The following is a 60,948-nucleotide window of genomic DNA, read 5'->3' as shown; positions in this document are numbered from 1 at the left end:
GAAAACATACCTAGAAGAGTAGAAAACATAGATATATATATATAGTAAAACACCTATATACCATGGATGAAAACGGGTCAAATCCAAGGTATATCAACTCTCCCAGACTTACCCTTTTGCTTGTCCTCAAGCAAAACATACAAGCATACTCTCTGAAAGAGTTTTGAAAATATTAGGGACTTAAGATTTTAAAGCATAGAAATTTTTTCCTCAACAATTTTGCAACCACATTTAAAAAGTCCTAATCACAGAAGCACACTATGCAATATCTAGATTAGCAACCATTTTTAACATAATACAACTCATCAATTCACGTTTGACATCCCCTCTACTGACTTCATTTCTTAGCATAAATATAAAGTGAATGCTTTACCTTGGGAGTATCGATCATAGGATGCAAGGATTTCAGACAAGTATCTGGAGCTGCAGGTAAAAGTTAGTTCCTAGTTTCTCTCTCTCTAATTTTCTCTCTTGAGTCAAAGTCTGTTTCCATTGCAGGATCAGTGACCAAGATTTGACATGCTTCCATGAATCAAAACTTAATGGTGGTTGCCACCAAGCTCTGTTCACTTCTTTTTGACCTATATCCAAGAGTTCTTTGCGAAAGCGAGCCTTGAAGATTGCCGCCTCCAAGTCCCGTTTCAAACTCTTTTATTGGAGTCTTTATGAATCAAGCCTTAATGGTTTTAGCCACCAAGTCCTGCTCAGACTCATCCTAAGTAAACAATAGATCTTATTTTATTATTATTTTTTAAATGTAAATCACTAACTATTCTAGGGTCGAAATTTAGAGAGAGAAAATGTGATAAATAATCTACACAAGGCGTTACCTTCCAGACCTGTCTGAAGAATCCGATCCCATGTATACCAAGCCCCAAGACAAGCGGTTATGTCAGGTTTAGTGTTGGAAATCAGCTTTGGTTACTTAATACGTTCAAGGCAAGTGTGTAGTTGATAGGTTGATCTGCTTTAGCATCTATAGTGCTATCTGCAATCAGTAAATCTAAAATGGTGCTAAAGATTGGTTAGATATTCAAGTTTAAATCAATATAAGATTATAGTCCCTATTTCCAATAGCTAAGCATAATTTATTAAAATTCCTTTTATATAAGAATAAAATAAATTATATCAGTAAATCTCCCCCCAGATTTAAATTACACTGTCCCAGTGTAACTCAGCCGGAGTTATGATAGAATAATTCATGATGTACGAAATGTAACAAGTAGGGATGATACATCTGACCGGATTAGATATTGATCGATGGGAAAATGTTACATCGATCGTCATGTGTTTGTGTATGTCGAGCGATGTTGACGTCTCGTCGGCGGTCGATATTCAGGTCCTCCTTCTTGGGTCTCTTAAATCTGAAAGAAATAAAACGAAAGTAAATAAATGCTAGCTAATAAAACCAAAATAAAATACCTAATAGTGGGTTGCCTCCCACTAAGCGCTTGGTTATAGTCATTTAGCTTGACTGTGGTAGTGATTGGCTATTTGGTGGAGAAACAACTGCTTGTTGGAAAACAAGCATCCACGTCATCTCTGCACATTTTGGACCAGGATGCAATGAAACTTCTTGTGGCCTCATCATTTATTGTCCATTTGTCATCCATCTTTTCAAGTACATTGGAGATGTGCTGTAGCCTATCTTGAACGTTTTCAATGTTGACCTGGTGCCAGCCTATGTTGTCATAGGCGTATGCTAAAAGTTCTGTCAGTTCCTTGTGCATTGACTCTATCGTCTTGTGTATCAGCTGCTCGCCGGCTGGTGTAGAATCGGCGTCGATCGATGCGATTATGTTTCGTCGGTCGATCTCGGCGACTTTCCATCGAGCGATTTCGCTCGCTTCCTGTCGATCGATGCTGATATCTGGTGTTGGGCTGCGAGTTGCCTCTGAATGGCTTTGACTTCTTTCTGTAGCTATTCTGCGTGGCTGTCTAGTCCACTGATTCTGTTGTCGAATGGAAAGTAGATGTCATCGCAGCGTTTGTCAAGTCGTTCCTCCATGGTGTCTATAGCAGTGTAGATCTTGGATGTGATCTTGTCAACCTCTGCTGCTGTGTAGGGAAGTAACTCCACAGGTTTATTGCCATCGATCCATGGCCCCGTATCCTGTCGATCGAAAATGAGTTTGCCTGCAAAGAATTTTGATTAGTAATGTTATCAATATCCCTTTGGGCATGAAGTATTTGAATATACAATTTGTTTAAATCTATCATGACTGGTGATACGAAGCGGTCAAGCATGATTTCGTAAGTCTGCAGCCTATTATCCATGGCTGAGATCTTAGCGTCGAGCGATGTGGTGTTACACACGTCGATCGATGTGGTGTTACACACGTCGATCGATGTGGCTGGTTGTTGGTCCTTCTTCCGAATGGTGTCCAGATCTTGCTGTAGTAGCTCGATTTTAGTGCTCAGCCAGTCCACGTTGTTGTTGAGAGGGTAGTACACGTCGTTTATCCTTGTGTCGATGTATGAGACTTCCCACTCATCCTTGTGTTTTGCTGAACATTGCGGTTCTGCACGGATCTGGGTTGTAGGAAGACTGACGTCGATCGATGGTGCATGTGGTGCGTCGATCGATTCTGAGGTCGTGGCTTCCTTCTCAAGTTGCTGACGTAAACTCTCAATTTCTGTCCTCATTTCTACCATACTTCTGAAACACTCATTGTAGCCTCTACCTAAAGGTTGATGTGTATCTTCTATCAATGATTTGAGCTCCTCTCCCAGTTTTTCCTGGGCTCCACAAATACCAGTCACCATCTCGTTGATTTCATCTTTGGTGTAGAGTTCTGGTGCCAGTCTTGTGAGTGTGAAGGAAGTGGCATGTTCTGGAAGACAGATGTGGCTCTCTTTAAAAAGAGATGCTCTTTCCAGTAATTTCCTGATGTCGTCTTTTGTGACAGGTATCATCTCACCAGCTACGCCTCGTGCATGTCCACACTCATCTCTGTAGACTCCATGCTCGTCCCTTCGTTCCCAAGTGAACTTTCTGGCCCCGTATATGTCAAAAGCGCGGTTTCCAAATTCATAACGTCTGTTGATCAACGTCGGATCATCCCTATCGTTTGATATTGGTGTTACCATGTCGATCGATGTCTCAGTTGTCCCGTCGATCGATGCTTGACCTGTTGGTTGGTATGAAAGATCTGGATTGATTTCTGTTGCGGCGACTCCTACGTGGTTGTTAGGATCGGTTTGAATGACTGCTGGAGTGCCACGTTGCTGTGAGAATAGGTTGTCAGGTCCATTGGCCACTTGAAGGATATCTGTTATGTCCTCTCTGGACACTTGTAAGATCCTTCCATCTATTGCACGTGCGTTGCCATCTGGGTCCCTGAAAATACCAAATTCATCAGGTGTTAGAAAACCTTAATCAATGTTTGCATTATCATTCAATTTAGAAATAGAAAGATTAGGGTTAAGAGAAGTATCGATCGATGTTGATACAGATGCATCGATCGAGGGCATAATAGTTTCTGCAGAACTTGTGTTCTTGAGATGATTGCTCTCATGGATTTTCCTGTTGATTCAGATGGAAGAGTGTTCATCTTTTCTGCTTGTGTGTCTGCTCTGGTGTGTGGAGGTGGTTTTAGGGGTGCAAAACGTTTTATATAGGTATCTATAAACCTAGTTGGAGAGGGAATATTATCCTGCTCCGGAATTATCGCTGCGGCGCGAATCTCGATCGATGTTCCTGTATGGGTGTCAATCGATGTGAGCGGTTGTTTTGCTGGACGAGGGTGGGTATCGACCGATGTGGAGTGCACTTTGTCGAACGATGTTGGAAACGTGTTGGTGAACTTATGTGTTTCAAATCTTTCATCCTGCAAAGACATTTCTATTGCACTTTCCTTCCAATAATCCTCATCATATTCCTCTGTATGTCCCTCGTTAGGTGAAGTAATTACAGTGTCAACAGCAAAGCTTTCATGGAAACCACTGTTTGCCCAACTGCCTATGGAATAATCATCACGTCCTCTCTTGCTTAGAGGTTGGAAGGCAAAGTGTGGGTAACAATGATTTGGTGGAGCGAATTGGTCAACCGGCTGATCAACATCGAGCGACCTGTTGTTGCGGTCATCGGTCACCGTTGACTCATTGGAATCGATCGATGGAAAAGTGGGGGTGTCGATCGATTCCGAGTACTCTGTTTTGTACTCAGATTCGTACTCTGCTCCACAATGGCATGCGCCAATGAAGCCAAGTTCTTTTCCGTAATCCACAGAATTAATAACCTTTCTCTTAGGTTGGATAAGGTCGTAGTGGATGTTGGGGTCTATCATCGTCAGACACAATTTGTTTTTGTTCATTTCACATACAGCTCCTACTGTAGCTAGGAAAGATCTTCCAAGCAGAAGTTAAGAGTTCCAGTTAAGCTTGATGTCTAGGACATGAAAATCTACCGGGACAAGGGCATTACCAATCTGTACCTCCAGATCTCTTATGATACCTCCTGATCGTTTTTCTGAAAGATCCACGAAGGTGAAGGATTCTGTTGAAGGTTCGATGGTCAAACCAAGCTGGTCTGCCATGATCCTAGGGAGGATACTACCTGATGCTCCTGTGTCACATATTGAATGGGAAAATTCAACACCCTTGACTACGCATGATATTGCAAACTTCCCAGAATCACTCTTTTTCGTCAATGTGATCCTGTGTTTCATCTTCTCTCTGACTTGATGAAACATTCTCCTAATGTCCTCCTTAGTTACCTTTGTTTCTCTGAAAAACATCCACAACCGGTGTTTGAAGTAAGCTTCATCAAAAGTTTTTTCGATTGGGATTCTGAGGACTCTTTTAGTGAAACCATCCATCTCCTTATCGTTAGCTTCCCTCTTAAGGTTCTTAGGAATTTTCTCCTTTCTTTTCCTTAACCTTCTCCCTTCAGTTTCCTGATTTTCTTGAATAGGTTCGGGTGAACTATTTAAAGGGTTGGGTTTTCGTTCGGGTGAGTTAGCTAATGGTTTAGGTGGTGGTCTGAGTGCGTTAATATAATCATTATCGATTGAGGGTAACCGCACTCGGTATGTCAGAGGTGCCCGTCGATCGATGGGAGGTGTGTTGTGACGATCGACGTCGGACTCACTCTGTCGATTGATGGTAGGCTCAACCGATCGATCAATTTTATCATAGAAAGGGTAAGGTGGGTGAGGATGCTTAGCTGCGAATTCCTCATGAGTTAGAATTCGAACTGCATTGCATTCAGTCGATTCAGCGGACTACGTCGATCGATGACTAGAGTATTCCGTCCATCGATCTTCGTCATGGTCTGTCGATCGATGCGAGTTCATCGACATCGGTCGACACCATTTGGATCCGCCGAGACTCATGGAGCTTTCGATTTCGTAGTTTCCTTCCTCAAGCTTTTCATTTCTCACCACTTGCCAGAAATCATCATCTATGATGGCATTTACGTGGTGTTTTTCTTTATCAACTCCTGCCTCTCTAGCGAAAGCTTCTTGCCTCTTTATAGTCTCGCCAGTCTGAATTACTTGCGTTTCAAGTTTTTTCACCTAACTCCCTAAGGTCTCGATTTTGGTGTTCAGATTGTTGTAGGCGGAGTCTATTTTACCATTGAAATTCAAGGTGATTTGTTGTTGTCCCAACAGTACTCGATCAAGCATCTCTTCGATCTTGCTTTACTGAGTATGGGGTGGTGGATTCTGGTAGTAAGAGTTTGAGTAGCTTTTGCTGTTGTTGAAGGGTTTTTTAAATTGTGAACTCTGGTTATTTCTTTGACCATTTCCAAAAAAGTTTCTGTTTCCGCCCTGGTTTTGTAAATTTCTGGAATCCGATACCTCCAATGTAGTTCACATTTTCTTCTCCTTCCGTATCTACTACTTCTCCTTCAGCTAAACAGACTTGCTTCCTAAGAAGCTCGTGCACCACATCTAACTTAGCTCTTACTTCGTCCATCTGTTCCTTCCCGATAGAGGCTACAGACTTCTTCCGTTCAGAGTCAGTGTTTTTGGTGCTGCTGCTGTTAGCAAGGTTTTCGATAAGTGTCACAGCTTCTAACGGATTCCGAGTAGTGAAGTTGCCTTCACTCGCCGTATCAAGAGCCATTTGATACTGTAAGGCGAGACCTCGGAAGAAAGTGCTTAGCAGCTGCACTTCATTAAATCCGTGATGTGGACATTCTCGCTGGAAGAACCTAAATCTAATCCACGCATCTTTGAAAGACTCTCCAGCCTTCTGCGAGAATGTGGAAATTTTGTTTCGAAGTTCTTCAGCGCGCGCCTCATCGAAGAAGTTTCATAAGAAAGCATTCTTGATGTCGGCCCAGGATGTTAGGGATCCTGTGGGTAGCTGCCTAAGCCAGTGCATCGCTTCTCCATTCAGCGTTTATCTGAAGAGCTGGCACAGCAGGTAATCTTCGGGGACTCCTTCCATCCAAATAGCAGCGATTAAATCCTCGAACCGTTCTAGATGGTCCATAGGATGCTCGTGCGGTAACCTAGAGTAGGGTATCTGCGACACGAGAGTGTAGTATTGAGGCTTCAGCTCAAAATTCTGCTTCTGGATCTCCAGAAGTCGCATAGCTGATCTGTTGGAATAGTACTCATCTGGGAGATTGTAGTCGGCCAGTGGTTTCGATCGAGCGTCCTCGTCTACAGGTTGAGCAGCTCCTGTAGTATCAGCATCAGGGATTACAGTCCCCTGAGCGTCTATTTTCTGACCTGTTGCATTACGCAGATGACCGTCCAGGTCATACAGGTTTCCATTCTCGTCCTGTGTTAGAATAATAAAGTTTACCATTTTTGACGACACGGTATCGATCGACGTACGCGGTGTATTATCGATTGTTGTCAAACGATTAGGTTCGATCGACGATGAAGGTCTGGTGTCGGTCGACGGTTGGTTGTGCGTCGATCGACGACAAAGTTCTTGCGTCGAGCGATGTGGAACGTTGACCTCTACGGATGGTGCATTCCAAGTGAGCAGGATCGTCTGAGAACAGCAAGTCTTTCTTCTTGTTGTTTTTGGTACCGGTGGGCATGCACCTGAAAAGACAAGAAAAATATTATGTTAGAAATGGGGTAGAGAAAAGAATAAGAATCTATAAAACTAAATCTAATGGCGATCAAAGCTCCCCGGCAACGGCGCCAAATTTGATACCACTCAAATTACCCTAAGGAGTCTTACTCTCATCAAAAGAGGTTCAGATGTAGTACTTAGGGATCGAATCCACAAGGAGCTAGGGAACAATTAAATCTAGTGTTTATTAATTCTAAGAGTTGTAAATGTTTAAATGAAATAGCAATAGTAACAAGCGAACTAAATAGTAAATGTAACTTGATTGGAAATGATATTAGATGCATGGCCACTATTCAGGAGTTGGAGATTATAATATCTATAGGTGCCTATTTGTTGCATGCATGATATGTTAGAGCTCAACCGCTTAACTCAGTGATCAGTTGTCGCATGTTTCACTGGTTAACAAGCTAGATCTCGTGTCTCAACGGTTAGTATGTTGACAACGAGAGAGTGTCGATCGATGGTCCTATAGGGACGTCGACCGATACACCTTTACCTACGTCGACCGATAGTCAGTTGAGGACATCGATCGACAGGTTCTAGCCAGGCCTATGCGCGAGTATGATATGCCCTATTAAGATACTAAATTGGCGGTTAGCCCTCTCTAGCAGTCCTAATATGATAGATAGATGTCAGGATGGGATAACAAGGGTGCTTGAGTATGCAATCCTATGATCAAGTTCTAGTTAGCAAGGCTAAAACAAGCAATGAATACAAATCTATCATGAATATCACAATAAGGCAGATCTATAGTTTGGGGCCAATCCCACAAACCTATCTGAACCCTGGATCTAATAAACGAACTACTCAGACATAGCAAAGCAATTCATGACAATAAAGAAATGGAAATTCATAGTATAGATGAAAAGGAATTGAAAACAAGGAGTTCCAATCACAAGTGATCTTCTCTCCAAAACTCTCTCTTCTCTCTCAAAGTAAAAATGTAACAAAAATCTCTCCTCTGCCGTCAAAACACTTAGACAGTATATAATCTACTAGGTTAAAAACTCGTCAGGGCATTTTCGTAATTTTTCTTGGCCTTGGGTTTTAAGTCCGCTGGATCCAAAATGTCGCGTGTCCAATGTCTCGACATCGATCGATGGTACTTGTGTACATCGATCGATATTAATCTTCATCTGTCGAGGCATCTCTAGGTGTCGATCGATAGCACTGATGCGCATCGATCGATTGTTCTTCCTCTCGTCGACCTCTACATGGTCAGCTCGGGTGAAATGTCCTTTAAGCTCCAAAATGATCCAAAGTAATAGCTTTACTCTGAAATGCACCTGAACCTGAAAACATACCTAGAAGAGTAGAAAACATAGATATATATATAGTAAAACACCTATATACCATGGATGAAAAACGGGCAAATCCAAGGTATATCACTCTTCTTCGTCAATGTGATCCATTGTCTCATCTTCTCTCTGACTTGATGAAACATTCTTCTAATGTCCTCCTCAGTTACCTTTGTTTCTCTGAAGAACATCCACAACCGGTGTGTGAAGTAAGCTTCATCAAAAGGTTTTTCGATTGGGATTCTGAGGATTCTTTTAGTGAAACCATCCATCTCCTTCTCGTTAGCTTCCCTCTTAAGTTTCTTAGGAATTTTCTCCTTTCTTTTCCTTAACCTTCTCCCTTCAGTTTCCTGATCTTCTTGAACTGGTTCTGGTGAACTATTTAAAGGGTTGGGTTTTGGTTCGGGTGGGTTAACCTAATGGTTTTGGTGGTGGTTTGAGTGCGTTGATATAATCATTATCGATTGAGGGTAATCTCACTCGGTATATCAGAGGTGCCTGTCGATCGATGGGAGGTGTGTTGTGACGATCGACGTTGAACTCACTCTGTCGATCGATGGTTGGCTCAGCCGATCGATCGATTTTATCATAGAAAGGGGAGGGTGGGTGAGGATGCTTAGCTGCGAATTCCTCATGAGTTAGAATTCGAACTGCATTGCATTCGTTCGATTTAGCGGACGACGTCGATCGATGACTGGAGTTATCTGTCCATCGATCTTCGTCATGGTCTGTCGATCGATGCGAGTTCATCGACATTGGTCGACACCATTGGGATCCGCCGAGACTCATGGAGCTTTCGATTTCGAAGTCTCCTTCCTCGAGCTTTTCATGTCTCACCCCTTGCCAGAAATCATCATCTATGATGGCATTTACGTGGTGTTTTCCCTTGTCAGCTCCTGCCTCTCTAGCGAAAGCTTCTTGCCTCTTTATAGTTTCGCCTGTCTGAATCACTTGTGTTTCAAGTTTTCTCACCTGAGTCCCTAAGGTCTCGATTTTGGGGTTCAGATTGTTGTAGGCGGAGTCTATTTTACCGTTGAAATCCACGGTGATTTGTTGTTGTCCAAACAGTACTCGATCAAGCATTTCTTCGATCTTGCTTTCCTGAGTCTAGGATGGTGGATTCTGGTAGTAGGAGTTCGAGTAGCTTTTGCTGTTGTTGAAAGGTTTTTGAAATTGTGAACTTTGGTTACTTCTTTGACCATTTCCAAAGTAGTTTCTGTTTCCGCCCTGGTTTTGTAAATTTCTGGAATCCGGTACCTCCAATGTAGTTCACATTTTCTTCTCCTTCCGTATCTACTACTTCTCCTTCAGCTAAACAGACTTGCTTCCTAAGAAGCTCGTGCACCACATCTAACTTAGCTCTTACTTCGTCCATCTGTTCCTTCCCGATAGAGGCTACAGACTTCTTCCGTTCAGAGTCAGTGTTTTTGGTGCTGCTGCTGTTAGCAAGGTTTTCGATAAGTGTCACAGCTTCTAACGGATTCCGAGTAGTGAAGTTGCCTTCACTCGCCGTATCAAGAGCCATTTGATACTGTAAGGCGAGACCTCGGAAGAAAGTGCTTAGCAGCTGCACTTCATTAAATCCGTGATGTGGACATTCTCGCTGGAAGAACCTAAATCTAATCCACGCATCTTTGAAAGACTCTCCAGCCTTCTGCGAGAATGTGGAAATTTTGTTTCGAAGTTCTTCAGCGCGCGCCTCATCGAAAAAGTTTCATAAGAAAGCATTCTTGATGTCGGCCCAGGATGTTAGGGATCCTGTGGGTAGCTGCCTAAGCCAGTGCATCGCTTCTCCATTCAGCGTTTATCTGAAGAGCTGGCACAGCAGGTAATCTTCGGGGACTCCTTCCATCCAAATAGCAGCGATTAAATCCTCGAACCGTTCTAGATGGTCCATAGGATGCTCGTGCGGTAACCTAGAGTAGGGTATCTGCGACACGAGAGTGTAGTATTGAGGCTTCAGCTCAAAATTCTGCTTCTGGATCTCCAGAAGTCGCATAGCTGATCTGTTGGAATAGTACTCATCTGGGAGATTGTAGTCGGCCAGTGGTTTCGATCGAGCGTCCTCGTCTACAGGTTGAGCAGCTCCTGTAGTATCAGCATCAGGGATTACAGTCCCCTGAGCGTCTATTTTCTGACCTGTTGCATTACGCAGATGACCGTCCAGGTCATACAGGTTTCCATTCTCGTCCTGTGTTAGAATAATAAAGTTTACCATTTTTGACGACACGGTATCGATCGACGTACGCGGTGTATTATCGATTGTTGTCAAACGATTAGGTTCGATCGACGATGAAGGTCTGGTGTCGGTCGACGGTTGGTTGTGCGTCGATCGACGACAAAGTTCTTGCGTCGAGCGATGTGGAACGTTGACCTCTACGGATGGTGCATTCCAAGTGAGCAGGATCGTCTGAGAACAGCAAGTCTTTCTTCTTGTTGTTTTTGGTACCGGTGGGCATGCACCTGAAAAGACAAGAAAAATATTATGTTAGAAATGGGGTAGAGAAAAGAATAAGAATCTATAAAACTAAATCTAATGGCGATCAAAGCTCCCCGGCAACGGCGCCAAATTTGATACCACTCAAATTACCCTAAGGAGTCTTACTCTCATCAAAAGAGGTTCAGATGTAGTACTTAGGGATCGAATCCACAAGGAGCTAGGGAACAATTAAATCTAGTGTTTATTAATTCTAAGAGTTGTAAATGTTTAAATGAAATAGCAATAGTAACAAGCGAACTAAATAGTAAATGTAACTTGATTGGAAATGATATTAGATGCATGGCCACTATTCAGGAGTTGGAGATTATAATATCTATAGGTGCCTATTTGTTGCATGCATGATATGTTAGAGCTCAACCGCTTAACTCAGTGATCAGTTGTCGCATGTTTCACTGGTTAACAAGCTAGATCTCGTGTCTCAACGGTTAGTATGTTGACAACGAGAGAGTGTCGATCGATGGTCCTATAGGGACGTCGACCGATACACCTTTACCTACGTCGACCGATAGTCAGTTGAGGACATCGATCGACAGGTTCTAGCCAGGCCTATGCGCGAGTATGATATGCCCTATTAAGATACTAAATTGGCGGTTAGCCCTCTCTAGCAGTCCTAATATGATAGATAGATGTCAGGATGGGATAACAAGGGTGCTTGAGTATGCAATCCTATGATCAAGTTCTAGTTAGCAAGGCTAAAACAAGCAATGAATACAAATCTATCATGAATATCACAATAAGGCAGATCTATAGTTTGGGGCCAATCCCACAAACCTATCTGAACCCTGGATCTAATAAACGAACTACTCAGACATAGCAAAGCAATTCATGACAATAAAGAAATGGAAATTCATAGTATAGATGAAAAGGAATTGAAAACAAGGAGTTCCAATCACAAGTGATCTTCTCTCCAAAACTCTCTCTTCTCTCTCAAAGTAAAAATGTAACAAAAATCTCTCCTCTGCCGTCAAAACACTTAGACAGTATATAATCTACTAGGTTAAAAACTCGTCAGGGCATTTTCGTAATTTTTCTTGGCCTTGGGTTTTAAGTCCGCTGGATCCAAAATGTCGCGTGTCCAATGTCTCGACATCGATCGATGGTACTTGTGTACATCGATCGATATTAATCTTCATCTGTCGAGGCATCTCTAGGTGTCGATCGATAGCACTGATGCGCATCGATCGATTGTTCTTCCTCTCGTCGACCTCTACATGGTCAGCTCGGGTGAAATGTCCTTTAAGCTCCAAAATGATCCAAAGTAATAGCTTTACTCTGAAATGCACCTGAACCTGAAAACATACCTAGAAGAGTAGAAAACATAGATATATATATAGTAAAACACCTATATACCATGGATGAAAAACGGGCAAATCCAAGGTATATCACTCTTCTTCGTCAATGTGATCCATTGTCTCATCTTCTCTCTGACTTGATGAAACATTCTTCTAATGTCCTCCTCAGTTACCTTTGTTTCTCTGAAGAACATCCACAACCGGTGTGTGAAGTAAGCTTCATCAAAAGGTTTTTCGATTGGGATTCTGAGGATTCTTTTAGTGAAACCATCCATCTCCTTCTCGTTAGCTTCCCTCTTAAGTTTCTTAGGAATTTTCTCCTTTCTTTTCCTTAACCTTCTCCCTTCAGTTTCCTGATCTTCTTGAACTGGTTCTGGTGAACTATTTAAAGGGTTGGGTTTTGGTTCGGGTGGGTTAACCTAATGGTTTTGGTGGTGGTTTGAGTGCGTTGATATAATCATTATCGATTGAGGGTAATCTCACTCGGTATATCAGAGGTGCCTGTCGATCGATGGGAGGTGTGTTGTGACGATCGACGTTGAACTCACTCTGTCGATCGATGGTTGGCTCAGCCGATCGATCGATTTTATCATAGAAAGGGGAGGGTGGGTGAGGATGCTTAGCTGCGAATTCCTCATGAGTTAGAATTCGAACTGCATTGCATTCGTTCGATTTAGCGGACGACGTCGATCGATGACTGGAGTTATCTGTCCATCGATCTTCGTCATGGTCTGTCGATCGATGCGAGTTCATCGACATTGGTCGACACCATTGGGATCCGCCGAGACTCATGGAGCTTTCGATTTCGAAGTCTCCTTCCTCGAGCTTTTCATGTCTCACCCCTTGCCAGAAATCATCATCTATGATGGCATTTACGTGGTGTTTTCCCTTGTCAGCTCCTGCCTCTCTAGCGAAAGCTTCTTGCCTCTTTATAGTTTCGCCTGTCTGAATCACTTGTGTTTCAAGTTTTCTCACCTGAGTCCCTAAGGTCTCGATTTTGGGGTTCAGATTGTTGTAGGCGGAGTCTATTTTACCGTTGAAATCCACGGTGATTTGTTGTTGTCCAAACAGTACTCGATCAAGCATTTCTTCGATCTTGCTTTCCTGAGTCTAGGATGGTGGATTCTGGTAGTAGGAGTTCGAGTAGCTTTTGCTGTTGTTGAAAGGTTTTTGAAATTGTGAACTTTGGTTACTTCTTTGACCATTTCCAAAGTAGTTTCTGTTTCCGCCCTGGTTTTGTAAATTTCTGGAATCTGGTACCTCCAATGTAGTTCACATTTTCTTCTCCTTCCGTATCTACTACTTCTCCTTCAGCTAAATAGACTTGCTTCCTAAGAAGCTCGTGCACCACATCTAACTTAGCTCTTACTTCGTCCATCTGTTCCTTCCCGATAGAGGCTACAGACTTCTTCCGTTCAGAGTCAGTGTTTTTGGTGCTGCTGCTGTTAGCAAGGTTTTCGATAAGTGTCACAGCTTCTAACGGATTCCGAGTAGTGAAGTTGCCTTCACTCGCCGTATCAAGAGCCATTTGATACTGTAAGGCGAGACCTCGGAAGAAAGTGCTTAGCAGCTGCACTTCATTAAATCCGTGATGTGGACATTCTCGCTGGAAGAACCTAAATCTAATCCACGCATCTTTGAAAGACTCTCCAGCCTTCTGCGAGAATGTGGAAATTTTGTTTCGAAGTTCTTCAGCGCGCGCCTCATCGAAGAAGTTTCATAAGAAAGCATTCTTGATGTCGGCCCAGGATGTTAGGGATCCTGTGGGTAGCTGCCTAAGCCAGTGCATCGCTTCTCCATTCAGCGTTTATCTGAAGAGCTGGCACAGCAGGTAATCTTCGGGGACTCCTTCCATCCAAATAGCAGCGATTAAATCCTCGAACCGTTCTAGATGGTCCATAGGATGCTCGTGCGGTAACCTAGAGTAGGGTATCTGCGACACGAGAGTGTAGTATTGAGGCTTCAGCTCAAAATTCTGCTTCTGGATCTCCAGAAGTCGCATAGCTGATCTGTTGGAATAGTACTCATCTGGGAGATTGTAGTCGGCCAGTGGTTTCGATCGAGCGTCCTCGTCTACAGGTTGAGCAGCTCCTGTAGTATCAGCATCAGGGATTACAGTCCCCTGAGCGTCTATTTTCTGACCTGTTGCATTACGCAGATGACCGTCCAGGTCATACAGGTTTCCATTCTCGTCCTGTGTTAGAATAATAAAGTTTACCATTTTTGACGACACGGTATCGATCAACGTACGCGGTGTATTATCGATTGTTGTCAAACGATTAGGTTCGATCGACGATGAAGGTCTGGTGTCGGTCGACGGTTGGTTGTGCGTCGATCGACGACAAAGTTCTTGCGTCGAGCGATGTGGAACGTTGACCTCTACGGATGGTGCATTCCAAGTGAGCAGGATCGTCTGAGAACAGCAAGTCTTTCTTCTTGTTGCTTTTGGTACCGGTGGGCATGCACCTGAAAAGACAAGAAAAAGATTATGTTAGAAATGGGGTAGAGAAAAGAATAAGAATCTATAAAACTAAATCTAATGGCGATCAAAGCTCTCCGGCAACGGCGCCAAATTTGATACCACTCAAATTACCCTAAGGAGTCTTACTCTCATCAAAAGAGGTTCAGATGTAGTACTTAGGGATCGAATCCACAAGGAGCTAGGGAACAATTAAATCTAGTGTTTATTAATTCTAAGAGTTGTAAATGTTTAAATGAAATAGCAATAGTAACAAGCGAACTAAATAGTAAATGTAACTTGATTGGAAATGATATTAGATGCATGGCCACTATTCAGGAGTTGGAGATTATAATATCTATAGGTGCCTATTTGTTGCATGCATGATATGTTAGAGCTCAACCGCTTAACTCAGTGATCAGTTGTCGCATGTTTCACTGGTTAACAAGCTAGATCTCGTGTCTCAACGGTTAGTATGTTGACAACGAGAGAGTGTCGATCGATGGTCCTATAGGGACGTCGACCGATACACCTTTACCTACGTCGACCGATAGTCAGTTGAGGACATCGATCGACAGGTTCTAGCCAGGCCTATGCGCGAGTATGATATGCCCTATTAAGATACTAAATTGGCGGTTAGCCCTCTCTAGCAGTCCTAATATGATAGATAGATGTCAGGATGGGATAACAAGGGTGCTTGAGTATGCAATCCTATGATCAAGTTCTAGTTAGCAAGGCTAAAACAAGCAATGAATACAAATCTATCATGAATATCACAACAAGGCAGATCTATAGTTTGGGGCTAATCCCACAAACCTATCTGAACCCTGGATCTAATAAACGAACTACTCAGACATAGCAAAGCAATTCATGACAATAAAGAAATGGAAATTCATAGTATAGATGAAAAGGAATTGAAAACAAGGAGTTCCAATCACAAGTGATCTTCTCTCCAAAACTCTCTCTTCTCTCTCAAAGTAAAAATGTAACAAAAATCTCTCCTCTGCCGTCAAAACACTTAGACAGTATATAATCTACTAGGTTAAAAACTCGTCAGGGCATTTTCGTAATTTTTCTTGGCCTTGGGTTTTAAGTCCGCTGGATCCAAAATGTCGCGTGTCCAATGTCTCGACATCGATCGATGGTACTTGTGTACATCGATCGATATTAATCTTCATCTGTCGAGGCATCTCTAGGTGTCGATCGATAGCACTGATGCGCATCGATCGATTGTTCTTCCTCTCGTCGACCTCTACATGGTCAGCTCGGGTGAAATGTCCTTTAAGCTCCAAAATGATCCAAAGTAATAGCTTTACTCTGAAATGCACCTGAACCTGAAAACATACCTAGAAGAGTAGAAAACATAGATATATATATAGTAAAACACCTATATACCATGGATGAAAAACGGGCAAATCCAAGGTATATCACTCTTCTTCGTCAATGTGATCCATTGTCTCATCTTCTCTCTGACTTGATGAAACATTCTTCTAATGTCCTCCTCAGTTACCTTTGTTTCTCTGAAGAACATCCACAACCGGTGTGTGAAGTAAGCTTCATCAAAAGGTTTTTCGATTGGGATTCTGAGGATTCTTTTAGTGAAACCATCCATCTCCTTCTCGTTAGCTTCCCTCTTAAGTTTCTTAGGAATTTTCTCCTTTCTTTTCCTTAACCTTCTCCCTTCAGTTTCCTGATCTTCTTGAACTGGTTCTGGTGAACTATTTAAAGGGTTGGGTTTTGGTTCGGGTGGGTTAACCTAATGGTTTTGGTGGTGGTTTGAGTGCGTTGATATAATCATTATCGATTGAGGGTAATCTCACTCGGTATATCAGAGGTGCCTGTCGATCGATGGGAGGTGTGTTGTGACGATCGACGTTGAACTCACTCTGTCGATCGATGGTTGGCTCAGCCGATCGATCGATTTTATCATAGAAAGGGGAGGGTGGGTGAGGATGCTTAGCTGCGAATTCCTCATGAGTTAGAATTCGAACTGCATTGCATTCGTTCGATTTAGCGGACGACGTCGATCGATGACTGGAGTTATCTGTCCATCGATCTTCGTCATGGTCTGTCGATCGATGCGAGTTCATCGACATTGGTCGACACCATTGGGATCCGCCGAGACTCATGGAGCTTTCGATTTCGAAGTCTCCTTCCTCGAGCTTTTCATGTCTCACCCCTTGCCAGAAATCATCATCTATGATGGCATTTACGTGGTGTTTTCCCTTGTCAGCTCCTGCCTCTCTAGCGAAAGCTTCTTGCCTCTTTATAGTTTCGCCTGTCTGAATCACTTGTGTTTCAAGTTTTCTCACCTGAGTCCCTAAGGTCTCGATTTTGGGGTTCAGATTGTTGTAGGCGGAGTCTATTTTACCGTTGAAATCCACGGTGATTTGTTGTTGTCCAAACAGTACTCGATCAAGCATTTCTTCGATCTTGCTTTCCTGAGTCTAGGATGGTGGATTCTGGTAGTAGGAGTTCGAGTAGCTTTTGCTGTTGTTGAAAGGTTTTTGAAATTGTGAACTTTGGTTACTTCTTTGACCATTTCCAAAGTAGTTTCTGTTTCCGCCCTGGTTTTGTAAATTTCTGGAATCCGGTACCTCCAATGTAGTTCACATTTTCTTCTCCTTCCGTATCTACTACTTCTCCTTCAGCTAAATAGACTTGCTTCCTAAGAAGCTCGTGCACCACATCTAACTTAGCTCTTACTTCGTCCATCTGTTCCTTCCCGATAGAGGCTACAGACTTCTTCCGTTCAGAGTCAGTGTTTTTGGTGCTGCTGCTGTTAGCAAGGTTTTCGATAAGTGTCACAGCTTCTAACGGATTCCGAGTAGTGAAGTTGCCTTCACTCGCCGTATCAAGAGCCATTTGATACTGTAAGGCGAGACCTCGGAAGAAAGTGCTTAGCAGCTGCACTTCATTAAATCCGTGATGTGGACATTCTCGCTGGAAGAACCTAAATCTAATCCACGCATCTTTGAAAGACTCTCCAGCCTTCTGCGAGAATGTGGAAATTTTGTTTCGAAGTTCTTCAGCGCGCGCCTCATCGAAGAAGTTTCATAAGAAAACATTCTTGATGTCGGCCCAGGATGTTAGGGATCCTGTGGGTAGCTGCCTAAGCCAGTGCATCGCTTCTCCATTCAGCGTTTATCTGAAGAGCTGGCACAGCAGGTAATCTTCGGGGACTCCTTCCATCCAAATAGCAGCGATTAAATCCTCGAACCGTTCTAGATGGTCCATAGGATGCTCGTGCGGTAACCTAGAGTAGGGTATCTGCGACACGAGAGTGTAGTATTGAGGCTTCAGCTCAAAATTCTGCTTCTGGATCTCCAGAAGTCGCATAGCTGATCTGTTGGAATAGTACTCATCTGGGAGATTGTAGTCGGCCAGTGGTTTCGATCGAGCGTCCTCGTCTACAGGTTGAGCAGCTCCTGTAGTATCAGCATCAGGGATTACAGTCCCCTGAGCGTCTATTTTCTGACCTGTTGCATTACGCAGATGACCGTCCAGGTCATACAGGTTTCCATTCTCGTCCTGTGTTAGAATAATAAAGTTTACCATTTTTGACGACACGGTATCGATCAACGTACGCGGTGTATTATCGATTGTTGTCAAACGATTAGGTTCGATCGACGATGAAGGTCTGGTGTCGGTCGACGGTTGGTTGTGCGTCGATCGACGACAAAGTTCTTGCGTCGAGCGATGTGGAACGTTGACCTCTACGGATGGTGCATTCCAAGTGAGCAGGATCGTCTGAGAACAGCAAGTCTTTCTTCTTGTTGCTTTTGGTACCGGTGGGCATGCACCTGAAAAGACAAGAAAAAGATTATGTTAGAAATGGGGTAGAGAAAAGAATAAGAATCTATAAAACTAAATCTAATGGCGATCAAAGCTCTCCGGCAACGGCGCCAAATTTGATACCACTCAAATTACCCTAAGGAGTCTTACTCTCATCAAAAGAGGTTCAGATGTAGTACTTAGGGATCGAATCCACAAGGAGCTAGGGAACAATTAAATCTAGTGTTTATTAATTCTAAGAGTTGTAAATGTTTAAATGAAATAGCAATAGTAACAAGCGAACTAAATAGTAAATGTAACTTGATTGGAAATGATATTAGATGCATGGCCACTATTCAGGAGTTGGAGATTATAATATCTATAGGTGCCTATTTGTTGCATGCATGATATGTTAGAGCTCAACCGCTTAACTCAGTGATCAGTTGTCGCATGTTTCACTGGTTAACAAGCTAGATCTCGTGTCTCAACGGTTAGTATGTTGACAACGAGAGAGTGTCGATCGATGGTCCTATAGGGACGTCGACCGATACACCTTTACCTACGTCGACCGATAGTCAGTTGAGGACATCGATCGACAGGTTCTAGCCAGGCCTATGCGCGAGTATGATATGCCCTATTAAGATACTAAATTGGCGGTTAGCCCTCTCTAGCAGTCCTAATATGATAGATAGATGTCAGGATGGGATAACAAGGGTGCTTGAGTATGCAATCCTATGATCAAGTTCTAGTTAGCAAGGCTAAAACAAGCAATGAATACAAATCTATCATGAATATCACAATAAGGCAGATCTATAGTTTGGGGCCAATCCCACAAACCTATCTGAACCCTGGATCTAATAAACGAACTACTCAGACATAGCAAAGCAATTCATGACAATAAAGAAATGGAAATTCATAGTATAGATGAAAAGGAATTGAAAACAAGGAGTTCCAATCACAAGTGATCTTCTCTCCAAAACTCTCTCTTCTCTCTCAAAGTAAAAATGTAACAAAAATCTCTCCTCTGCCGTCAAAACACTTAGACAGTATATAATCTACTAGGTTAAAAACTTGTCAGGGCATTTTTGTAATTTGGCTTGGACTCGGGCTTCAAGTCCGCTGGATCCAAAATGTCGCATGTCCAATGTCTCGACATCGATCGATGGTACTTGTGTACATCGATCGATATTAATCTTCATTTGTCGAGGCATCTCCTGGTGTCGATCGACAGCACTGGATGTGCATCGATCGATTGTTCTTCCTCTCGTCGACCTCTACATGGTCAGCTGGGTGAAATGTCTTTTAAGCTCCAAAATGCTCCAAAGTCATAGCACCTGAACTTGAAAACATACCTATATACCATGGATGAAAACGGGTTAAATCCAAGGTATATCAGGTGGTTAGCCTTAGATCGTGGGTATATCAAGAGCCATTCCGCATGTCTTGACGATCCTTTCAATCCATATCAGTTCCAGACGTGCCGTTTGCCTTCTCGGATCATATCCAACACCCAGCAAAAGTGATCCTTCCCGATCTAGGGCGTATAAGGTCCGGCGGGAAAATGCATTTTCCGGGTCCGGCGGGAAAATGCGTTTTAGGGGTTCGGCGGGAAAATGCGTTTTAGGGTTTCAGCTGGAAAATGTGCTTTTCCGATTTCGGCGGAAAAAATGTGTTTTCCGGTTTTGTTGGAAAAATGATTTTTCCGGTTTTGGCGGAAAAATATGTTTTCCGGTTTCGGTGGGTAAATGCATTTTTCCGGTTTCGGCGAGAAAATGTATTTTTTCGGTTTTCGCGGGAAAATTGCTTTTCCAGTTTTGACGAGAAAATGCTTTTTACGGTTTTGGCCGGAAAATGCTTTTTAGGAGGGGGGGGGGGGTTTGGCGGGAATATCCGTTTTTGGGTTTTAGCGGGAAAATGCATTATTTTGGTTTTTGCGAGAAAATGCGTTTTTCCGGTTTAAGCCTAAAAGTGTGGTTTTACTGGTTTGACCGAAAAGTGTGTTTTTATGGAAATATGTGTTTTATGTTTTTTTTGAGAAAAAACACATTTTGCAGTTTCGACGGGAAAGTGTGTTTTTCAATTTTTGCGGGAAATGTAGTTTTCTGTTCTGGCGGAAAAATGTATATGCAAAAAAAATAGAATTTACGGTTGAAAATAATATTTTTATTTTAAAAAGTCATTTTTGTCATTTATCATTTTGGACTGAACTAGATGCATCTGCATCGAGATGCACCGTCAAGACTCACCTTCATTATATAAGTATTCAAGTTCATCACATAAATCATTGATTATTTATTTATTTATTTATTCATTTCCTTTTTAATTCATTGGTACTTTATTTTCTTTTAAGCATATTTGTGTAGATAATAAGAAAAGTAAATTCATTCTGAATTTTATTTTCTCAGTTTTGCTAGACAGAAGAAAAATCTAAAATTGATTGTTTCTATTTCAAATGTACATACTTATTTTTAAAAATTCTCAAATAAATCGTATCATCTAAACTAATTAAATTTTTTAAACCAGAGATTATTGTTTCAAAACATTATTTTTTTTAATTTTTAAAGCATTTAGTGAATGTTTTATTTTTATTAGATTGTCATTTATATTTTATTTTTATATTATTTCATTATAAATATTATTAATCTGTTATTTAATTTGAATTTTGTTTATAATTTTTTTATTAAACAAAATAGTATTACCATAGATTTTTACCTTTTACTTGAATACATGAGAACATGAAGATACTGATTAAGATGCCGTGATTCTTGTTATCTATTACGTATCCTAGTTTTAATTTAAACTAAGATACTACTCCACATTAAAACACAGAATATATCTTTAAGTTTACAAAGTCGACAAAGTATTATTGCAAATGCTAGGATTTGTATGTTGATAATGAGGGTTTTGGTTACACATTTAGTTTTGATAAATATCTGTTATGTTAATAATTTGAGTTTAGTATAATACTTTTTTTTATTGTGACAAGTTATGTTCACTAACAATTTGTTATGCAGAATAAACCAACATATTTTATTTCATTCTTCTTAGAAACGCTTTTGGATATCTATAGAAAAATAAAATGTAAACCATATATATAGGGTATAATAGCTAAAACAATAACATTTTGTTTATTTTTTAAAAAATTTAGAATTTCAAAAAGTAGATTTGGGAGAATATAATTCATTTTTCATTTTTTATTTAATATATTTGAATTTTGATTGATTAAGATAAAATACATAATAGGACATATTAATAATGTAGAACTGGTTCAACATAGACTCTTGTATAGTAGATAAAAATATGACTATAAATTATGGAATGGACATTCTATATAATCATGTTTAAAATATATATTATGTTCTACAGTTTCGATTCAAATAAGCATTCATTCACCGAAGCATTCATTCACCGAAGCATTCATTCACCGAATCTATCTTTACAAATGTCAAATATAGTAACATAACCGAGATTTCTATTTTTAATAAAATATGCTGAAACACAATTTCATTTTGAAATTTTTACATTCTAAAACACTTTTTGTCTCTCATATTACACAATCAGACACAATATCCATGTGACACATTTTATCTGGCTGCAATATCACATATATCCTCTAAACTAACCCAACCACAGTTTGCCTTTAACCAACCGTGGGTAACAACAATTTAAAAAAAAAATACCAAAAGACAAAACCGTAGATTTAAATTTCCCCAAATCAGAAAACCTAATTTCTCTCATCATCTTGGTTTCTTCCTCTCCGCCTCATACTCTCCGTCTCGAATTGTAAGCCGTCAACACTCCCTCTCTTCGAATCCGCCGTGAACCATGAGGAAACCAAAGTCAAAGAAAAAGGTCCATGTAGAGGACGAGGAAACGCCACCACAATACAAAGTCGGAGGTATTTCACTCTTCCCGGTGCTCTCATTTTCTTCCAAAATTCCAGAATCTGATTGATTTTATATATGTAGGTCCATCTTCACCGGACCTCCGTCTACCTCGAAGACTTTTCGCGATGGACCGGTTCCCCACCAGGCGTCTTAACATCTATTCCTCCCCGGATCTTCTCCCTTTTATTCGCAACGTCCTTCGCGACACGCCGGAGTTTGAAACCATCCGTAGGTCCTGTTTCGGGAACCTCTTCGACCTCCCTGCTCGTCAATGCCCTGTGTCGTGTAAGCTGATCCACCCGTTTCTCACTCGTCAGCTAGTATGTCTTCCCAAGAACACGCTTTGGTCTGCCTTTGGTGGTTATCCTTTCCGATATGGTCTTGAGGAATTTGGCACTGTCACGGGCCTCCCGTGTGGTTCATACCCTGAAAGATACAAGCCCAACACCGGTAAAGCTATTGTCGCCGGCAAAGATAGAGTATGGAAGAGACTTTTTGGAAAGAAAAAAGTTGTGACGATTGCTGATCTTTGTCGGATGCTTGAGACCGACAAAGATATGGATGGGTGGAAAAAGATATGGATTGCTCTCATTATCATTGTCGACGGTGTTCTCATCGCTCACAAACAAGAAGCACGCCCGACTCCTCGTTATGTTAGGATGGTTGAAAACCTCAAAACAGAGTCTTTCCTCAAGACCATCTCATGCATGAAACCACTGAACTTTGTCCCCAAGAAATGTGAAGATCCTGTTGCTACACTTGTCAAGACGCTCAAGCAGCGCAGTTTCAGATTACAAGGCTTCCCACTTTCACTTCAGCTGGTAGCATTTCGTGCCATCCCCCAGCTTCTGGATTATATACCGGCTCCATTAAACAACCTCACCGTGATGGACTTGGAAGATGGCACTCTACCACAGCACAAGTCAATCAATGCCATCCACATCCGACGCGTCGAATTTGACCCCAATGTAAGTACATTTTAAAACTTTTGTACTAAACTAACTCTAAAATGTATTTTTTAATCTAATCATTTTATAAAACTAAGATGTTTTTAAATTTTCTCAGCTGGTAGTCACTCCTATTATACCCATCGAAAATCAGCCACAACCAGGATGGGGACCGTTTCCAGACGATGCCAAGGACGACAGTGTTATCTATTTGGAACAATTTATAGGTGATCAACATTCCTTCAACAAACATATGTGGCATGGCGGGGTTATATCTGAGCCTATCATCAATAAGCCAAAGATCCGGGTCAAGAAGAAGTCTGCTACTATTAAGCAATCTTTACAAACAAGACAGCCGTCTGCAAGGAAGCAAAGGCGTATAAGTTCCTACTTTACATGTTCAACCACCCAAAGCTTCACCAACGTTCAACTTACGGAGATGGTGATCCAACTTTCAACGCAGATGAAGCAGCTCAAACGCGAGATGAAACGTAGGAAGAAACGATCTCATGCAAGGCTATCATCTTTCAACAAACTTTTTTCTCGTCGCAAGCAGTCCAACACACCACCCCACACTCCAGAACCAAGTCATAATCAGGTGAATTGTAAAGAACACACTTTTTGCCAGATAAATAGCTTTGTGTTTTCACCACTAATGAAGAATTCATTTTTGGTTTCAGGATCAAGCCCCAATGGAGACAGATGACTTGCCTCAAAAGACATCCCCTATCATCAGTCAATACGAAGCTCAGCTACATCGTGATTCTGCAGATGATCCTCAAGATAGTTCCCTGTCACCGACCACTGCATCCACACAGAGAGTGTCCACGTTTCACCTAACCGCAACAACACAAGTGCCCACACATCCCCCGACCACAAAGTTCACAGTAGTCAACTCTCCCCCGTTTACTCCACTCCTCCACTTAGTTATCTGTCTCTTGCTAGCCCCCCTGCGAGCGACCATTGCATCCACATACAGAGTGTCCACGTTTCACCTAACCACAACAACGCATGTGTCCACACATCTCCTGACCACAACGATGACAGAAGGCAAGTCTCCCGTGTTTTTAATCAAACTCCTCCACCTAGTCAGATGATCACCCACCCCAACGATGCTACAGATGACTACGACGAGCCACCTCGTACGCCAGTCAGCGTGCAATCTCCTTGGGATGAGCTCAGCTCAGTAGTCTACGATAAGAGTGATCACCCCAACAGCCCAGAGATTAATCACATCCTCTATCATGGTGTGAGGATTTACGATCCCATCAATCCAGACCCACCAATCTTCGATTCATCTATTCCTCGGAGTCTCCTACTACTGTCACCGCAGCCTAAGACAATGCTTACATCACTCACTAAGAGCAACGACAGTCTGTCAGGCTTCGCTGTTCATGCGACTACCGTAAATGCTTTCACAGCTACAGCTTCCTCCAACTCTCCACCCTCTCTTCCTTTTAAGGTAATCTACACCTTGCTTTGCTACTCTCTCTCAAATAATTGAAGCAAATATGATCTCTATTTTCAGGAGGCAAACACCCATGGAGTTTTCGACCTAACGGCGACAAAAGACGTGGAGAGCAATGTTCCATCTTTGGAGGAGAACCACCTTGCTAATAAATTGTCCAAATTTCCATTAATCCATGCGCTTACACTCATCTCGCCACTTCCAGGTCTCGAGTGGGATCTATTCTACAACACAGTCTCTACTAAGATGGACGTGTAAGTTTCCAAGCTATTTGCCAAACTACACTTTTCCAATCTATTTGCTTCCTTACACCTTTATGTTGCAGCTACCACACCACACCGTCTTCTTTTAACTTCTCCAACAAATTTCTTCTCGATCTCGCTAAACCTAAGCAATGGACTTCCACCCGCGTAAGAGTTCTCTATTTTCTAAACTATACGCACCGTACCTACGACCACTAACTTTACTAATACACATTCTTTTTTATTTCACTCAGCACATGGAAGTTTTAATCCACATGCTCGCTGCCAGACACTCAACACATCTTCTCACTGAAAATTCCGCATTCACCACACCCCTCTTACCTGCTTATATGTTCGACAGTTGGCCCGATTTTGCCCCTTGCAGAAAGAGATCAACCTTCCTGTGGGATGAGCGTATTTTCGACATTGTTCTCCACCAAGGGAAGAAATGGATGGAGGACATACACACCATCTACACTCCGATGCTCTGGAACTGTAAACATTGGGTCGGCCTAGCCATAAACCTTGACATGGGGTATATTGAGATCCTAGATCCTCTGCCCGCTTTGTATGCAGATAGTCGTGTCGAGCGCTTCATGCTACCATTGGTTACCATACTCCCTTATCTAGTAAGGAAAGTGGCCATGTGTGAGCTTACTCAGTTCCGTGGAGTTAAAAGGTTTGTCTGGAAACACATACTTGACCTCTACAACACCTCCAGATCTGGTGACTGTGGCCCCGTCAGCATGAAGTTTCTGAAGATGCACGCTCTTGGAGACCCAGCACCTCATATGTCAGGCATCACCGACCAAACCGTTGACGACTTCCGCAAACATTATGCCTTGGACATCTACAAAACCATTGTCATGCCTGCTTATTCTGCCTAAGTTGTTTATGCTGAATCACTAAGCCCACCTTTTGTGTAACAATGGGGCATCTTGGCTTGTTTTTTTATTCTGTCTTTTGAACCCGACTATGCTTCTATCTTTTCCTACTCTCAGCTATGCTAGGATTTCAAACTCTTCTATACTCTAAGTCTGCTTTGTTTGATTAATGAGTTTCTGGTTATTGCAAAAGATGAGTCAACCATCTTTTTCATTGAATTCAATGAACCTTCTTAGCTTCCATAACACACTCTTATACCATGTTCACGTCCACAAACAACAATGCCAACATTTACACTTCAGTCTTACTCGCAAATTTTGGATTTCCCTCTTAATTTCAACTTTCCGGACACAAAAAACTTTCAAATTTTAAAATCTAAATGGCCTAAGACCCAAATGTACTTCCCTATTAAATGGACCCCATCACCTTTGTTCTTTTAACTCTGTTACCAAAGAAAATCCCAAATCAATGACCTGCTATTATTAGGTCTCCTTTGCGATAAAAGATCTCACTCCCTCCTCATCTTCTCCAAACCCAGGCTCACCATGAGTTCATCTAGTTCTGCATCTCGCTCTCAAACACACACTACACGGGGCATTCCTTCCAAATATTGGTGTGGGTCGAACCTGACTACCTTTGGTGCTCAGACCAAAGAAAACTTATACCGCCGTTTCTACAGATGTGAAATCGCCATCAAGGTATCCTCCGATTTTCTCTCTTTCCGACAATTACCATACTATTAATAACACTTATAGAGTTCTTACACCATACAAATTCCAGAGGCAATCTGAGCACCACCTTTTCAAATGGATAGACGAGGCCATCATCGACGAGATTAGAATGGTTGATAAAAAGGTCACCCACCTTCAGTCCGATTTCCAATCAATCAAGAGGACAACAACTATGCGTCTGCAGGAACATGGCAAAAAGATTGACGAGAGCCTCCTGGAGATGAAAAGGATTTTTCATGACCAAACAATCCTCCTTGAAGAATTAAGAAACAAATCAACCTCAGTTCTGGATGCTAAATCCCATTGCCCGCTCCTCAACGTGGCTGCTGCTGCCATTGCTCTAGGTACCTTGGCGTGGTTGTATGCAAAAATGACCAGCATCTGATTTTATGTCCCTAGCGTCGTTGTATGCCCATAACTAATGTTCCTCTGTTTCCATTGTCCCCACTACTTCACTCAACTAATGTTTCTCTTAATTTTTCTGTATCATTTTCAAAACAATGCTGCTTAATTACACAATGTTTTCCAATGCTTCTTCAATTTATGAGTTGCATTCCAAGGTTTTTCTTTTAAACTTTACATACCAACATACAAACACTCTCTGTCTCAACCTCAGTGACTTTTATACACTCATGCCATTTGTTGGAAACTCCCATCTAAACAAAAAATGATTTTACGACTACCATCCACATCCAGATCCACAGATTTACTTCTATTAGTTTAATTTTGCTTAACAATAACAGCAGTGCGATTAGACCAACCAAAAACAACAAAACGTTTTCAGGATTTAGTCGAACATAACTACTTCCCAAATAAGAGGAAGCACCTACATTCCGACAAACATTCAAACCACCAACACTAGGTTTCAAGCAATTTAAAAGAAGTTCCAAAAAAAAAATTGCCTTGATCCCACAAAATTATATATCCAAATGAAGCCCTCCTTCGACAACCTTATATAGGCACACTGTAGTTAGTCCTGTTGTGTCCTTCCTCCCTGCACCTACCACATTTGTTCTTTGTAACTTTCTTCTTAGGCGCCTGCAGTGACAATCACAAGTCAGTTACCTACCTTAATAGGGTAAATTTACAATAACTAGCCTAATACGTTCTTAACATCTCACCCTTATCTCTCCGTCGATGGTATGCGTGTCTTGCGACGTCTCCCAAGTTGTCTCTTCGTACTAGGAGGGTAAACAACCTGACTGCCCACTTCTTCAGGTATATCAACATCTCTAGCTGCACCGTGGTGGTTGATAACGCCAGCGTACGTCTCCCTCCACACACTCGTTTTGTACCAATGCCCACACAAGGTGTCGTAAGGCACGCCTATCCCGTCAGCTGCAAGCATAGCATGGCCACACGGGATTTTGATATTATCAAAATACGTACAACTACACTTCCTCTCTGCTAGCATCACTTTGTCTGATCTTCCAAATTTCCCCAAAATTTGGCTGCTCCAGCTATTCACGGCATTTATCTTGCTCCCCTTCATAGTTGCCATGTTCTTTGTCATCTGTTTGTCCACTTCAACGCTAACCAAACCCCTGTGTTTCTCAGCCTTTTTCCTTCTTGCACAAAACCATCTGGTCATCATCCTCTGTATGAAAGTCAGCAACTCTACTATAGCAGCTCCCCTTCCTTCCAACAAAGCCTTGTTAAGTGATATACCTTGGATTTGACCCATTTTTATCCATGGTATATTAGTATTTTACTATATATATATATCTATGTTTTCTACTCTTCTAGGTATGTTTTCAGGTTCATGTGCATTTCAGAGTAAAGCTATGACTTTGGAGCATTTTGGAGCATAAAGGACATTTCACCCGAGCTGACCACTTAGAAGTCGATGAGAGGAAGAATAATCGATCGATGCGCATCAGTGCTGACGATCGATATCAAGAAATGCCTCGACAGATGAAGATTAATATCGATCGATGTACAAAAGTACCATCGATCGATGTCGAGACACCAGACGCGACATTTTGGATTCAGCAGACTTAAAAACCAAGGCCAAACCAAATTACCAAAATGCCCTGACGAGTTTTTAACCTAGTAGAATATACACTGCAAGTGTTTTTGACGGCAGAAGAGCTTTTTCTTTTCTAGACCTAGTTTTGTTACAAGTTTCATTTGGAGAGAAGATCACTTGTGATCGGAACTCCTTGTTTCTATTCATCTATTCTATGAGTTTCTATTTATCTATTGATATGAATTGCTTTGCTATGTCTGAATAGTTCAACTGTTAGATCCAAGGTTCAGATAGGTTTGTGGGATTAGCCCCAAACTATAGATCTGCCTTGTTGTGATATTCATGATAAATTGTATTCATTGCTTGTTTTAGCCTTGCTAACTAGAACTTGATCATAGGATTGCATATTCAAGCACCCTTGTTATCCCATCCTGAAATATATCTATCATATTAGGATTGCTAGAGAAGGCTAACCGCCAATTTAGAATCTTAGTAGGGCATTTCATACTCGCATAGGCCTGGCTAGAACCCGTCGATCGATTTCCTCAACTGACAATCGATCGATGTTGGCAAAGGTGTATCGGTCGACGTCTTAATAGACTATCGATCGACACTCTCTTGTGTCTGCATCTAACCGGTGAGACACAAGATCTAGTCTGTTAACCAGTGGTACATGCGACAGCTGATCACTGAGTTAAGCGAATGAGCTCTAATATATCATGCATGCAACAGTTAGGCATCGATAGGAATTATAATCTCCAACACCTGAATAGTGACCCTGCATCTAATAACATTTCCAACCTAAGTTACATTTGTCATTTACTCGCTTGTTACTATTGCTATTTCATTAAAACATTACAACCTTTAGAATTAATAAACACTAGATTTAATTGTTCCCTAGCTCCTTGTGGATTCGATCCCTAAGTACTACATCTGAACCTCTTTTGATGAGAGTAACACTCCTTAGGGTAATTTGAGTGGTATCAAATTTGGCGCCGTTGCCGGGGAGCTTTGATCGCCATTAGATTTAGTTTTATTAATTCTTATTCTTTTCTTTACCCCATTTTCTTATAATCTTTCTTTTTCTTGTCTTTTCAGGTGCATGCCTAGCGGTACCAGAAGCAACAAGGAGAAGGATTTGCTGTTCTCAGACGATCCTGCTCATTTGGAACGCACCATCCGTAGAGGTCAACATTCCACATCGCTCGACGCAACCACTTCGTCGTCGATCGATACGCACAACCAACCGTCAACCGACACCAGACCGTCACCGTCGATCGATCCCAATCGTTCGACAACGATCGATACTACACCGCGTACGTCGATCGATACCGTGTCGTCAAAAATGGTAAACATTATTATTCTAACTCAGGATGAGAACGAAAACCTGTATGACCAGGCCGGTCATCTGCGTAATGCAACAGGTCAGAAAATAGATGCTCAGGGAACTGTAATCCCTGATGCTGATGCTACAGGAGCTGCTCAACCTGTAGATGAGGACGCTCGATCGAAACCACTGGCCGACTACAATCGCCCAGATGAGTACTATTCCAACAGATCAGCTATTCGACTTCCGGAGATCCAGAAGCAGAATTTCGAGCTGAAGCCTCAATACTACACTCTCGTGTCGCAGATACCCTACTCTGGGTTACTGCACGAGCATCCTATGGACCATTTGGAACGGTTCGAGGATCTAATCCCTGCCATTCGGATGGAAGGAGTCCCCGAAGATTACCTGCTGTGCAAGCTCTTCAGATACACGCTGAATGGAGAACAGATGCACTGGCTTAGGCAGCAACCCACAGGATCTTTAACATCCTGGAGCGACATCAAGAATGCTTTTTTACGCAACTTCTTCGATGAAGCGCGCGCTGAAGAACTTCGGAACAAAATTTCCATATTCTCGCAGAAGGCTGGAGAGTCTTTCAAAGATGCGTGGATTAGATTTAGGTTCTTCCAGCGAGACTGTCTACACCACGGATTTAATGAAGTGCAGCTGCTAAGCACTTTCTTCCGAGGTCTCGCCTTACAGTATCAAATGGCCCTTGATACGGCGAGTGAAGGAAACTTCACTACTCGGAATCCATTGGAAGCTGTGAGACTTATCGAAAACCTTGCTAACAGCAGCAGCACCAAAAACACTGACTCTGAACGGAAGAAGTCTGTAGACTCTATCGGGAAGGAACAGATGGACGAAGTAAGTGCTAAGTTAGATGTGGTGCACGAGCTTCTTAGGAAGCAAATCTGTTCAGCTGAAGGAGAAGTAGCAGATACAGAAGGAGAAGAAGATGTGAACTACATCGGAGGTACCGGATTCCAAAAATTTGGAAACCAGGGCGGAAACAGAAACTTCTTCGGAAATGGCCAAAGAAGTAACCAGAGTTCAAAATTTCAAAAACCCTTCAACAACAGCAAGAGCTACTCGAACTCTTACTACCAAAATCCACCACCCCAGACTCAGGAAAGCAAAATCGAAGAGATGCTTGATCGAGTACTGTTGGGACAACAATAAATCACTGTGGATTTCAACGGTAAGATAGACTCAGGTGAGAAAACTTGAAACCCAAGTAATTCAGACGGGCGAGACTATAAAGAGGCAAGAAGCTTTCGCTAGAAAGGCAGGAGCCGACAAAGGGAAACACCACGTAAATGCCATCATAGATGATGAATTCTGGCAAGTGGTGAGAAATGAAAACTTTGAGGAAGGAGATTTCGAAATCGAAAGCTCCATGAGTCTCGGCGGATCCCAATGGTGTCGACCGATGTCGATGAACTCGCATCGATCAATAGACCATGATGAAGATCGATGGATGGATTACTCCAGTCATCGATCGATGTCGTCTGCCAAATCGACTGAATGCAATACGGTTCGAATTCTAACTCATGAAGAATTCGCAGCTAAGCATCCTCACCCACCCTCCCCTTTCGATGAAAAAATCGATCGATCGGTTGAGCCAACCATCGATCGACAAAGTGAGTCCGACGTCGATCGTCAAAACATACCTCCCATCAATCGACATGCACCTCTGACATACCGAGTGCGGTTACCCTCAATCGATAATGATTACATCAATGCACTCAGACCACCACCTAAACCATTAGAAAACCCACCCGAACCAAAACCCAACCCTTTAAATAGTTCTCCAGAATCAGTTCAAGAAGAACAAGAATCTGAAGGGAGAAGGTTAAGGAAAAGAAAGGAGAAGATTCCTAAAAACCTTAAGAGGGAAGCTAACGATAAGGAGATGGATGGTTTCACTAAACGAGTCCTCATAATCCCAATCGAAAAACCTTTTGATGAAGCTTACTTCACACACCGATTGTGGATGTTCTTCAGAGAAACAAAGGTAATTGAGGAGGACATTAGGAGAATGTTTCATCAAGTCAGAGAAAAGATGAAACACAGGATCACATTAACGAAGAAGAGTGATCCTGGGAAGTTTGCAATACCATGCATAGTCAAGGATGTTGAATTTCCCCATTCAATGTGTGACACATGAGCATCAGTTAGTATCCTCCCTAGGATCATGGCAGACCAGCTTGGTTTGACCATCGAACCCTCAACGGAATCCTTCACCTTCGTGGATCTTTCAGAGAAACGGTCAGGAGGTATCATAAGAGATCTGGAGGTACTGATTGGTAATGCCCTTGTCCCTGTAGATTTTCATGTCTTAGACATCGAGCTTAACTGGAACTCTTCACTTCTGCTTGGAAGACCTTTCCTAGCTACAGTAGGAGCTGTCTGTGACATGAACAAAAACAAATTGTGTCTAACGCTCATAGACCCAAACATCCACTACGACTCCATCGGACCTAAGAGAAAGGTAATTAATTCTGTGGATTATGGGAAAGAACTTGGCTTCATTGGCGCATGCCATTGTGGAGCAGGGTATGAATCGGAGTACTCGGAATCGATCGACACCCCAACATTTCCATCGATCGATTCCAATGTGTCAACGGTGACCGATGACCAAAACAACACGTCACTCAACGTAATGCACCCAATTGACCATTTTGCTTCACCTAATCATTGTTACCAACATTTTGCCTTCCAACCTCCAACCAGGAGAGGACATGATGATTATTCCATAGGCAGTTGGGCAGACAGTGATTTTCATGAAAGTTTTGCAGTTGACACTGTAATTACTTCACCTAATGAGGAACATACCGAGGAATACGATGAGGATTAGTGGAAAGAACGTGCAATAGAAATGTCTTTGCAGGATGAAAGACTTGAAACACATAAATTCACCAGCACGTTTCCAACATCGGTCGACGCTGTGCACTCCACATCGGTCGATACCCACCCTCGTCCAGCAAAACAAACACTCACATCAATCGACACCCCGAAAGGAACATCGATCGATATTCGCGCCGCAGCGAAAATTCAGGAGCAGGAGAATATTCCCTCCCTAACTAGGTTTACAGATACCTATATAAATAGTTTTGCACCTCCGAAACCACCTACACACATCAGAGCAAACACACAAGCAAATAAGATGAACATTCTTCCTTCTACATCAACAGAAAAATCCATGAAGAGCAATCATCTCAAGAACACAAGTTATGCAGAAATTACGCTGCCATCGATCGACGTAACTGTATCTACATCGATCGATACTACTCTAAACCCTAATCTCTCTATTTCTAAAATGAATAATTATGCAAACATTGATTACGGTTTTCTAACACCTGATGAATTTGATATTTTCAGGGACCCAGATGGCAACGCACGTGCAATGGATGGAAGGGTTTTACAAGTGTCCAGAGAGGACATAGCAGACATCCTTCAAGTAGCCAATGGACCTGACAACCTATTCTCACAGCAACGTGGCACTCCAGACGTCATTCAAACAGATCCTAATAACCACGCAGGAGTCGCCACAACAGAGACCAACCCAGATCTATCACGCCAACCAAAAGGGCGAGCATCGATCGACTGTACAACGCAAACATCGATCGACAGGGTAACACCAACGTCGATCGATATGGATGAACCGACGTCGATCGCCAGACGGTATGAATGTGGGAACCCCGCTTTCGACATGTATGGAGCCAGAAAGTTCACTTGGGAATAAAGGGACGAGTATGGAATCTACAGAGATGAGCGTGGACACGCACGAGGCGCAGCTGGTGAGATGATACCTGTCACAAAGGACAACATCAGGAAAACACTGGAAAGAGCATCTCTCTTTGAAGAGAGCCACATCTGTCGTCCAGAACATGCCACATTCTTCACACTCACAAGACTGGCACCAGAACTCTACACCAAAGAAGAAATCGATGAGATGGTGTTTGGTATTTGTGGAGCTCAGGAGAAACTGGGAGAGGAGCTCAAAACATTGGTGGAAGATACACATCAACCTTTGGATAGAGGCTACAATGAGCTTTTCAGATGTATGGCAGAAATGAGGACAGAAATTGAGAGTTTACGTCAGCAACTTGAGAAGGAAGCTACGACCTCAGCATCGATCGACGCAACACGTGAAACATCGATCGACGTCAGTCTTCCTACAGCTCAGATCCTTGCAGAACCGCGATGTTCAACACAACACAGGGATGAATGGGAAGTCTCATACATCGACACGAGGATAAACGACGTTTACTGCCCTCTCAACAACAACGTGGACTGGCTAAGCACTAAAATCGAGCTACTACAGTAAGATCCGGACACCATTCGCAAGAAGGACCAACAACCAGCCACATCGATCGACATATGCACCTTCACATCGCTCGACACCAAAGTCTCAGCAATGAATGAGAGGCTGAGTGTGATAACCCGCCCTTTGGGATAAAATGGTCGAGAGAGCAAAAGTCAGAATCCAGAGCCGAGCTTTTGGGAATCAAAGCAATTGAAGGAATGTTAAGTTTTGATCACTTAAGACTTAACATAGATCGAAGAAAATAGAAGATTGGTCGAGAATCAACTTTGTGGTTGAGTCGCGGGCAATACAAATCGATCGGGAAATTTGAAGTACGAGAAGGTCGAAGAATGGATCGTGAGTGAAGCATGAGTTGAGATAAGCTGCTCTACCATTGTTAGAAATGTCTTAGATTGATCAGACGGCAGTTTTGGAAGAATCACATTTTTGAAGCACGACGGTTTAGAAGCTCGACGTTTTTGAAGATTGACGTTTCTTCATCGCAAAGTTTTCTCGAAATATCTTCGTATCAGTAAAATATTATTCTGAAGACATTATAAGTCGGAAGCAGGACGGGAATTAAGCAGGACGGGAAGCAAGCACGACGGGATTGAAGCACGACGGGAAACCCCGAAGTTGGGCGAAAACCCTAATTTCGGTATTACGAAATTCTTTGAGGAAGCCGGAGGCTCGGGAAATATTTTTAAAGGATATCAGACATCATCTGTAGTTTATTAAAAATATTCAGAGAATCAGAATGGGAGCGAAAAAATATTCGGGATTGATCGCGGGTCAGAAATTCACAAGAAGGGTCGAAATCGCGCAAAGGAACCGCGAAGCTCGAGGTGGCTTGATCAGAAGGGATAAGAACGTGGTGGCAACTGTCTAACCAGCTGAGTGTCAAGAGAAGCTCGAGGTGTCACCGTGCATGGAAGCTGCACATGCAGCTTGACATGTAGAAGCACGAGGTGGATCGACCAAGCACGAGGTGTCTCCGCGCATGCAACCGAAGCATGCGGCCAGCCATGTGTGTGATGCTGTGGCGCCTTGCATGAGTTCCAGTCATGCAGCCTGACATCTGGGAGGAGTGGTGGCGTCCTGCATGTGTCCTGGACATGCAGCCAGCCATGTGGAGCACGAGGTGGATCGGCCAAGCACGAGATGTCGCGACGCATGCAATCGAAGCATGCTGATCGACATGTGTGAGGATGTGTGGCGCCTTGCATGAGCTCCAGTCATGCAGCCTGACATCTGGGAGGAGTGGTGGCGTCCTGCATGTGTCCTGGACATGCAGCCAGCCATGTGGAGCACGAGGTGTCGCCGTGCATGCGTCCGGAGCCATGCGGAGCGACACACGGGCTGCCACCAACCTGAAGCTGATTGGCTGGTGTCTCCTATACATACCCCACGACCCCAGCTCATTTCTTCACATCCAGACCTGTCCAAAGCCATTTCAAAACGTGAGAGAAAAGTAGAAAAAGAAAGCAAGTGATTCCGAGCTATTTCGAGAGTTTTAGAGAGTTTTCGAGATCAGTTCTCTATTGATTTCGAGTCATCGCCTTGGGAAGGTTCTGTCCAACTGAAGGCCAATCAAATGAAGATCAGCTCAGATGGGAATCAAGTCAACGTGGCCAGAGAGAAAGAGAGAGAGAAAGAAAGTGTTCGATCTAGAGTTTGATCGATTCTGAAGACCGAGAAGGCCAGTTCCGTCCAATCGTCGATTCTTTACGATTGTGACGCGGAAGCTCTGTCCAATTCAATCCGTCCAAGCCAGTCATATTCTCCTACAATCAAGTGGAGGTGCTGTCCAAGGTTAGTTCTGATCCACGAATTCAGATCAGTCGAAATTCTGCTCGATACTCCGCCAGGATGTCCGAAGAACTGTCCAGCAGCTAAAGGAGATTCTATCCAGATCAGTCTGTCCAGACGTGTCAGTTTCTTCATGATGAAGCCGAGGTTATGTCCAAGTCAAGATCAGTCCAGTCCAGTCCAGTCAAGTCGTCCATGGGGTTTTGGCCAAGTCCTCTCCGATCAACCAGCGGCTTCTCGCCTAGAACACTGTGAGTTGGTTTGTTTGAATTCCACTTGGAATTTAGGGTAGATCGAGTCGCATATAGAGTAGAATGATCACGTTATTGAATGGTAGAGTCCTTAGGGTTATTTTATTTATGGAACCGGACTCAATTTAGCAAGGGCTAAGCTGAGATGAATGGAATTAAGACTGAGTTAATAACCTGATTAGGACTAGGGCTAGGATGCATCATGTTTTCTATTCTTGCGTGTTGATATGGTTGAGTGCAGGTTCCCGTTATCTTTAAGGATAGTTTCATAGCAGGATGCTGGACTATCTGGATAACAGTTTGATTTATTTGTTTAGTATTGATATTATTGTTTAGTTATTAGTACTAAGGGTCTTAGGCCATATAGGCCGGACTACTGGTACTATGGTTAGTCTTGTGGAGTCGTGTCTAGTTAGGATCTGGAACTTTATCTTTAGGTTAGGTTCTAGATTGAGTTTGTGTTGTGTGAGTGTGCCGACAGTATGTGCGTGACCCGCCCATACTAGGCTTGTGTAGGGGTGATTAGTGTTTCCTCAGCCTCGTACCCAGCGGGTTCAAGGAAACCCCTTATTCGCTGGATCGGGAAGACTCAGACGAACGGTGTCATGTACTATGGCTGAGTATTACACGACGGTGTAATGTGGCAGTGACCCGAAGGACTGTGGGCTGTCGCGCGGTGACCCGAATGACTGTGGGCCACGGTCAGTTGAAAGATCCTTCTCCTGGCCTTTGTGGTAGGGAGATAGGATATTGCCGATAGAGAGGAGGAACACGATGTCACCAGGGCCCAGGTTAGAGTGTTGTGTTAGAGTGTCGTAGAGGGTTATGGAACCCTCGAGTTAGTGTAGCACCGATATACGGTGTTACAAGTTAGATCGAGTCGTAGTTACTCATTGTCTTATTATTGTGATTGTGTTTGTGGTTGATTGATTTGCTTGCAGGTTCTGACGTTAAGTCTAAGTCTGGTTTAGGTACCGGATTAGGCTTGATGTGTATTTCGTTAGTGTAGGCCTGACGTTGGCCTGTATGTGTTTGAGTGATTGCTTGCGAAGGGTGGTGGATATTAAAGCTATGCGGTATCATTGGTTGGCCGATCATGTTCTTGTTTGATTGTTGGTCGATCGATTAATGATACTTGTATAGTCTAAGTGTCTAACACTACATGAGTATTGAACTCAGGCGTATATATGGTTAACTAGGGATTGCTTGTTGACTTGTTTTAATGCAGGTTCCCGTTACTTGAAGCTAGATCATGGCAGGAGGCCAAGTCTAACTTAGTAACGGTTTGCTTAGCCTTAGCTTTTATTGCATGCTAGGGCTAGATTGATTGTTATTTTGGGTTGTCCGGGTTAGAGTCTAGGTTGCGGGTAGAGGCCGCCAGCTCACTGAGTAACATTAGGTTACTCATCCAACTCCGTTGTCTTTTTTGCAGGTCACTTTAGGTAAGGATGATCGGATAGCTTGGTGCTGGACGTTAGGACCGCCGGTGTAGATTTTCATGCCTTTTGTAAACGGTATTGTGGATTTGTGTTTAGTTGACTCGATTTGGCATTAGGCCGGGACCGGTCTCGAATTATATCAATGTATGGATATATCTCGAATCGATAAAGTAATTGTTTTATATGCGCTTCATGAGTACTCTGATATTTGACGAGTCCGGTCTAACACAACGTTAGGTCGTAGTACAGGTTGAAAAGCCTTAGGCCTCGATCTAACGGAAAACGCTAACTCTAGGTATGGGTTGCAAAGCCTTGTGCCTTGACGCAGCGGGACGAGTGAGTGGATGAACTGGTCTAGGTCATGGAGTAAATCTTGTGACTCTGACCGGATCATCCCTAACCCGTCACGTAGCGCTTCCGGACCATGGTGTTGGGTTGGACGGTCAGTCATGTTCTTCTTTGATTGTTGGCTGGCCGGTTGGCTCATTCATCTCTAACCCTGGGTGTTGGACGGTCGATCGGTCATGTTCATGTTTGATTGTTGGCCGGTTGATCGACCATATGTCTAGGATGGTTCGGGGGTGTTACAGAGGTGGTATCAGAGCATGGTTTCGTCCATGCTTCCGGAACTCATGATTTAATCGGTTTTCAAATATTTATCGAGTCAAAAAGAGTCACAAAAGGCATTAGGGAAACCGGTCACGTCCAGCGATAGGATTTGTGGTTTTAGGAATTAGGATTGAGATAGTGGAATCTAGAATTGCTACGTTGATTGGGTAGCACTGTTAGGTTGCTGGTTAGAATTGCGGTTAGGTTGCATTGTTAGTATTTGCTGGGTTAGTAGATTATATGATTAATTGTCTACTAGCTTGCATGTGAGGTGTTCTTTTGAGTTGCAGCGAGTAAGTGCGTTTGTTGATCGGTACTTTAAGGGATGAAAACCTTAAAGTGGAGGGAGTTCGAGGCCAAACCCAAACCCGAAGCGAAAGAGGAGAGACAGATTCAGAGAAATGGGCTGTGGTATGGACTGGATAGATGGGAGGAAACAAGACTTCGTTGGGAAAGGACTTCATCAACACTTGGGAAGACGAAGATCGAGAAAATGGTTGGAGTAATCAGGAACGATCATGGACAAGATAGTATCATGGGCAATCAAGGTGTTATGGCAGAATAAGAGAAAGAGGACGACTCAGTCAAGAGATATGAAGACGATTATGGCGACTTTAGACAGTATACACAAAGGGACATGGGCAAGCAAAGTAAAGAGTTATGAAGACGAGTTGAGATTAAGTGAAGCATGAGAAATCAAGAAGTGAAGAAATGAAAGGATTCAAGACCGAGGAAATGCATGGAGATGTATTAAGATGGAGCGAGTTCAGAATCAGAAAATCTAGAAGAAGACTGAAGAAATCAAGGGGAGATATCTAAGGCCAACCGATAAAGAAGCACATCTAGTGATCAACACAAAGTTATGTAATGAGGAGTTATGGAGGAGTTGTTATCAAGCTGGAGCAAGTTCAAAATCCAAAGTGTTTATGGAGATCCAAAGAAACCGAAATAAAGGCGAGCCAGCAAAGAACCATATCTTATGACCAAGACCGCAAGACGAAGTTATTCAAAAGCTGAACATCATCACTACACATCAAGGAGGAACATTTCGTGAAGCTAAGCAATTGCGCAACTAAGAATTCGAGGACGAATTCTATTAAGGGGGGGGGGGAGAATGTGATAACCCGCCCTTTGGGATAAAATGGTCGAGAGAGCAAAAGTCAGAATCCAGAGCCGAGCTTTTGGGAATCAAAGCAATTGAAGGAATGTTAAGTTTTGATCACTTAAGACTTAACATGGATCGAAGAAAATAGAAGATTGGTCGAGAATCAACTTTGTGGTTGAGTCGCGGGCAATACAAATCGATCGGGAAATTTGAAGTACGAGAAGGTTGAAGAATGGATCGTGAGTGAAGCATGAGTTGAGATAAGCTTCTCTACCATTGTTAGAAATGTCTTAGATTGATCAGACGGCAGTTTTGGAAGAATCACATTTTTGAAGCACGACGGTTTAGAAGCTCGACGTTTTTGAAGATTGACGTTTCTTCATCGCGAAGTTTTCTCGGAATATCTTCGTATCAGTAAAATATTATTCTGAAGACATTATAAGTCGGAAGCAGGACGGGAATTAAGCAGGACGGGAAGCAAGCACGACGGGATTGAAGCACGACGGGAAAACCCGAAGTTGGGCGAAAACCCTAATTTCGGTATTACGAAATTCTTTGAGGAAGCCGGAGGCTCGGGAAATATTTTTAAAGGATATCAGACATCATCTGTAGTTTATTAAAAATATTCAGAGAATCAGAATGGGAGCGAAAAAATATTCGGGATTGATCGCGGGTCAGAAATTCACAAGAAGGGTCGAAATCGCGCAAAGGAACCGCGAAGCTCGAGGTAGCTTGATCAGAAGGGATAAGAACGTGGTGGCAACTGTCTAACCAGCTGAGTGTCAAGAGAAGCTCGAGGTGTCACCGTGCATGGAAGCTGCACATGCAGCTTGACATGTAGAAGCACGAGGTGGATCGACCAAGCACGAGGTGTCTCCGCGCATGCAACCGAAGCATGCGGCCAGCCATGTGTGTGATGCTGTGGCGCCTTTCATGAGTTCCAGTCATGCAGCCTGACATCTGGGAGGAGTGGTGGCGTCCTGCATGTGTCCTGGACATGCAGCCAGCCATGTGGAGCACGAGGTGGATCGGCCAAGCACGAGATGTCGCGACGCATGCAATCGAAGCATGCTGATCGACATGTGTGAGGATGTGTGGCGCCTTGCATGAGCTCCAGTCATGCAGCCTGACATCTGGGAGGAGTGGTGGCGTCCTGCATGTGTCCTGGACATGCAGCCAGCCATGTGGAGCACGAGGTGTCGCCGTGCATGCATCCGGAGCCATGCGGAGCGACACACGGGCTGCCACCAACCTGAAGCTGATTGGCGGGTGTCTCCTATACATACCACACGACCCCAGCTCATTCCTTCACATCCAGACCTGTCCAAAGCCATTTCAAAATGTGAGAGAAAAGTAGAAAAAGAAAGCAAGTGATTCCGAGCTATTTCGAGAGTTTTAGAGAGTTTTCGAGATCAGTTCTCTATTGATTTCGAGTCATCGCCTTGGGAAGGTTCTGTCCAACTGAAGGCCAATCAAATGAAGATCAGCTCAGATGGGAATCAAGTCAACGTGGCCAGAGAGAAAGAGAGAGAGAAAGAAAGTGTTCAATCTAGAGTTTGATCGATTCTGAAGACCGAGAAGGCCAGTTCCGTCCAATCGTCGATTCTTTACAATTGTGACGCGGAACCTCTGTCCAATTCAATCCGTCCAAGCCAGTCATATTCTCCTACAATCAAGTGGAGGTGCTGTCCAAGGTTAGTTCTGATCCACGAATTCAGATCAGTCGAAGTTCTGCTCGATACTCCGCCAGGATGTCCGAAGAACTGTCCAGCAGCTAAAGGAGATTCTGTCCAGATCAGTCTGTCCAGACGTGTCAGTTTCTTCATGATGAAGCCGAGGTTATGTCCAAGTCAAGATCAGTCCAGTCCAGTCCAGTCAAGTCGTCCATGGGGTTTTGGCCAAGTCCTCTCCGATCAACCAGCGGCTTCTCGCCTAGAACACTGTGAGTTGGTTTGTTTGAATTCCACTTGGAATTTAGGGTAGATCGAGTCGCATATAGAGTAGAATGATCACGTTATTGAATGGTAGAGTCCTTAGGGTTATTTTATTTATGGAACCGGACTCAGTTTAGCAAGGGCTAAGCTGAGATGAATGGAATTAAGACTGAGTTAATAACCTGATTAGGACTAGGGCTAGGATGCATCATGTTTTCTATTCTTGCGTGTTGATATGGTTGAGTGCAGGTTCCCGTTATCTATAAGGATAGTTTCATAGCAGGATGCTGGACTATATTGATAACGGTTTGATTTATTTGTTTAGTATTGATATTATTGTTTAGTTATTAGTACTAAGGGTCTTAGGCCATATAGGCCGGACTACTGGTACTATTGTTAGTCTTGTGGAGTCGTGTCTAGTTAGGATCTGGAACTTTATCTTTAGGTTAGGTTCTAGATTGAGTTTGTGTTGTGTGAGTGTGCCAACAGTATGTGCGTGACCCGCCCATACTAGGCTTGTGTAGGGGTGATTAGTGTTTCCTCAGCCTCGTACCCAGCGGGTTCAAGGAAACCCCTTATTCGCTGGATCGGGAAGACTCAGACGAACGGTGTCATGTACTATGGCTGAGTATTACACGACGGTGTAATGTGGCAGTGACCCGAAGGACTGTGGGCTGTCGCGCGGTGACCCGAATGACTGTGGGCCACGGTCGGTTGAAAGTTCCTTCTTCTGGCCTTTGTGGTAGGGAGATAGGATATTGCCGATAGAGAGGAGGAACACGATGTCACCAGGGCCCAGGTTAGAGTGTTGTGTTAGAGTGTCGTAGAGGGTTATGGAACCCTCGAGTTAGTGTAGCACCGATATACGGTGTTACAAGTTAGATCGAGTCGTAGTTACTCATTGTCTTATTATTGTGATTGTGTTTGTGGTTGATTGATTTGCTTGCAGGTTCTGACGTTAAGTCTAAGTCTGGTTTAGGTACCAGATTAGGCTTGATGTGTATTTCGTTAGTGTAGGCCTGACGTTGGCCTGTATGTGTTTGAGTGATTGCTTGTGAAGGGTGGTGGATATTAAAGCTATGCGGTATCATTGGTTGGCCGATCATGTTCTTGTTTGATTGTTGGTCGATCGATTAATGATACTTGTATAGTCTAAGTGTCTAACACTACATGAGTATTGAACTCAGGCGTATATATGGTTAACTAGGGATTGCTTGTTGACTTGTTTTAATGCAGGTTCCCGTTACTTGAAGCTAGATCATGGCAGGAGGCCAAGTCTAACTTAGTAACGGTTTGCTTAGCCTTAGCTTTTATTGCATGCTAGGGCTGGATTGATTGTTATTTTGGGTTGTCCGGGTTAGAGTCTAGGTTGCGGGTAGAGGCCGCCAGCTCACTGAGTAACATTAGGTTACTCATCCAACTCCGTTGTCCTTTTTGCAGGTCACTTTAGGTAAGGATGATCGGATAGCTTGGTGCTGGACGTTAGGACCGCCGGTGTAGATTTTCATGCCTTTTGTAAACGGTATTGTGGATTTGTGTTTAGTTGACTCGATTTGGCATTAGGCCGGGACCGGTCTCGAATTATATCAATGTATGGATATATCTCGAATCAATAAAGTAATTGTTTTATATGCGCTTCATGAGTACTCTGATATTTGACTAGTCCGGTCTAACACAACGTTAGGTCGTAGTACGGGTTGAAAAGCCTTAGGCCTCGATCTAACGGAAAACGCTAACTCTAGGTATGGGTTGCAAAGCCTTGTGCCTTGACGCAACGGGACGAGTGAGTGGATGAACTGGTCTAGGTCATGGAGTAAATCTTGTGACTCTGACCGGATCGTCCCTAACCCGTCACGTAGCGCTTCCGGACCATGGTGTTGGGTTGGACGGTCAGTCATGTTCTTGTTTGATTGTTGGCTGGCCGGTTGGCTCATTCATCTCTAACCCTGGGTGTTGGACGGTCGATCGGTCATGTTCTTGTTTAATTGTTGGCCGGTTGATCGACCATATGTCTAGGACGGTTCAGGGGTGTTACACTGAGGACTTACGAGGATATGCATGACCGTTTTATATCACCAGTCATGATAGATTTACACAAATTGTCTAGTCAATTACTTCATGCCCAAAAGGATATTGAGAACATTACTAATCAAAGTTTTTTGCAGGCAAAATCAGCATCGATCGACAGGCTACGAGGACCCTGGATCGATGGCAAGAAACCTGTGGAGTTACTTCCTTACACAGCAGCAGAGGTTGACAAGATCACATCCAAGATCTACACTGCTCTAGACACCATGGAGGAACGACGTGACAATCGCTGCTATGACATCTACTTTCCATTCGACAACAATATCAGTGGACTAGACAACCACGCAGAATGGCTACAGAAAGAAGTCAAAGCCATTCAGAGGCAACTCGACTCAACACCAGATATCAGCATCGATCGACAGGACAAGAGCGAAATCGATCGACGGCAACTCGCCGAGATCGACCAACAAACACATAATCGCATCGATCGACGCCGAGTCTATACCGGTCGGCGAGCAGCTGATACACAAGACAGTAGAGTCAATGCAAAAGGAACTGGCAGATCTTTCAGCATACGCCTATGACAACATAGGCTGGCACCAGGTCAGCATTGACAACGTTCAAGAAAGGCTACAGAACATCTCTAATGTACTTGAGAAGTTGGATGACAAATGGACAAGAAATGATGAGGCCACAAGAAGTTTCATTGCATCTTGGTTCAGAATGCGCAGAGATGACGTGGATGCTTGCTTTCCAACAAGCAACTGCTTCTCCACCCAATAGCCAATCACTACCACAGTCAAGCTAAATGACTATAACCAAGCGCTAAGTGGGAGGCAACCCATTATTAGGTATTTTACTTTGGTTTTATTAGCTAGCATTTAATTTCTTTCCTTTTATTTCTTTCAGATTTAGGAGACCCAAGTAGGAGGACTTGAATATCGATCGACGAAGAGACGTCGACATCGTTCGACATAGGCAACCATACGACGATCAATGTAATACTTACACATCGATCGATATCTAATCCGGTCAGATGTATCTTCCTTACTTGTTACATTTCGTAAATCATAAACTTTTCATCATAACTCTGGCTGAGTTACACTGGGACAGTGTAATTTAAGTCTGGGGGGAAATTTACTGATATAATTTATTTTATTCTTACGTAAAAAGGAATTTCAAATAAATTATGCTTAGTTATTAAAAATAGGGACTATAATCTTATATTGATTTAAACATGAACATCTAACCAATCTTTAGCACCATTTTAGATTTACTGATTGCAGATAGCACTAAAGATGCTAAAGCGGACAACCTATCAACTATACACTTGCCTTGAACCGTATGAAGTAACCAAAGCTGATTCCCAATGCTAAACCTGACATAACCGTTTGTCTTGGGGCTTGGTATACATGGGATCGGATTCTTCAGACAGGTCTGGAAGGTAACGCCTGGTTTAGATTATTTATCACATTTTCTCTCTCTAGATTTTGACCCTAGATTAGTTAGTGAGTTTCTATTTAAAAAAAAAAAATTATATTAAAAAAAAAAGATCTATTGTTTAATTAGGATGAGTCTGAACAAGACTTGGTGGCTAAAACCATTAAGGCTTGATTCATAAGGACTCAAATAAAAGAGTTCGAAACAGGACTTGGAGGAGGCAATCTTCAAGGCTCGCTTTCGCAAAGAACTCTTGGATATAGGTCAAAAAGAAGTGAACAGAACTTGGTGGCAACCACCATTAAGTTTTGATTCATCAAAGCCTGTCCAATCTTGGTCACTGATCCTGCAATGGAAGCAGACTTTGACTCAAGAGAGAAATTTAGAGAGAGAGAGAAACTAGGAACTAACTTTTACCTGCAGTTCCAGATACCTGTCTGAAATCCTTGCATCATGTGATCGATACTCCCAAGGTAAAGCATTCACTTTATATTTATGCTAAGAAATGAAATCAGTAGAGGGGATGTCAGACGTGAATTGATGAGTTGTGTTATGTTAGAAATGGTTGCTAAGTTAGGATATTGCATAGTGTGCTTTTGTGATTAGGACTTTTTAAATGTGGTTGCAAAATTGTTGAGGAAAGATTTCTATGTTTTTAAAATCTTAAGTTCCCAAATATTTTAAAACCTTTTTCAGAGAGACTGCCTGTATGTTTTGCTTGAGGACAAGCAAAAGAGTAAGTCTGGGAGAGTTGATATACCTTGGATTTGACTCATTTTTATCCATGGTATATTAGTATTTTACTATATATATATATATCTATATTTTCTACTCTTCTAGGTATGTTTTCAGGTTCAGGTGCATTTCGGAGTAAAGCTATGACTTTGGAGCATTTTGGAGCATAAAGGACATTTCACCCGAGCTGACCACTTAGAGGTCGACGAGAGGAAGAATAATCGATCGATGCGCATCAGTGCTGACGATCGATATCAGGAAATGCCTCGACAGATGGAGATTAATATCGATCGATGTACAAAAGTACCATCGATCGATGTCGAGACACCAGACGCGACATTTTGGATTCAGCAGACTTAAAAACCAAGGCCAAGCCAAATTACCAAAATGCCCTAACGAGTTTTTAAACTAGTAGAATATATACTGCAAGTGTTTTTGACGGCAGAAGAGCTTTTTCTTTTCTAGACCTAGTTTTGTTACAAGTTTCATTTGGAGAGAAGATCACTTGTGATCGGAACTCCTTGTTTCTATTCATCTATTCTATGAGTTTCTATTTATCTATTGATTTGAATTGCTTTGCTATGTCTGAGTAGTTCAACTGTTAGATCCAGGGTTCAGATAGGTTTGTGGGATTAGCCCCAAACTATAGATCTGCCTTGTTGTAATATTCATGATAGATTTGTATTCATTGCTTGTTTTAGCCTTGCTAACTAGAACTTGATCATAGGATTGCATATTCAAGCACCCTTGTTATCCCATCCTGAAATATATCTATCATATTAGGATTGCTAGAGAGGGCTAACCGCCAATTTAGAATCTTAGTAGGGCATTTCATACTCGCGCATAGGCCTGGATAGAACCCGTCGATCGATGTCCCAACTGACAATCGATCGATGTTGGCAAAGGTGTATCGTTCGACGTCTTAATAGACTATCGATCGACACTCTCTTGTGTCTGCATCTAACAGGTGAGACACAAGATCTAGTCTGTTAACCAGTGGTACATGCGACAACTGATCACTGAGTTAAGCGAATGAGCTCTAATATATCATGCATGAAACAATTAGGCATCTATAGGAATTATAATCTCCAACACCTGAATAGTGGACTTGCATCTAATATCATTTCCAACCTAAGTTACATTTATCATTTACTCGCTTGTTACTATTGCTATTTCATTAAAACATTACAACCTTTAGAATTAATAAACACTAGATTTAATTGTTCCCTAGCTCCTTGTGGATTCGATCCCTAAGTATTACATCTGAACCTCTTTTAATGAGAGTAACACTCCTTAGGGTAATTTGAGTGGTATCATTAAGTTGTTGAGCAATATTGCTGGTCATAATGTTATATCTATCTCCAGAAAAATTTGCTCTTGACCAACGAGCAACACCAACATGTCCCAGATAAATGCCACACGCACTGTTAGCCGCCCTAATCTTCCCGTAATAATCTCTGAACTCCCCCGCACTATGTGCCATCGCAGCGGGAGTAGCCATCTTTGCAAGGTTCTTACTCAAGAATCTCGAATTCACATTCCTAGCAAGATGAATAATGCAAGCCCCATGCTTTGCCTGAGGGTAGATCTTACTTACTGCATTAGATATGCTCACAGCCCTGTCTGAAATAATCGCTAGAGAAGGAGAATCACATAGAATCCTCTCAACTTTCTGAAGAAACCATGTCCAAGCATCCTCATCCTCACTGTCCACGACTGCAAATGCAAGTGGGAATATTTGAAAATTTGCATCCTGCCCACTAGCGGTTAACAACACTCCTTTGTACTTGCCACTGAGGTGTGTACCGTCAATAACCAAAACATGCCTCAGCTTCCTAAACCCACTAATTAAAGCACCAAAAGCTAGAAACAAATATAGAAAATGTTCGTCCCCATCGTCATCTACATCAGTTTCCAAATCAGCAATAGTACCGGGATTTGCCAGCTTCAACATATACAAATACTCCGGCAGCTTCAAGTAAGAGTCTTCATCAGAACCACGCAATCCCAAAACGCCCTGCTCCTTCGCCCTATAGCACTTCATGTAGGAGGCGTCCACCCGCAGATCCTCTAAAACAAGTTTTTGCAACTCCCTAGCCACCGGCAGCTTACCCGAGTCTCCAAATTTTGCCTTGTAAACTGCAGCTATCACACGAGATGCCGCCTTGCTCTTGTACCCATTACGAAACTCAATTGGGTAGCTATGATCAAGTTGTGCCTTCCTTATCTCATAATACCCACAGCCCCTGACTTTGTGTGCTGTTACTCGCCAATCACATCTACTATCAGGACACTCAACAACGAATGAATCTATCTTTGTCCTCGTCTGCGTGAACTTGAACTGCTTCTTTATGGCATAGATAGCTAGAGCTATCTGACAATCCTCTTTGCTTCCAAAAACCTTGCCAAATTCAATCTTACCATCATGCTCATCCACGTCCATATCGGGGATTTCAGCGGCATCAAACTCTGTATCATCAAACAGTGGTGGTATATCAAACTCTTCATCATCGATGTCTTCAAGTCTTCGTTTGGGCTCATTGTTCCTGTTAACACCACCGCCTCCACTACAAGGATTAGCCTCCTCCGGCATCTCATCTTTCGCTTTATCTTCTCCCCGGCTACCACCACCCACCTCTACATAATGGTCAAAATAACTGTTTGTGTCACAAAAATAAGTACGAGGCCCTTTCTTCTTCGTTAAATCCTCAACAATCTCTTCCTCATTGTAAACAACATTAACAGCAGCAGAACCCCCGTAATCTCCAGCTAGTAAAGGTGACCAGAACTCCTTGTCGTAACCTCTAAGCCTCACTGAAATCTCGTCCACTTCAAAGTTATCTTCTTTATCTGTTGCCAAATTAAAACCACTCTCATCCTCGCCTTTGCCACTCCCTCCTTTAACACCTTCACTCATGATTGTCTCCTCTAATTTCTCCACTTCCCTCACCAGTTCATCCTCATCTGAAATGTCGATTACTCTGCTCTTTTTGTAAGGGGATGTCACGTTACGCTTCTTTGAGGAACCACAGCCAAAATCCCTCATGCCTCCAAAACTAGCAGCCTTTTCTGAGACAAATCCCAACCCTGAGCCGTCGGCACTGTTCATTACTCTGGTTTTCGACGCAGCGGATGAGAAATAACCCTTCTTGGAGGAAGCAGATCTAAAATCCCTCTTCTCCACAAACCTCGCCGCTTCTGGTGACACAAAAGCCATTCCTGAGGCGTCCACAACCTCAATGTCCACGCTATCTGTTTTCCAGTTCAAACTTTGCAAACAGATTCATCCCCCCTTTAACTTTCTGATGTTCGCAGAAATACTTCACCGCACCATGGTTAGTTATCAGAACCGGTGGGGTCCTAATCCCGGTCGCAAGTTCGAAGCTTGTTGGTGGCCAGTACCTTAAAGACACACGGTAACGCCCCTCATCGAGTTTAAACTCACGCAGAACATTCCCCTCAAGCTCCTTGCACCCAATGCCCTCGTAAATATCAACCATACGACCCATCCTGTTTTTCTCGATAACAAAATCCCACGTTCCTACATCGCTACAAACCCAATCACCACTTAAAACCATGCAGTTTTCCTCCATCGTCCAAACCCTTCACCAATGAAGGAAGCTGGCGGCTGAAAAACTCAAATCACAACACTCTCAATCACCTTGCGAACAAACGTAGTGCAGATGGGGCTGCTTCCGTAGAGAAAAAGACAAGATAACAAATCATTTATTACCAAAGTTGCTTCTCTAGCTCAGCTCTCCATCGCCTTCAGATTTTCTTTCATCCAACGGCTGTTGCTGTTACCTTTTCCCCAAAAACCAAACTTAATAACTCCTACAAAACGCAGGGCTGTACGGTCGCTTTCCAGTTGGCGAGAAATAATAAAAAAACACTGACTCAACCTTGGTCTCAGTTAAGGAAGCGAGGGGCACAATGGTCCGAAACCAGCTCAGAAACTAGACAAAGTGTCCCTCCAGCAAGTTGTGTCTGATTGTGTCAAAAAAGACAAAAAAGTGTCCCAAACCGTTATCGACTCTTTCATTTTATGGTATTAAAATGACAAACACAACATCTTAACTGATTAATATTTTCAAAATAAAAAACTATTATTTAGTTTTGAGAAAATTATTAGTGGTGTGTTTTGTATTATGTTTTGTATTTAAATTTTTATATTCGTTTTATCATGTAAAAGTAATCTAATCTTTAGTTTAAAAATACTTCTATAATTGATATACAATAGATTTTACCACTTTTAGGCCATGGTATATGACCTATTTAGAGTTATAATATATGGGTTTGGAGTACATTTTAGAGTATTTTCAGGTTCATGTACGTTTTGGAGAACTTTGGACCTTCCCACGGTGAGATTGAGCCCATATTTTTACACAAGATATAGATTTGAGTTAACTTTCTAATACCACTGGTTTGAGGTCAATCAGCAGCCTATAACAGCAATTATGCCCGTTTTACTGAAGAGTGGTACTTCTGCCTCGCGAGAGGAAGCTGTCGAGGATTAGAAGGAACGTCGATCGACGACACATCCTTGGTATCGATCGACGGTGATACTAGAAGACGAGCGGAGCGTATTTTTTGACCGACGTAAGCCCATAAGTCACCACCTATTACCAGAATGCCCCTCACGGCTTAAACCCTATTTATATGTTTTTTAAACCATTGTTGACGGCTACGCTTTTTATTTTATTGTTTTAGGTTTTCTCTTAGGTTAGGAGAAAATAGAGGAACTCCTTCAGCGTCTTCTTGGAACTCCTTTGTTTTTTATATTTAATCTATTGCATCTATTCATCTATTGTTTTCTGTGACAATTATCATTTCTGAATGGATCCACGTGCTAGGTTTAAGGTTAATTAGGGTTCTTGATGGAATAGCCAAAACTATAGAATTAATAGGGTGATAATTAGATATACTTCAATAGAATTGTTCTTACTTCTTGTGTTCTAGAGTCGTGAACTATAACCCTAAACTTAGGATAGTTAGGCGCACGCGACAGCATAGTCTATTACCTTAATTAATTCTCTTAAGCTAGGATTGCTAGAAATAAGTGACAACTGATTTATAAAGCATAGTGAACGATTCGATCAGATTGATAACGCTTGCCTAACGAAGCATCGATCAACGCTAACTCAATATTATCGATCGATGCTAGATCAGTATCAACAAGCGACAACTGAGATACTGGACTTAGTCACCATAAGACTTACATACGAAAGCTGGATATATTTGCATTAGAATTCAAGTTCTAGGATTGTCATTACATACTGTTTGCATTCTATATCTCTATAATCTTGATTGCCTGAAATCCTAGGTCTAGCAACCATCCTTCCATCAACTCATCAATCAATCTCTTTAGAACAACTACCTTGTTCGACATGATTTACTTTATTTAATGTATTATTAAATTACTAGCCTAGCTTAATCGCAACTGTATTGAGTTTATTGTGTGACCACGCTCCATGTGGATTCGAACCCTAAGTATTACAATTCAACCTCTTATTTGAGAGAGTAAAGTTACCAAAGGGTAATTTGAGTGATATCAAATTTGGCGCCGTTGCCGTGGAGCATGGATCGCCATTAGACTCATTTTGTTTGATTTTGTCTAGGTTTTTCTATAAGTTATTTACATAAAAACTTTTCTTTTGTTTTTGGTACATACATCTCAGTACCAAAAACAACTATGAAGAGAGGATTTTTGGATTCTTAAAACAAGGAGCCTACTGATTCACGCACGATCCGTATGTCTACGAATGAAGTATTGATCAATACCCTCCAAGCATCAGTGATCGATAGTGTGAACCAACCACCGAACGTTCATCCTGTGTCAAACGCTACTGTTTATCTCGCATCGAATGGCACTGTTCATCCTGCGTCGAATGATACTGTTCATCTCGACATTGTTTATCTCGACACTGTTCGCTTTGGTATTTTTGACCTGGTACTGTTCATCCTGTCACTAATCATCCCATCACTGTTCATCCGATGCCAAACGACACCACTTGTGGGGAGACAGAAAAGGTCAAAGTACTCATACTGAGATTTGATGAGAATGGGATGTTACGAGATGAAGAATGTGATACACTGCAGGGACGGACCGCATCCAAAGGCACCGGATGTTGAGCATACCAGGATAGGCAGCTCCATAGGGACGCAACAAAAAAAGGGGTGGGATGAACCGCTTGAGTTGTGTAGGTCCTAGAGTTCTAGGATGATTGAGTCTTAAATCGAATAATGTGAATTGAGTGATGACTGAGTTTATTACATTGCTTGAGTTCGTGAAACTGAAATGTAGTAACTAGTTAAGTAAGTTGCATCGAATTGAGTGTAGTAACTAGTCGGTTCTCGTTTCTCATTGAGCGTATAAAAGCTCATGGAGGAGACTAGTCTAGAATCGCTTCACTGAGTATTCTTTACTCACCCCTCTTTTTCCCTCCCTTTTTGCAGAACCTTAAGTGGAAGTGTCGATGGTAACAAAGGAAACGCACCTGAAACTCGTGGGACCAGTAACGAAACACACGGAGATGTCGGGTATGTAGACATGTGTGTCTTTAGCCCCGTGCCCGGGAACCCCGGTCGGAAATGGGAGAGGGGCGGGCGTTACAATTGTTAAGCACGAAAATATATAAACTGCTCTCTGGAGCTGTGTACTACATTCTGATGCAATATAGTCTAATAGTTCGAACCATTTATCCTCTTAGTCATCCATCACAGTTGCTGCCACCATTTGCAAAATTCCCAGTGCAGATAGAGTCTGCAATTTGTTGTACAACTCAAAGTTAAACCCTTGATTCTCAACCAGAGAGTGGCTGAGTTTGAAGGTTGGTCTGAGGCATGATTCTCCTGTTTTATGACTATTTGATAGATCTTCCTAGCAGCCTCGTGTGTATGTGTTCTGATTCCTACGATATTGAGTGCAGACACAATTCATTCCTAATGTATCTACACATGTTAGAGTTTTATGCAAGGAACTTCACGAGATGTGCAAGCCTCCAATGCAGAAACTATTCCTTACCCTTCATCACAAGATCATCAGATGATTTGAAACAGTGCCAAAAATATCCTTTGCGGCTGTTCTGAACGGAGATATACAATTCACAAAGACAAGACAAAAACCTTATGTCGAATAAAAGTTTTGTTTTGTCAAGGGTTAGTGAACATTATTTTGTGGAGAAGAAAAATTTTCTCTTCTCATCACGTAGTCGTGAGTGAAATAGGGTTAAGTAAACATAGAACTGAATTAATCTGTAATCGTTATAAACTCTGTACATAGTAATAAAAGTCTATGTTTGGATCACACAAAAAGATAATATAGTTGTTTCTCTCGAGGAGCAGATCAACAATGATATTTCTACTAACAAGTAGATTTAATTTTTTTGTCTGCGTAAAACTTCAATTTAAAAAGATTACTCATTATTTTCAATTTCCATCTCTTGACATGGTATTTCTATCTATTGATTTTCAACTACAAATCTTTAACAAATAAACCATAATAATTTTGAATATATTCTATTAAATGAAATCCTTATTTTTCAATAAGGGAGATTTGAAGAGTGAGTTTTCATAAGAGACACTTTTATCTTTTTTTTTTCTACACAATTAGACTCATCCCACTTGGAAGACACAATTCACGAAACCAAAGTGTCTGTTTATACTAATTGTTGGGGTCAAAATCGGTCACGACGAAATCGCCGTCAGAAACTTCCGAAGAAATATCCTCTTTGAAAAGAAGAAGTAAAATTCAGAAGAAAAGGGAAGTGTGAAAATCTAAAATCAAGTTCGTAACAATTCCAAAAATGATTCACACGATAAGTCTTCGAGAAAGGTTACACAAAGCCTCGGAAAACGGATCCCGAACAGTGAAACACCCATCGTCCAACTCACCAAAGGGGCGAGTTGGACCGTATGCACCGACCAACTCGCCGAACGGGCGAGTTGGACCTACCGCACCGTCCAACTCGCCGAACGGGTGAGTTGGACCGAACATGCAGTCCAATTCGCCTGTTCGGCGAGTTGGATCAATCAGCCTGCCTTCGTCCCGTCCTTGTAGCTCTTCCCTTCGGGATTATATCAAACCTGCTCTTGTTTCATCTCGATCGGAGTCACCGTTGGAACTTTACGATTTAAAAATCGCAAGAACTCATTTTCTTGAATAACATTCGTATTGATCATATAGAAAGGCAACGGTTAGCTGAGCACCTAAATTGCCTACACTATACGAGGATTTTGAATGTTATTCGGAATCAACGTCATTTCAAAAGCGCTCTTTTTATAAAATAGTAAAAACGCCTAAGTCGGAAAACGGCCCAAAAGGGCTCAGAATGCGGCCAAGAGCCCACTTACGATTTTATACTAAAACAAGTCCAATTGTTATGATGGTTTATCTTTTGTTATGCAGGAAAAGATAAATGTCATGTTCAGAAGATAAATGTGAAGTTTCCGAAGATAAATACAAAGATCGAAGAAAAATGGAATATTTTCGCGAAGTGATAAACTCGACCGAGGGCAGAAAGGAAAAGAGAAAACCGCCTCTAAAGGAGTATATAAGGATGTCGAGGTCGAAGATGCATGGGGATGCAATTTTTCTACTCAGAGCAAAAGTTTAGCACTTAGATCATTTAGGCAATTTTCCGAAGTCGGCGGATTGGTGCCGGTGGTATAACGCAGGGCTCCACGAGGAAATTCAGGGAAAGCTGATTGGTGTGTTGGAACCATGGGAATTCGCTCTGGTGAAGTGGATGGCCGGTCAGGCAATGGAGGCATAACGAACACTTACCCGTCGGGTCGTCGCCATCTCGAGCTCTGAGGAGGAAGTGGAAGTGGAAGAGGATCCATCGAAAGACTCAGAGTAGGAAGTGGAACTGGCGTCGCCGACTAGGAGTGGTCGCGTGGTTGGTCCTGAAATGGAGGCGGAACACAAGTCACCACCTCATAGTGGATAGCTGCGGTTCCTGAGTCAGCTAGTAGGAGTAAGACACAATTTTCTTTATTTCGTATTGGTTTTAGCTTTTCATTTCTTGTTATAAGGTTATCTGCAGATTTGGGCGATACCTTGAAACCTATTAAACTATTGTAGTCCTGCTCCATTTCATTTATTGAAATTAATTGTTGGTTTAAAAATAATCTTTAGCAAGTAGGATGTTTTATATGTGGCTCCCTTGATTGTGTTTGAAACTCACATCGGGTTTTGGGATGTTAAGGTCTGAAGCCTGAAGATTGGAATTCGGGACAAATCCCGATTAACAGGGGGAAAATTGTAACACCCCGAAACTGGCCCAATTAAAATTTAAAAGGGGTATTGGGTTTTCTACAGTCCAACTAGAAAACCCTAGGGTTCCCCTTCCCAAACAAAGCCTCAACCTCCCTTGTCTCTCATCAGACAATTAGAAGCGAAGCTCTGCAGAGAAATACCAGAGACAGGAAGCCCTAGCCTTCAAGCTCTCTCTCTCCTCGCGCCGTCTCTCTATCTTTCTCTCTCTTTGCCGCGCTCTCCTGTCTCTCTCTCTCTCTCTCTCTCTCTCTCTCTCTCTCTCTCTCTCTCTCTCTCTCTCTCTCTCTCTCTCTCTCTCCCAGCCGAATCTCTCTCTCTCCTCGCCGTGTAGCCGCGATTGGTGGTGGTGACCGTATGGTGTTGCTGATTCAGATCTCATCTATTTTCTCTTGTTTTCAGATCCAGATCTATGCTAAGGTGAGGTGTTCTACCTAGATCTTTTTCATGCTCCTTTATATTGTTGAATGAGGAGCTAGGATTGAATAGATCCTGATTGATGTTAGGTTGATAGATCATATTGCATAAGAACGCTCATACTGTTAAAGGACTTTAAATGGACTGCCTTGTGTTAACGATCATATTGATATGATTTTCTGATCCGATTGTGTGGCTTGAGTGTGTGTGAAAGCTAGGATGTATAGAAAGACCTAGGATCTTAGAATACGGTTAAACGGGTTCGTTAAATGAATGGTGGGACATACGTGAATGGTTGTTAAATGAATTGAGTGTGACACCGAGAACGGTAGGCGTCTAAAAGGAAAGAATAAATGAGTCTAAGGGATAAGGAAAAAGGAAATGAAAAGGAAAAGGAAAGAATAAATGAAAAAGGAAATGAAAGTTTATTGTAATACGATCCACCGAGGGAATGGTGGCGGATATGGGAAGCGTGGGACCGTAGCGTACAAAAAACGGTGGAAATGTGGGGCCGTAGCATTCAAAAATGGCGGATCAGGTTAGAGACGCCGGTAAGATTGAGTCACGCGGAGTCTTGACGGGAAGGGGTCGTAATACACTGCAGGGGCAGACCACATCCAAGGGCACTGGATGTTGAGCATACCCGCGCAGGCAGCTTCATAGGGACGCAGCAAGAAAAGGGGTGGGATGGACCGCTTGAGCTGTGTAGGTCCTAGAGTTCTAGGATGATTGGAGTCTTAAATCGAATAATGTGAATTGAGTGATGACTGAGTTCATTACATTGCATGAGTTCTTGAAATGGAAATGTAGTAACTAGTTAAGTAAGTTGCATCGAATTGAGTGTAGTGGCTAGTCGGTTCTCGTTTCGTATTGAGCAGTATAAAGACTCATGGGGTAGACTCGTCTAGAATCGCTTCACTGAGTATTCTTTACTCACCTCTCTTGTTCCCTCCCTTTTTGCAGAACCTTAAGTGGAAGTGTCGTTGGTAACGAAGGATACGCACCTGAAACTCGTGGAACCAGTAACGGAACACACGAACCCCGGTCGAAAATGGGGGGAGGGGCGGGTGTTACAATTGATAAGCAAAAAAAGATATAAACTGCTCTCTGGAACTGTGTACTACATTCTGATGCAATATAGTCTCATAGTTCGAACCATTTATCCTCTTGGTAGCACAAAAACTCAAGTGCAACGCGGAACACCACCTTGCGAAGAAGCTCCAATGGTATCTTTTTGGACATGTCATCCATCACAGTTGCTGCCACCAATTGCAAAATACCCACTGCAGATAAAGTCTGCAATTGGCTGTAAAACTCAAAGTTAAACCCTTGATTCTCAACCAGAGAGTGGCAGAGTTTGAAGGTTGGTCTGAGGCATGATTCTCCTGTTTTGTGACTATTTGATAGATCTTCCTAGCAGCCTCGAGTGTATGTGTTCCGATTCCTGCGATATTGAGTGCAAACAAACTCTGACACAATACCTCATTCATTCCTAATGTATCTACACATGTTAGATTCTTATGCAAGGAACTTCCCGAGATGTGCAAGCCTCCGATTCAGAAACTATTCCTTACCCTTCATCACAATAACATCGAATGACTTGAGAACAGAGCCAAAAATCTCCCTTGCGCCTGTTCTGAACGGAGATATACAATTCACAAAGACAATACAAAAACCTTATCGTTTTGTGGAGAAGAAAAAATTTATCTTCTCATCACATAGTCGTGAGTGAAATAGGATTAAATAAACATAGAACTGAATAAATCTGTAATCATTATAAACTTTGTACATAGTAATTGCTTAATAAAAGTCTAATGTTTGGATCACACAAACATAGAATATAGTTGTTTTTTTCTCGAGGAGCCGATCAACAATGATATTTCTATTCTCTAACAAGTAGATTTATTTTTCTTCTCTGCGTAAAAGTTCAATTTAAAAAGATTACTCATTACTTTCAAATTCCATCTCTTGACATGGTATTTCTATCTATTGATTTTCAACTACAAATCTTTAACAAATAAACCATAATAATTTTGAATATATTCTATTAAATGAAATCCTTATTTCATTTTCATCTTCTACTTTCTAAACGATCAAGTTACTAGATTACACTTCTTCATTTTTTTCCCAAAAGTTTTTCAACTTGCCAGACTGATATGAGGGATGCTCAAACACTTGGTAGAGTACCATTGTAGGCCAACAGTGACGGGTCTTCTTCGTAATACTTATTTCCTCGACATCCTAATTGAGCTCGGTAACTAGATAGCCAATCTCACTCTAGATAGAAACATACCGATCTAACGGAAGTACTATGGAATGGGGAAGGCATACCATAACTTTAACTGGCAGCCCGTACTTCCAAATAAGAACGGTAGACTTGAATTCACAAAAGTGAATCCTCTCTAATACTATGACATTGCTCAGGAACTACAACCATGTGTTGTTCCCGAATCAAACACAATATGGGCGGAGAATTCCATCCATAGGCAAGGTCTCTTACGACACCTTGATCACAATTCACATAAGTTTTTTTTTTATTTCAATCATTCATAAAATTTTAAAAATGCACACAACACACAATGGGATAAGAAGCAAACCTGTGATTGAACCTTTCAGGGGTTTTGACGGTCCAGACAACCATAAAGTGTAGGCTCTACCCAAATAGCCTAACACTTGGATCAAGACTAATAGTAAGGAAGCGTGAACAAGTCCAACTACTGGTACCCTAGGTAAAGGTAAAGGAACCGGGTAACTTTATGGGCAAGGGTAAAATAATCATCCTTACTCTTCACAAGGGAATCAATGAAGCGCATTGATGCAAATAATCAAGAATTACTCGCACTTGGACGATCCCGACTATGCTGTCCTGGCATGTCACCACCATAACAACTCAGCCTCCTCGATCTTGATCTGATGAAACGTACACCCAAAATCATCCCAGCGACTTAATCCACTGATTTAAAATAATCTTTGATCTTCACTGGTTGGGAATTAAACGGTCTGCAGAATTTGGTGAACATCTTCAGAAATAACTTCTTTAGTATTCGCGTCATACTCTAACATCCCATCGAAGCTCTGAGACTCCATGGTCTTTTATCTACTACAAAATTCTTGGCTAAGTTCCCAAATATTTTCCATCTGATCTTTGGCTTATTCTCCAAACCATAATCGATGAATGAAATTCACTCGACCACATATCTTGATGCTGAAATTGTTGTATATGATTAACTCAACCTGAACCTCCTGGAGGAAACATCCCACTGTACCAACTCCGTAAACTGAATCTTCAATCGGTCCCATATCTTGTATAGAAAATTCTACTTCATGAACTCTTGAGATCTGTCCAACTCGATCTCACCTCTCTGAAGTAATTCTTGACTCTCGGCCAACAAGTCATCGCATTCATCTCCAAATAGCTTGCTACCAAATCCTTCATGTAATTCTCTGAAAATTGGCCACATCAATGTTTTTCTCTGGGTGTTTATCCCAAATCTGCCTCAAGCCAAAGTATACCTCAAACGGTTTAGTGTTTCTTCAGTATCTTATTGTCCCACCACTTCTTTCCATCATAAGCTTTAAGATGTCTTGTTGCCAACAGAAAGGTGCATGTGTGTCCATCGTCTTGTACTACAGTTGAACCATCTCTTCCTCCAACACTAAGCTCCAAACAAATGTTGAACAATTCAGGCTTGTACGGCTCTGTTTCTTGTACATCTCAGCATAAGCTGGAGACTTGAGAAGCTGGAAGAATAAGTGCATCTAGGTGATCATGTGCAGTCGCATCGCTCGGAATCGGACCACAAAAAACGCCCACCTTGACATCGATAACACACGAGTCCGGAGATGTATTTGATGTATCAATTTTGTCCCATATCTCTCTCTAAAGAATTGGCACCCCCCACTAGAATTCAAAAGAACGTCAGGAAGGCATGACGTTACTGACTCTTAACAGGGCGATAGTGAACCCCACCATGAGGGTAGCAAACTCTAGCATGATGATACTAACATCGGTAAGTACGGTCCACCCGTTCAAGCTTGTCTTGGTGCTTCTGCTATGAAATATCACTGTTAGGTAACTACCCATGACTATCTATCCTAAAATGAAGGAACAAGCCAGCATATCCTAGTTATCCTTGCGACTCATTTTGACTCGAAAAACATTTGAAACAAGTCCCATTCTAGCATCGTATAACCATACTCTGATACCACCTTTGTGACACCCCCGATCGTAGATAACCGGAAATGACATGGTCGATGTTCCTCGATGGTCGATCCGAGGTTCTCAGAATACTTCCGATCACCTTAGACTAACAACCAAAGAACACCAACACTCCTATCAGATATCACTCTAGGCTTTTCAACCCCAAAAAGCAATACCCGATAGTTAGTTCGTCCGGACAAGGACTAATATCATATGGAACCCATACTTTAAAAACATTCTTTATATATCATTTAAAAGCATCTTTCAAAATTTGTTATAAATTAATCTCGAGGTTTTCGGTCTACAAATCTTATACATAAGATATATCAAAATGACTTTGCAAGGATAATAAAACTACTGCTGGCTAATGCTGTTCCTTCCCGTCCTAGAGTAAGGTCTCCCGCCTATTGGTTACGTGCATCACAAATGAGTCATGAGTAACTAGTTTACTCAGTGAGCCTAGTCCCGCACCCCAACATATATCAATAATATCTCAAGCAATCAACTTCATTTGTATGCAGTGAACATATATTCCATATCTGGATATTTATATATAAGGAATATTCTTCCATCATTGTGAATCTAATCATATACCTCACTTCCTATTCCCGTCTCTCATATCGTTCATATAATCATATTTATATATATATATACCAGACCCGAGAAACCACAAAGGCTAAACGAGTCTAGCGAGTTAGCATCACCATCATCGCCATCAGATATTCAAAAATTGAACATCTAACGCTGCATGCAGTTACACGGCCTCCAGGGTGCGACCCCATCATCGTGTCTTGGTGACCTTGTTCCATATCGCAGGACCAATTCACGGTAATCATCATTCATACGAGAATATTTTGGAAGACAGGTTTATAATAAGATTTTACATGATTAATACTTCCATACTTAATTATATTTAATACTATACATATGTATTAAAACTTGAGAACAAGTACTAAGGTTTAGAATAAACCTCTATGATCATTCATAAATAATTAATAAGTGTTTACACTAAGTAAACACCTTACCAATTCAATATTGATCAAGAGACAAAGCCTATCAATCATCTACAATCAGTACGTTCAATCAAGAAATATTCATTCACTACTCATCAATCATCTATCTAGACTCACCTTTGATTCCATGAGATTGGCTAGGGAAGACTAGACTCGAGCTCAACTAATAACACTCCATTTCACTCCTGATTCAGAATGTGTGGATACAAGATCAGTCAGGTTGATTCCATTAGAAACTCTACTCAGCTTAGTTCAAAGCAGTTCAGTTCGGTTGAAGGATAATTCAGTTCAGCTAAGCCTTTAAAAAAATATCTACAAGACATAACTGAACCAAGATCAATCCACATACAGGTTTAAAAACTAATCTGGACAGGAAGCTTAACAAATCAGTCCACTTGTTCCAAACAAAACTTCTCTGAACTAGTAGCTATGGCTTACCGATTTCCTCAAGCTTTAAGATGAACTTGGTTGATATAAACTTCAAGCTGAACACACGTCTAACCTGATCAGGACAAGATACCCATGATAGGTTCGAGATCAGAAACAGACCAAA

General features: G+C 42.2%; 3 protein-coding genes and 5 non-coding genes across 11 annotated transcripts; 6 read left to right on the top strand and 2 right to left on the bottom strand.

Annotated features, from left to right (window-relative positions):
* The first annotated feature begins 6,127 nt into the window (after window positions 1-6,127).
* LOC117134475 lies at window positions 6,128-6,234 on the top strand. The gene has a single exon (XR_004458660.1). It is a non-coding gene; the product is annotated as a small nucleolar RNA R71 (small nucleolar RNA).
* A 3,688-nt stretch (window positions 6,235-9,922) lies between these two features.
* On the top strand, window positions 9,923-10,029 carry LOC117134474. Its single transcript, XR_004458659.1, has one exon. It is a non-coding gene; the product is annotated as a small nucleolar RNA R71 (small nucleolar RNA).
* A 3,688-nt stretch (window positions 10,030-13,717) lies between these two features.
* Window positions 13,718-13,824, top strand: LOC117134473. The gene has a single exon (XR_004458658.1). It is a non-coding gene; the product is annotated as a small nucleolar RNA R71 (small nucleolar RNA).
* A 3,688-nt stretch (window positions 13,825-17,512) lies between these two features.
* Window positions 17,513-17,619, top strand: LOC117134472. Its single transcript, XR_004458657.1, has one exon. It is a non-coding gene; the product is annotated as a small nucleolar RNA R71 (small nucleolar RNA).
* A 2,048-nt stretch (window positions 17,620-19,667) lies between these two features.
* On the top strand, window positions 19,668-25,976 carry LOC117134183. 4 transcript variants are annotated; one of them, XR_004458359.1, is made up of 6 exons: window positions 19,668-22,264; window positions 22,335-23,221; window positions 23,319-23,798; window positions 23,881-24,922; window positions 24,994-25,078; window positions 25,165-25,976. XR_004458359.1 is itself a non-coding variant. In XM_033292113.1 (4 exons), the coding sequence occupies exons 1-4, from the start codon at window positions 22,192-22,194 to the stop codon at window positions 24,295-24,297; spliced, it is 1,857 nt and encodes a 618-aa protein (XP_033148004.1). In that variant the 5' UTR covers window positions 19,668-22,191; the 3' UTR covers window positions 24,298-25,976. The 4 variants fall into 4 exon arrangements, 1 of the variants encoding a protein (XP_033148004.1); XR_004458358.1 differs by having other exon boundaries at window positions 24,994-25,976; XR_004458357.1 differs by having other exon boundaries at window positions 23,881-25,078.
* Window positions 25,977-26,340: 364 nt separating this feature from the next.
* LOC103848017 (uncharacterized protein At4g04775) lies at window positions 26,341-26,911 on the top strand. Its single transcript, XM_009125009.1, has 2 exons — window positions 26,341-26,493; window positions 26,576-26,911. Exons 1-2 carry the CDS (start codon window positions 26,341-26,343, stop codon window positions 26,909-26,911), a joined length of 489 nt encoding a protein of 162 aa, XP_009123257.1.
* Window positions 26,912-27,649: 738 nt separating this feature from the next.
* On the bottom strand, window positions 27,650-28,210 carry LOC117134361. Its single transcript, XM_033292650.1, has one exon. The coding sequence runs from the start codon at window positions 28,208-28,210 to the stop codon at window positions 27,650-27,652; it is 561 nt and encodes a 186-aa protein (XP_033148541.1).
* Window positions 28,211-30,372: 2,162 nt separating this feature from the next.
* On the bottom strand, window positions 30,373-30,478 carry LOC117134495. Its single transcript, XR_004458680.1, has one exon. It is a non-coding gene; the product is annotated as a small nucleolar RNA R71 (small nucleolar RNA).
* Between the last annotated feature and the right edge of the window lie 30,470 nt (window positions 30,479-60,948).

This window comes from Brassica rapa, chromosome A05 (genome assembly GCF_000309985.2).
Source record: "Brassica rapa cultivar Chiifu-401-42 chromosome A05, CAAS_Brap_v3.01, whole genome shotgun sequence".
NCBI lineage: Eukaryota > Viridiplantae > Streptophyta > Magnoliopsida > Brassicales > Brassicaceae > Brassica > Brassica rapa.
The sequence above is the reverse complement of the archived record's forward strand: the minus strand, read 5'-3'. Positions and strand labels throughout refer to the sequence as shown.

Coding starts and splice junctions, on each gene's coding strand:
- LOC117134183 (XM_033292113.1), top strand. CDS start 22,192: ATGAGGAAACCAAAGTCAAAGAAAAAGGTCCATGTAGAGGACGAGGAA. Junction 23,222..23,318: donor GCGTCGAATTTGACCCCAAT/GTAAGTACATTT, acceptor AAATTTTCTCAG/CTGGTAGTCACTCCTATTAT. Junction 23,799..23,880: donor CAGAACCAAGTCATAATCAG/GTGAATTGTAAA, acceptor TTTTGGTTTCAG/GATCAAGCCCCAATGGAGAC.
- LOC103848017 (XM_009125009.1), top strand. CDS start 26,341: ATGAGTTCATCTAGTTCTGCATCTCGCTCTCAAACACACACTACACGG. Junction 26,494..26,575: donor GATGTGAAATCGCCATCAAG/GTATCCTCCGAT, acceptor TACAAATTCCAG/AGGCAATCTGAGCACCACCT.
- LOC117134361 (XM_033292650.1), bottom strand. CDS start 28,210: ATGGGTCAAATCCAAGGTATATCACTTAACAAGGCTTTGTTGGAAGGA.